Here is a 72089-nt window from a genome sequence, read left to right on the forward strand (position 1 = left end):
GCGACTGGGTAAAAATCAAATTATTGTCCTTTCGTTTGATCTTAATACCCAAGCCCATGTCTTTCATACTAAAGTTAGACGATAAGAAACTTTTAGTACTTTTAATTACATCATTGTAAATACCAAAAATAAGCATGTCGTCTACATACAGGCATATGATTACACCTCTATTGCCAGTAAACTTACTATACACACACTTATCAGATTCATGTATCCTAAAACCATTTGATACTATTACTTTGTCAAATTTCTCATGCCACTATTTTGGAGCTTGTTTCACTCCATGTAGTGACTTCACGAGTTTACACACTTTGTGTTCTTGACCCTGTATAACAAATCCTTCCAGTTATTGCATGTAGATTTCTTCATCTAACTCTCCATTTAGGAAAGCGGTCTTAACATCCATTTGATGGATTTCAAGCTTGTAGATTAAGGCTAAGACAATCAACACTCGAATGGCAGCGATTCTAGCCACCAGAGCATATGTATCAAAATAATCGATACCCTCCTTTTGAGTAAAACCCTTAGCAACTAATCTTGCTTTGAACTTGTCAATTGTGCCATCAACTTTCATTTTCCTTTTGAAAATCCATTTACAACCAATTGGATTGGATCCAGGTGGCAAATCAACAAGTATCCAGGTATTGTTACCCATGATGGAATCCATCTCATCGTTTATTGTTTCTTTCCAGAAAGCAACATCTGAACCCATATTCAAAGTAATCATTGTTTACTTACAATAAGCTTTCCTAGTTCCTTCTACAAGGTAAACAATGAAATCAGGGCCAAATGACTTCTCAGTCCTAGCCCTCTTACTCCTTCTTAGCTAAACTAGCTCATTTGGTTCATTAGACTCAATGTGTTCATGTCGTTCACTTTCCTCTGTAGACATCAAAGGAGTTGATTCATTTTCTTGTTTAGAATTTAACCTTGGAATGGTTGTGAAACGATTCTCATAAAACGATTCTCATCACGTGATTCAATTATGGTATTTGTTTCCACTGAACCATTGGGCTCTATTACCAGAAACCTATATGGTTTGCTATGTATAGCATAGCCAAGGAATATGCATTCAATTCATTTTTCACCTTATTTCTTCCTTTTAGGTTCAGGCAATCTGACTATTGCTCTATAGCCCCATGTTTTCAAGTAACCTAGATTCAGTTTTTTGTTTCTCCAAAGTTCATAAGGAGTAACATTTCTTCCCTTGAGAGGAATTCTATTGAATATGTGACAGGCAGTGAGCAAGGCTTCACCCCAAAAACCAAAACTTAAATTGGAGTAAGAAAGCATAACATTAATCATTTCTGTTAATGTCCTATTATTTCTTTCAGCTACTCCATTTTGTTGTGGTGTGTAGGGTGCAGACTTCTCATGAATAATACCAACATTTTCACAATATTCTGGAAAATGATATTCACCGCCTCTATCAGATCTAAGTCTCTTTATTTTGACATTACACTGATTTTTCACTTCTGTCGTAAAAATCTAGAATTTATCAAGCACCTCATCTTTTGAATGCAAAAGATAGATATGATAGTACTTAGAAAAATCATCAGTGAATGTTACAAAATATTTCTTACCACCTCTGGTGGGGGTACTATGCATGTCGTATACATCACTATGCACAAGTTCAAGTAGAGATGTGGTTTTATCTACTTTAGGAAATAGAATGCGAGTTATTTTTTATTAACACAAAATTTACATTTTTCGAACATATCAATGTCATACTTAGGAATTAAATCTAAATTAACCATATCATGCATTTCCCTAGTATTAACATGACCTAAACAAGCATGTCATAAAGAAAGAGAATCAACAATATAAGCAGAAATAGATGTATTATTGATAACGTTAAGTTTGAACATTCCTTGATATATGTAGCCCTTCCCAACAAAAATCCCACCCTTAGATAGGACAAATTTGTCCGACTCAAATACTAACTTGAAACCATGCTTATTAAGTAAGCTTCCAGATACAAGATTTTTCCTGACATCAGGTGCATGATAAACATCACTCAGACTTAATACTTTTCCAGATGTGAACTCTAAATCCACCGTCTCTTTGCCTTTGATAGCAGTAATTGAAGAGTTGCCCATGTAGAGAACTGTTCCATCACTCACTTGTTCATAAGTAGTGAAACGGCTCTGGTTGTTACAGACATGCCTTATTGCTCTTGAGTCAATCCACCAGTCACCAGCATCTTCGAGCATGTTCACCTCGGATATAACAGCCACGAACTTGTTCTTGGCATTTGATGCTTCTAGCTTCTTCTTGTATGACCGACATTCATTTCTAAAGTGCCCTGGCTTGCCACAGTGCCAGCAAGTGCCTTTCAGCTTCTTAGCATCTTTCTCGGGTTGGGGTTCATGCTTACGCTTCTTTTTGTTAAACCTCTTGCCATCATTCACCATGTGGATCTTGAAAGTCTAAGCCAATTGGTTATATTTACATTCAATAAGTGTTGACCCTTCCTCAACTCAAAGTTGTCAAGCCAAATTCCTCTAAAGTAAAATCTTTTTTTTTTTGTGTTTTCGAGTTTTCTTAAAATCCTTCTAACAAGATGGCAGTTTCTCTATTATAGATGAAACCACAATAGATTCATCCATGTTCATATTCTTTTGTCGAAATTGACTTAGAATATGTTGGATCTCATGGAATTGTTCCATAATGGGCTTTGTATCAATCATAGTAAAACGCATAAAATTACTAACAAGAAATTTCTTACCGGTGGCATCCTCGGTGAGGTACTTTGACTGTAATATGTCCCATAGTTGCTTTATCGTTTCCAAATATTGATACACATCAAACAACGAGTCTGATAGCACATTCAGAATGTGTCCTCAACAAATGTAGTCGTCATTCTCCCATTTGGTTCTGGTACAGGTTTGCTCCACAATCTCCTCTTCTTGCTCCACAGGATAGGGGTAGTTAGCACATAGACCACTTTGAGAGTGGTGAGAAAAAAGTGCATCTTCTTTTGCCAGCGTCAAAAATTTCCTCCATCAAAATGATCAAGCTTCATGAAATCTTGAGTCATTTTCTGAATAGACATCGCCATATCTAATTATTGTCTTTAGATTGTTGGAACAATTCTTCTTGAATTCTTCAATTGGTGGTCTTCGAGTCTTCAAAACTTGGCAATGAACTCGTCTATGTAGAACAGAAAAATGATCCTTCAAGTCGCGTAACTTAGTCACTTTCCTAAAGACAATATTTGCACCCACCAAAAGGTGTACAGGGGGGTTACAGCAAATTTGCCTTCAAGATACAGTGAAGCCTGATCTAAAGATCAAGTCTACCGACATCTGCACTGACGACAGTAGATCAGAATGCTCTTGATATAATCAAGAAAACCAAGACACTGATAATCAAATCTGTAGAACTTGATTGCTAGTAAGAAAAGCATAAATTTGCTTAAGAAACTCTTGATCGAAAACTTAAAATCAAGAGGAAGAGAGAGAGACAGAGAATAGCAGGAATGTTTCTGAATGTTTTGAATGGAATGAAATGGCTGATTTCGCAACCTATTTATAGGCTTTGGTGCACCTGATTGAATAGTCATGTCCTTTGATCGCATTCGATCAGATCTGACCGTTGAATCAACGATCGACGGTGCAGATCATTCTTACACCGAATAGACGCCTTAACTAATCTCACCTAATCACGATCGGGTGCCATCTCATCCATACGATCGCGCACATCTCCAATCAACGGCTATGATCAACCTGCTTCAAATTGAACACACAACCGTTTGATCAGTTGGTTGACTCATCGCCAACGAACAACAAGTCACTGCCACGTGGAGCTGACTGTATTCCACATCACCCATGTTACGTTGGATCTACGTCATCGCTCCAACCTGTCTGATGCAAATAGGAAAGCGCCCTCATGGCGCCTTACGCCGATGCGTCTGTATAAAGTGCAAAATACACCATCAAACGCAACACAGCCCACTGCCCATGCCACGATAGCGCGCGGCTGTCCGTGTGTGGATGGTCTTACGATGTGGGTACATGCACACTAGCTTTCACCTCATATATCCATATTCAAAGGAATATTCCATGTAGTACTTTATTAAGTGTTCCATGTTTTCCTCTCTTTCCGATGTGGGACAAAGCCCCAAGCTTATTTCATACTTTCCAAAGAAAACATAGAAAGTTTTGAAAACACCCAAAAATAAATTATAAATTTGAAAACCCATTTTGAAAATTCCCCAACAGTCAAAATGTACACATTTAAGTCTCTTAAAATTAAAATATAGTTGTTCTTCTCGGTTAATGTTACTTGATGATTTGAATGAGTTTGTATATGTGTAGGTCATTCAAGCTTGTCAAATGAAATTGTCCTTAATTTGAAGTATTTGCAACTCGAGAAACAAAGTCTAATCCAATTTTAAAAGCTCGGAAGATGTAAATAATTTGAATTAAGCAATAAAATCCCAACTATAACATTGCCCAGGAGGGTACCTGTGCACGTTAAACAGTTCGAACCCTCAATTTCTTTGATCTAGTCTCGTGACTGCAATGTGAAGCATAAATGAGAGTCCAGATTTGATAACTTTTATAGAAAATCCATTTTATTCCAAAACTATTGCCAGAAATGAATTGCATCACTAGATCTTAGAGTCGGCACCTAATATTTTGGAAAATTAAGAAACTTGTGATTCATGCCAGGTCGTAACCAAGGATGCTTGGTTCGGAACATTAGGTATGGGGGAAGAAGGTCATTAATTGAACACTCCCGCTCACCCAATCAAAGATATCGGCTTACTAAATCATGACATGAGTTTTATTTCTTTTATATGTTCATAATCCAATTATTTAATAAATCCTAAAAATTACTATGTGAAGCAAACAAGTATAAACTATGTCATTCATTTTGGAACAACTTAATTTCATGTATTTTGAAAGAGTTTTGAAGATGTACATCTTTAAAAAATTGAGTTTATAAACATGAAAATCAACATCATTCAAAATTCAGTAACAAAACCTCCATCTACCGGCATTCATAGAGATATATCAAATATGCAAATAGCCACATGATAGGATGCTTAGTAAGAAAAACACACAAATGCAAAAGCATAAAAACATACATATTTATTGACGTTCTGCGAACAACTACAAAACAAAGTTAACGAAATATGCATGATCTTATATACAAAATCTTAATTCACTCATGAAATACAACTAAAGATCTGGCTTCTAATATATGACATGTAAATAATCTCAAGAACATGAGGTGGCGCACATAATCACATAAGAATTGATAATCTATGGATGCAAATTTAGCCAAATCAAGATGTATAAAACATGGATACAAAGCATGGATATGATGAAAAGACAATATGATGCTTATGTTCAAATAAGCAAAGAAAGTAAAAAAAAAGGATAGAAAGAAACGGGCTGAGAAATATAACACTTTGAATAAATAATTACAAACCGAATGAAAGAGAGATGAAGAAAATATTACAATAAAATAAAATAAATAAAAAAATAAAAAAAAGCCTCACAAAACACTAAAATGAAAACAAAATAGAAGTTTCATGTGTCTCAAGGATCGTCGGAAAATATCATGCTCAACTCAGGACAACTGCTTTGTTCTAAGTTAGCAGGCTAGCCAACTAAGCCTTGCAAAACCTGTCTTGTTATAACACCGAGGAAAGAACAAATAAAGAATATGTAGATGGCTCAACTAACCACTTTCAGTTAGATTACAACAAAAGTAATATAAAATTAAAGCAAGAAAACAAGTATAAGATAGAAAATTAAAGAATTGAAAATTCACCTTTCAAAGAAAAATTGAACTTCTTGATTTCTAAACTTCCTTTTAATCACCCTCAAGATTGTGAATTACGTTCTCAATCCTCAATTCGAAAACTTGGAATTTGAGCTAGAATGATGTCTTTGGACAAGGAGATGATCACTTTAATCTTCCTAAACTTGGCAAGGATTACTCTTTCCTTCATCAAAGCTCTAGGACTTGGTTTCAATGAGTTTCTTGGGAGATTTTTGTAATGAAAGATAAGATCTATATGAAGGCTAGACAACTTCTCTATTTTTGTAAGACAACACTCTTGTTTTCAAACTCTAATTTAAACTCATCATTCTCTCTACACTTCTTCTATCAAATTCATCTTCTCAAATTCAAGACTTGAGCTTTCCTTATATAGGCAATGCAAGTGAAGCAATGGTAGAAGACAAAGTGGAAAACTAATGGAGCATTTAGGGAAGATAATAGAGCTAATGGAGCTCAAATGAAGTTAATGGAAGACAAAAATAGAGTATTACATTCAATGGATCAAGCATTAGGCAATGGAAATTGAGTATACATGCAATTGGTGCAAACATGGGTTAGAAAATGGCGTTGTAAAGTGCCCCACCCGAACCAATAACAAAACCCGTCTGCACTGTCCTTAGGCAGTCGACCGGCCAGAGAGAATTTTTCCGTTTTGCTTCGTTTCAATCTAGCTTCACTCCGGTTGTCGGACAAGGCTTAAACACTTGGCCAAAGCAAGCTTAGGGTTGTGAACAAAGCTTAAATTCCATTTTTTTTTACTAAGAATTTTGTGGGAAACACATTCTTATTTTCATCATTAGGTAATCAAAAGAAAGCGCCCAAGTCTTAGGACCTGCCAAAATGGGGTGTCTACACTAACCCATTAGGTTTGAAGAAAGAAAAGTTTGATTTGTTGCAAGCCCGCTATAGGATTCATTCTGTACAACCTTCAGTATTTTGGACGTATTTCTCTCATCCGATATCAGCTTGAAGTGATTCAAGCGGCATTGGAAAGCTAACTTAAAGCAATATGATTTGTGTGAAATTTGTGTGAAATAACCAAATCTGGCATTTATTAAGGCAAAACAGACCCTAAAGGTGAGACCAAAAAGTTGGGAATAATTCTATCCGAATTTTCTTTTTATTTTGGAAAATTTTAGCCTCTTGAGTGTTACTTAAATAGCTCCTATGTCTATAAATACATGACCATATTCATTATTCGGGTTGTTCATAATTTTAGAGAGAGAGAGAGAGAAGAAAAAAAAGGAGGATACGATGACATGTGTAGTTAAAGAGCTTCTCTTAGGGTTTGGATGAAATTTTAATCAAGTAACAATATTTTGTATTTAGTTTAGGATTTTTATTATCAGTTCAACAGTTGTATAAGATTAAAGATTTTTATTTATTTAATGTATTTTGGATCATCATGCACAGTGCATATTTTTAGTTTCTATGATTCTAATTGCATGCTTATATAATGGTTTTTATTGATTTATTTTTGCTCAGTTAAGATAACCTATGGTGGTAGAGACGAGTTATGTCGTGAGACGATTCATGTCAATACTAGATAGTCTATGTTAATAGTTAAACTGCAAATATCTTCTAGATGATATTGTTGGAACTTATAGTATCCGCTTCCGGTATCTAGGGGTTAGGCATCGCAACCGGCCAATAACTATGATTACCTAAGGTCGATTGCAGAACAATTAAATAATTAAATGCATGTATAAATAATTAATTAAAAAAGGTACTAAAATATTCATTGGAGTTTCTATTTAATTGTAACATAAAGACTATTAATCAAATAAGTGGATCTTTACAAATATTACAAAAGTATACTGTGCATCTACTACATAGTTCCATTCCCGAAATGAGTCATACATCTTTGTCACTAATTGTTATCTACTTCAAATTGATAAACAACTTATAAGCATACTGTAGAATGAGGAGCATTATACTAAGAGTATAAACGTTATTAAATCACCTTGGATAAGTGTGAGGCCTCTGACTTTTGTAATTTTCTTTTTAGACCCTTATTTTAGAATTATTTCAATAAAAACTCTCGATTTCTTATTTGATTGCAATTTTAACTCTAGAATCGAAAACGTGTGACAATCGAAAACTCGTAAATCCTAACCAAACTCGGGAACCTAGGAATCATTTCCAAAGCTCTAACACTAATTAATTTAACTCCCTAATTAAGGATTTATCACTCAAAACCTTAGATTTTTTTTTCGACGTTACATTCAATTAATTGCCATTTAAATCGAAAAGAAGAAACATTAACTGAATTAAATTCCCAGAACCTTAATTTTATTAAATTTCACGCTTAAACAAATTTTTCCAAATCCTAAAATTAAACCCTAGCCCTCATAATTTAGCTGAATTATATTTGGACCGCAAGTAGTACCATTATATATATATATATATGTTTGAACTTGTACTTTCTTTAAATAAACAGATTTGTACATAAATATCTTCTAAAATATACATTTTGTACACATAAAAAATCAAAAAATCTCTCTAACTCACCTCCTATGACCGGCCATCCCTAGGGAGTTAAAGAGTGTTGTGTACACTTTGGACATTTAGCTAAGATTGTAGAAGCTTTGAAAGATTATGGAGAAAGCTTTGTAAATATATATATATATATATATATGCATGCAACTAGCTTGGTCCAAGCCCAACAAATCACCAACTAGATCGAGATTAGAGATATAATTAAGGGCTCTAAGCATCCTACATTTCATTTCATCCTAACTAAATCAAAGAATGTTAAATTGAATTGGAACAAAGGGCATTTTGGACATTTCATGCCAAATTCTCTATAAATACACCACTTCCCTCCACATTTTGGAACACACAACACACTCGTACACCACATACATACACCCCACGGCTAAGAGGAGATGAGAGAATGAGAGAAAGCCTGGGTGGTGAAGGAAAGGAAGAAAAAAGGAACCCCGTCAAGTACTATGTTTTTAATTCTTTAATTATGCATGTGATTATGTGCTAGGTGTGAATTTGAATGTTAATTATGTGACTAATGTGGTTTTGACTTCATATATGTTGATCATACGAATATCTATTTTGATTTCTGTTATAGTCTGAAAATTAAAAACCTTAATGGCGTCAGAAGCCAAAATTGAGTAGTTTATTGCGATTACATAATTTTTAGAGTCTAATGAGAAGTTTGATTAAAATTTGATTCAATTTAGAAATATTAAGTTTTGATTAAGTTAAGTTAAACATATTTAATTAACTTAAGCCTCAATTAGAGCCCTAAGCTAACCTAGTGTAAATATATTGTTTCAAAAAGGAATCAATAAGAACAACACATAATCATGTTTCTAGTATCATTATAGTCTCATTTTATGATTATTTTTATGTTTGTAGGATTTTTAGGTGGAGTATTTTGATAATTTTATATTTGCTGACATGAGCTGCAAGAGTTGTCCATGAGGAATTCGAGGAATTCTATTTCCACACACTTACTTATCTCGGTGTACACACTTGATGAAATATTATTTTAAGAACAATTATACCCTAAAATAAAATAACCATAACACCCATAATATTACATCAAAATATTCTCTATACACTCATCCTCCTTCACTCTCTCCACTGGCAAGCCATGGAAGCCAAGTGATTGAATACAACCCCCATTGAAATTCCACATCTTTGTTACTTGCAAAAAATAGATTAAAATTAATTTCCATTAATACAAGCATTAAAGCCTGTTACACATTGTCATTGATATATGTATGAATATATATATATATATATATTTTTTTTTTTTCTAGGGAGCGGAGGGGGTTGGTTTGGTGGGGATTGAAAGTTATGTGATTAAAAAAATGGATTCCATGTCGAAACAATTTTGTTAATTTGATAAAGGCGGTGTTAGTCAGAACCAAAACTAGGCCGCAGTTAGTGGCAAACAAAAACTTGCACCTTCTGTTGACATCATCTACAACACTCAACAATTTGGAGGTCTTAATCCATGGAGCTTTGTTGAAATTTATCCTTCAGATTGAGTGGCATCTTCTCTTGTTACTATCACTGGGACAAGCCCCTATCTCTCCGTCAGTCTTCCCACGCCAATCCAGATGTCAAAGCTCATGATCATCCCGATGCCTCTCCCTCCAAGCCTAATTCTACTCACATCATAATCTTCATCACCATCTTCTTCTTCGTTGTTAATTGATTTTTGGATCGATGTGATCATCAGATTTCGGATATAAATGTTTGAACATTAGTGTGTTGAAGGAGGGTTTCAAACATTTGAAAATCAGATGTGTGGAAGGAGGGATTAGGTCGTGTGTACAAGGATAAAAGGTACGGTATAATTGAAACATAAAGTGTATGGAACGAGAAAAAAAATCTATAACCAAATTAATAATTGTGTGCATTGAGTAATAGTGTGTACTGAGATAAGTAGGTGTATGAAAATTAAATTTTCCGTCGTCCATGGATTGTCTTTTTGGTGAATTTATTTAATTAATTTTTATTTATATTTTTATTTGGTCTTAAATTAGTTTTAGAAATCAAATATATTTTTGTAATTTCCTTTTTGGTTCTAGTTAAAAAGTCTCCTAATCCTAAATGAAGTCATGTAATTTAATGAAGTGGATATTCTAGAAAATTTTGAAAAGCTTTAAACGTTTCTTATAGATTGTGTGATGCAACCCTAACTCTAGGTGTGATGCTCAAGGAATTCTAAGAGTAATTCTCAAATCAATCTTCTTCTTCTCTTCTTTTTCTTTTCTGTTTCAATTTTATTCTCAAATTACTGTTCAATGCCCTCTAAAAGTGCATTTTACAACCTCAAAAACCCTATCCAATCACCCCCAAATCAATCATAATCCCTTTCTCTACCTATTAGTCTTCAATTTAACCCTTAAAACTTGCACTGTTTAGACTGTCAAAAAGCCTCTATTTTCACCCTAACAACACTGTCCTGCATCATGAGGGGGGTAGCTTAGTTCTTTATTTTTGGTGTGCAAAAAGATCAATCAGATGTAAGCCCAAAAAGTACTTCAAAAGTTGAGATTCCAGATTGAGCGAAGACCTTCAATACTTCTCCTTCAATTTGGGTTGGGATTCAAGATCTGAAAAGCAAAAACGAACTGCAGTTCCAATATGATCCAGATCCGCAAGAAGAAATATTTAATACGAAAGAACAGTTACATCTTTATAATGCAAAAACGGCATTTGTTATTGCCAACATAGGATTGTTGGTGCCCTGAAAAAATCATGTGTGATCCCAGCACAATTTTCCTAAACTAGATTTGAGTACAGAATTCAACTGAATTACCAGGACAGTGCGAAAAAAACTAGCAGAGATGAATGGATCCAGTATTCAGACCATCATGCTGTGAAGAATTGTTAATTTACAACCAGCAGCTTATCACATAATGATTGATACGCTGCGCTGCAAGCCTTGAACTTTTCCTCAGCAACAGCCTGTCCATGTATAGCAACTTGTTGATGTCAATAACCATTACAATCACTGGTCATAGGTTCACAATTCAAGCTCACCACTACACTATATAAACAAGAAACCAATAACCAAAGAAAAGAAACAACAGAATGTGCTATAAATGTGGAAAAATGGCTCCCAAAGTTGGTAGCAAAATAACACAGCAACAATAATGGCTCCCACAGTGGTTATCAAAAATGAAAATATTGAAGACTTGAATTTTGAGGAAAAGAAGGAAAGAAAAAGAAAAAGTTTGTTATTATTAATTGTATCCCCTCTTTCTGTACAGGTTCACTTTTGGTCATCAATAATTGCATCCCCTTTCTGTATGGGGTTCACTTCATATTAAACGAGTCAAACTCTAGAACTCACACTAAACAGCGAAGCCTCAATATTTGAACCCCTGACCAATAATCGCAAAGCATTCATACCTTGGAAGAGCCTTGGTGACGATCTGGATGCCATTTCAGTGCACACACTCGATATCTATAAAGGAAACAGTAGATGGAATTCAAATAACAAAGGAATAACATAATTCAATTGAGTTAAAAACACTAGTAAATGGAAAACTCTAAGCCCCTTTTAGAACAGATAAAGAAGCTAGGAAAAGGGAAATTCATCAGAACTCACGCATTTTTAACATCTTCCAGCTTTAATGGACCATTAGCACTCAAACCTAGGGCCAGTCGGTCTGATGCCAATTCTGACTCTGAACTGTCTGACTCTGTTGAGGAGTCATAATCCTCTTCATCCCCATGTCTCCAGTTCCAAGAGGTCCTATAGTTATTAGAGTAACCTGATGAACTCCTCCATCGAGAAAAGTCTTCATCAACAAAGGACCAGTAGAAGTGTCGGTTTCCACCAAATGAAGATCGAAAAATGGTCTCAACGTCAATATCATCTTTGCAGAAGTGGAAGTTTCCTGATGAGTCAAAAGTCATGTATAGACTAAATCAAGCAAAGGTTTTGGTGAGAGTCTACTTCTATAATAATAATAATAATAATATAAAATAAAAAAGTTTAGTTGCAAATTGTTTCCGAAATGAGGGGAATCTGAAACTCCCATTTGGAAGAAAATCAAGAACAGCATCACATTATAGGTCAGAGGATGTAGGATTTTCATATGATACGGCTCAATGGGAGACTAATGACACCAAGATTAACACCAAAATAGTCACTATCAAACAATATGCTAGTTTGGGACCATCCATAAGACTCGCACCTCCACTATTTGAATGAATTAACCCAAAATGTTCACTTTCTTGTAATATGTCAACAGATACCTCTACAACTAGTTCCACAATACAAGGGTCATTAATGGATTAGAAATTAATTGTATAAAATCACGGTGCACTAGCTTGTACCTGAAGAATGGGATCCTTTGGTGCCAGTCCTGCCCCCTTTGGGAACCTTAGCCCCGTATTCACGTCTAAACGTTGAGCTGCCTTGACTTGAAGATGGATCATATTCATCAAAACCATTATGCCAGCTCTGAAACCTCAAAAAATAAATAAATAAATAAATAATAAAAAGAGGTAAAGAAACTGTTGAATCTTTTGCTTATCAGCCGATAATGAGCACTATTGCTTCCACTAATAAAAACAACTTCTATATTTTGACAAGTAAAGATAATATAAAATACATAACCAGAGCACCAAGGGGTGCCACCTGCATACACATAATGATATCGAAACAAAACACCAAACCCCCTACACATCCAATCTACTTAAAAGAGAACAAAACCTAAAATCTGTTTCAAAAATGAATCAACAAAACCAGAAAATACAAAGGGGACAACAATCTACTATTCAAATTAAAGGGCCTCTATCCCATCAAAAGCCCTTCGATTGCACTTTTCCCAAATAATTCACATCAAACACAAAGGCACTAGCCAAGCCTTCGTTCTTTTCTCCCCACTCTAACCCACACCCAAAAATGAACAAGAGCTCGTATGGTCCTAGGGAACACTGGACAAACCTAAATATCCCAAGAGTCTAAATAAGAAGGTGATGCACAGAGTATAAGAAGTTTAAGGCAGACTAAATTTAAAGAAGCGATGACATGTAGACATTGGCATGATTTCATAAAGAAACTGATAGAAATCTTCTATAATCATGTTTCTAGTATTATTAGCGTTATTTTATAATTATATTTATGTTTTCTAGGATTTTAAGTTTGGGGGTATTTTGGTAATTTGAAAATTTCTGAATATGAGTTCGTGGGTCGCACATGGATTGTCTTATGGATCAAGTTATTTAATTAGTTTTTATTTATGTTTCTTAGTTGCTCTTAAATTAGTTTTAGAAATCAAATATATTATAATAGTTTCCTTTTTTAGTTATAATTGGTTTATGAAGTCTCCTAATTTTATATAAAGTCATGTAATGCTTATAATTCAATGGAGTTGATATTTTAGAGAATTTTAGAGCTTTTAAAGTTCTTTATAGATTGGGTGATGCAATCAAACCCTAAGTGTGATGCTAGATCTATAGTGATTTCAGGAGTGATTCCTAGATCTATCTTCTTATTCTCCTTTCCCTCTTTTATTTTCTGCACTTTTAATAGTCCAAAAACACTGTTCACGGATGCTGTTCAAAGCCCCTAAACAGTGCCAAAATCCCATCTTTTCATGTTTAAACTCTTACCCATTATTTACCCTAAACAAACACTACTTGTCTCCTATACTTTCATTGCAATTTCAGCCATAAAATCCAATTAAAATCAACCCCAAAAGCCCAGATTTGCTGCTGCCCTAATCGTTCTACATCAGAAGGTGATTGACAGATTCCTCATCTTCCTTGCACATTCAACACCATTTAACAAAAAAATTCTGCCTTCTAATTACGATATCAATGGTAAATATCTTTCCTATCTTACCACCCAACCAACAAAGGAAACCTTTAATGGTGCCTGTGAAACACAAATACCTTTCCATGTTAAGGAAGAATCCTTCTATCCTACTAAGATTTCACCTTGAATGCTCTAGATCTCAGTCTCATCCATCTCAAAGCATGCTCTTCATCACCAATATAGAGAATAGATATAAAGCACGGACACCTCTCCAAAGGTCACATACTGGCGTCTGACATGTGCAAGTTCTGGACACGTGCTGGACACACTGAAGGAAGTGTCCCTTTTTCACTTAGACATGCAATGGACATGTTGGGACATATTGGGGACACAAGACAGACACGTTGGAAACACATAGGGGACATGCTGGGGAAATGTTGGAGACTTGTGTCCAAATTTATGTATTTATTTGTCACTAGAGTAGCATACCCAAGGTTGATGGATTTGATGGAAATAAATATTTGACATAGAAAAATATATAATATTCAAGTACGTGACATAATAAATTTATAAAATTATGTATTTTGCACGTCTCCCGTATGTCATGTCTTGCATTTTGTGAAAAATTGTGTATCCACATATCATTGTCGTGTTATGCATTTATGTTCATGCCTCTTAGAAGAATAACATAGACTAAGGAAGATCTGGCAGTTCTATGACAGCCAACCGTTCATGCATAAAGCATATTATGTTATTCATGCATATTAAACTTGTGTTATATGTCTACTTGTTTGAACTAGTGCATGATAGAGATTATAAGAGAAGGAAAGTTAGTTAGGACTTCAAGTCTAGAGAATTGCTTGTTTCATGCTTTAAGTTAGGGAATGATTTAGATTGGAATGTGAAATCATAGGACGTCCCTATAATTTAATTGAGGAGCTTAAAACTTTAGTCTAATGAACTAATTCATTTCATATTATTTGATGTTTTGCTAATTAGGATTAATTAAGTTAAGCAAGATTAGGGTAAACTTGGATTCGTTAGCACAAACATTGATTAATTAAGTTAGCTAAGTAGGATTTGCCAAACCAAGCAATCACATACCTCCCCCTTTTGTCTCCGCTCTTTTTGTCCTATATTTAAGTCATCAAAATCAAACAAACCAAAGGAAAATCTTCTAGAAAAATTTGGAAGAAGCTAGAGAAAAGGAGAAGGAAAGAAAGAAGAGAGAAAAAAGAAAGGCTCAAGGATCGCATCCAAAACTCAACTTGTGACGACCCCACCACGTATAATATTTTGCATATAATTAATTAAGGAGATTTGGATTTTAATTAGTCATTATTCGGATTTAATTAGGGATTTATGAGAGTATGGAGTCTGATTTATATATGATTCTATTAAGGATTTATTTTGAAATTAGAAATTGAGAGCTTAAATGGCTTAATGAGGTGAAATTGATGAGTTAAATCAGTTTAATTTCAAGTATTGGACCATAAGGGAGTTTAATTAAATATTCGAGTGAGTGTAGTAAAATTAAGAGTTGATTAATTGGGTCCAAATTGGAGTTAATCAAGTTATGAGGATTGGAAATTAAGATTATTGTGAATTAGATTTACTTATGAGGTATCCAATTTGAGTATGTAATTTGTTGACGGAGATTTTGAGTTTGATTTGAAATTGAAGGCCTTAGTGATTTAAGAAATCAAAATTGATGATGGCAATAAGTTTAATTTGATATTTGAAGTCTTTTGAGAATTTGATTAAAAATCTGATTCAGATTGATGAAAATTAAATAAAATTAATTGGACCTTAATTGAAGTCAATTAGACTAATTAAATTATGTGGGATTTATAATTAGTTATGGTTAATTAAATTATATGCTAATCAAGATTTGTTAAGACTAAGCGTTGCTTAATTAAGTTAATCTTAATGATAAATGGAATTGTGGAATGGTCTAGAATTTGAAGGTGGGTGTGGGTGTGGGTGTGCAGAGAAATTCTGTGTGTGTGTATATGTTAAGGAGTCAAGAGTTGGTCTCATTTGCATTGTGCTGAGAAACCCGTGAGAGAGAGAGAGAGAGAGAGAGAGAGAGAGAGAGAGTGTTCATTCCTGGGTTGTGCTGGAGAAGGATCACAGGAAAGCCTAGAGAGAAAGAAACCCAAGTTTTTGAAGAGGAATAAAGGAATAGGAAGGCTCAAGGGGGAAATCAATTATAATTCCTGAAATTAAAACTTAAGGTATGGAATTTATGTTCAATTTATGTAGAATCTTCATATTACACTTGAAATTAAGAAAATTATGGAATCAATCTCATGGATTTTGTAAGAAATTGGGTTTTGAGTAAGAAATTACGTTAGGTTCACGGTTATGAAAATTAATTTGGAAATTAATTATTTTGGATTTTATTTTTGTAGTCTTGCATGAAATTAAGTTCCATTGTTACATGCATGAGTGAATTATATAAGTATTTGAGTCTTGTATTTACATGCATCATATATTTTGAAGAATTTGAGCTATTCAATTTCATATTTTGAAGAGAAAAATGAACGGTTTTATAAAAATCGTGTTTATGGAAATTTGGAATTAATCCTAAAGTTAGATAAGGTTTTGATTTTATAATGAAAATTAGAAATTAGTTTGATTTTGATCTTTAATCCATGCATTTAATGTAATTTAAGAGTTTTACTCAGATTAAACATATTTTGGAACATCTATGATTATAAATTAATTTTTTGGGTTAAAAAATTGAGTTAAATTCAAATTCTAAGAGATTGATTTTGTAATTTATCATTTAAGTTTGATTTTTATTATTTTCATGAAATTGGATTCCATCTTTACATATATCATAGGTTTTCAAAAGTTTTGAAGATTTAATTCATATTTTAAAGGAAGAAGAACAAAGTTTTGAAAATCATAAGTTTGTTTATGAACATTTTAAGTATAATTTTGAAATTAAAGGAGTTTTAATGTAAATGATTTGAAATTGATAAAAAATTTAGATTTTCTTAAGTGTTTTCATGTTTATAATTAAGCCCCGCAAGACCCTAAGTTTTGAAAATGTGTTTGGAAACTATTTTGTTGATTTTCGAAATCCAGAATTTTTTCAGACCGCTCGAGCGGTATAGTCACCGCTCGAGTGCACCTCACGAACTCCCAGTAGTTTTGCAGGGTACAGTCCGCTCGAGCGATCAAGTGGTGGCTCAAGCGGTCAGGCCATTTCAACATATTTTTAGAAAATTACATCTTGATTGTATAACATTCCTAGGCATGAATTATGATTCATTAAGGACTAATAAGCTAGGAACCAACATAAATTAATTGGTCAAAGAATAAGTCATTGATTAAGTAATTGATTAAGAAAGAGGAAGTAAAGTAAGGATTCGGTTTATTTAGGAAGAAAGATAAGAGAAGTAGAATTTGATCAAGAGAGTCATATGGTGTTTCAATGTGCTCGTTTATATGCTTTGTGTAGGTTGGACATCTGAGGAGTTACATTCGAGTCACACTCACTGTGAATCATATCTCCATAAAGATATATTCGAAATATGTTTTGGAAAATCGTTATATGAATCATGTTTATGAAATGCTAATTTTTATGAATGAATGAATGTCCCTTTTCGAAATGTATTGGTGGCATCCATTAATCAGGCCCTCGCCCGGGGAAAACAATACCGTGGCCCTTCGTTAATAAGGCCCTCGCCTGGGAGAAACAATACCATAGCCTTTTGTTTGATAAGGCCTTTGCCTGGGGAAAACAATACCAAGGCCTTTTGTCATATGTGCACAGAGATCTCTAATGTTAACCTGAGTGGTCCCTTTGTTGACTTTCATGGTCCCTTTGATTATGCCTTCGAGCCCTTCGTATTGGATTGGATGTACCACGTATAATGATTTGTTAATGGATTCGATATGGAAAATGCTTTGTTCGATTTTGATATATACTTCATTTGAAAATGTATGGATTTTGATATGATAAATATTCGCTTTGGAAATGATGTTATATGATATTTGGAAATGCAAAAGTATGGAAAATACTTTATTTTGAAAATGATATAAGATTCGATTTGAAAATTGTAAGACATGCTTTTAAATTGTTATGGACTTCATTCATTAACCTCTTTATTTTGGTATTACTTACTAGGCTTTAGCTTACCCCTCTCCCTCATATATATGTAGGTGAGCAACTGGAAGATTGGCAATAGAGTTTGCTTCATAGTCCGCCCTTTTGTCAAGCCACCCAAGAAGGGTTTCCGTGTTGTGGCTTTAGTTTTTTTTTGTCAAGCTTGTTAAGATTTGTACTTTCGTTAAGTCTTATATGTACTGTGAGATGTATAAGACTTGCCTTTGTATATGTATTATAAATGTTCTAAATTTTTTAGTTTATCATGTATGCACAATTCAATGGACTATAGTATTTTGTTTTGCTTCCACTTCAAGCCCCAATATTAATTAAATATTTTCAAAATTTTGTCATTGAGGCTTGATTACAGGTCGATCATGGCCTAAACCTTTAGGGGCGGGTTTAGGTCATGACACAACTTTCAGCAAATCTTAGGTAAGATTCCTACCCAAAAACTAGTAGTAATCATCCCTAACCTCTAAAATCAAGAAGAAACTATGATTAATTTGGTTCAAAAAGGAAGAAATGGAAGCAAGAATGAAGAAGGATAGGTTATGGTGAAAAACTAGGTATATAGCTTAGGATTTCACCACTTTGGTTGGAATTTTGATATATTTGATGTAAGTAGGTTTTTATGTTCACATGTTTGTGTAATTTCCAGTGTTTTAAAAAGCGCGCTTAGGCGCGCGCCTAAGCTCAAGGCGAGGCAAGGCGCAGCTTTGCGCCTCAATCATGGTGAGGCGAGGCGACACAGGTGAAGCGTTGCCTAGGCAATGAGGCGAGCGCCTTATTACGAAACGCAAGGCGAGCGCCTTGTGCGCCTCGGCTTTCTTCCACTCCCAGGTTCTGCTCTCTTCTCCTCTTCTTCTCTTCTCTTCTCTGTTTCTTCTCCTCTCTCTGCTTCGTCTTCTCTTCCCTTCTTTCTGTCTTCTTCTCGCTCCTGCTTCACGATCGCTCTCTCTCTTCTGCTTCGTTTCTGTTTCACGATCGCGAGCTCTCACTCTCTCGCCTTCTCTCTCGCGATCTATCTCTCCCTTTTATCTTTTGTATTCATATATATATATAATATTATATACTACCGATTATATAATATATAATATATAATCTACAATATACTTATAATATATAAAATATAATTGATTATAATATATAAAATATAATTGATTTATATATATAATATTATACCATACCTATTATATAATATATAATATACTTATAGATAATATGTAAAATAATAATTAAATAAATTAATTATATATATATATTAAAAATTAATATTTTGCTGAATAGATAATAATAGATAATAAATAAATAATAGATAATAATATACATATTAAATAAATAAATTAAAAAAAATTAATAGATAATAAATAGATAATAATATACATATAATAGATAATAATATACATATTAATAGATAATAAATAAATTAAATAATATATATATTAAAAAATTAATTATTTTTTTTTTCTTATTAAAAAAATTAATAATATACATATTAAATATTTGTTTATATTAGAAATTGTGCTTTATTAATATTTTGCTTAACTTTTATAACTTGCGCCTCGCGCCTCACCTTAGTGAGGCGCGCGCCTCGCCTCGCGCCTCGGGGCTTAGGCTCCAGGTGACCTTGGCGCCTCGATGCGCCTAGGGCTTTTTAAAACACTGGTAATTTCCAAGGTTTACATACTTGAATCCATGTTTGGAAGAAGAAGTTTGAGAATGAAATGAAAAGGAAGCCAAAAGATAGAAACTTGAAGATTTGGTTTTTGTTTTGATATTTTGATTTAAAAAGAAGTTAGGGTGCTTCTTTTCTTATGTTTTTCAGGTAGTTTGAAAGCTAAAATTCATGCCTTTGAACCCTAGGAAGCTTGGAAAAGGAGGGAGAAGAGAAACCATTTTCGGACCTAAAACAATTGCACTCAAACAACCATTTCTGCACGTGATGGTGTCATGGCCGCACTTGCCGCCAGCCATCCCCTGTTCACCAGTCAATTCTGAAAAAATTGCACCTTCGGCCACACCTACCTTGGCGCTTCCACACGTGCGGTTTTGGTCCTACACGTGTGGAACATCCTTATTCCACATATGGTTTTCTTTTGCAACCCTTTTTGTTTGGGACACTTCTTGTATGCATTTGACGCCTAGTTAAGGCTTGAACTAGACTCAAAACAATATTACATACTTAGAAGAATTTAAGAAAACATTAAGCAACGTTTATGTATTCGGTTTGTAAGCTTATTCGAATAGGGTTGGTATTTCAATGTTGTGTTATTGTTTGATGTAGGTCAAGCTTTGGAAGGAAGCAACCCTTTGTCAAACCAAGCTATTTGTGAGTAGTGATTTAGTAACGCTATGTTAATCAATTATTTTCCCAACGCAAATCTTGATTTTGTCTACAAGCTTCGATGTATTTTGCTATGAATGAACATTTATACTCTTTTATTATGTACTTAGATGGCTTTCTTGGATCATATACCACAATTGGGGGAATATCCAAACATGTGTTATGGCCAAGCTCATCTTGTTACGTTTAGCTTGTTACGTTTAGCCAGTACGCGGGCTAGTTAAACTCCTTGTAATCCTTGAAATGCTCATCATTATGTATTTTGTTCGCAAACCAAGTTATGTTTTGTCTTGTACAAACTTATATGAGTATTTTGAAGAAATGTTTAAAGCTTTCAATGTTCATTCATTTACAGCCTTACTTTATTACTATTCACTGGGCAATGGCTCACCCCTCTTCCTTATATGTATGTATGTGGAGATGAAGAACAAAGACACAAGAAAGAGTTGCACTAGACCCCTTTTTCTTTTATTTTGTCTTTTTGAGGAGTTGTAACCTTGAAACCTGTGTTTTGTCTATATGCTGTTCGTTTTTGTAAAGACATCTTTTGATGTTGTATTCTTTTATTTTCTTGTTTGGACATGTAATTACCAAGGCAAATAAATAAGAAATATGCTTGTTTTGTTTGTCATCTTACTTATGCACTTGCTCTGAATGGATTTTAGATTAATATAATTGACAGATTATTCGGCATAAGCCCCAAGGTTATAGTTCAGTCTTGTTTTGTCTTGACAGGCCTTTGGTAGTCAAACACTACTGGCCGATCATAGCTACCACCCTATTTCGGGCGGGGTGGGGTCGTGACAAGTTCACTACCTCTCAATTATGGACGAAGAGAAAAATTTTGTTTGCGGGGGATTGAGGCAAGTGTAGCAAAAATATTAAGTTATCTTTTGGAAACTGAATATTACTTACATACGCTAAGAAGCATGGACACTCCCACAGAGGAAGCATGTCCGACACTCCTACAGAGGAAGTGTGTTGAACACTCATAAAAGCATATCTAACACTTCTTCAATGTGTCTTAACTAAAAAATAAAATTCATAATATCGGACACTTAAACGACAATTCGCAAACACTTCTTGAACCCTACAAACTTTATACTATTAGATGAATCTTTTCATAATAATTATATTCTGCATTCTTTAGAACATAACTTATGCACTCTAATTATGCTTGAAACCTTTTATAAAATAAATATATTGTTAGAATTTAATTTACCATCACCTACCACCACTACCACCTCACCTACTCCACTAAACCTAACCCACTACACCACTACCACCTCACCTACTCCACTAAACCTAACCCACTACACCACTACCACCATCCACTACACCTACATCTATATAAGGAACCATTTGTAATAGACAGAATAACAATCAATCAATATCAATCAATAATATACATCAATTTTTCTTACATGGTATCAGAGCAAGGTTAACAACTTAGTAATTCCGCTTCACTGGCGGGCGGCAACCTCGCCTTGGCCGCCCGCCGGACAAACACAAATTTCGTTAATTTTTTCTTTCATGGCAGATTCAACAACAACAACAACCACCACCACCACTGTCCTCTTCTCACTGTTGTCACCACTGTCAACCTTAACCCATCGATGTCGTCCCTTCATTGCTCACGGGTGGTCTCGTTTGCGGCATGTACCAGCTTGTTACCTGGTGTGTTCGTTACAGTCGTGGTCGCCGGTGGGCTGTTTTAATGGTTTGGTGAAGAGCTTCAACGTTGGCCATGGTGTCTTGTACCAGCTCCGGCGCTGATACTACAGTGCGTGAGGAGGGTGTGTTTCATGCTCCATTGGTGAGTGGTTCTTTTAAGTGTGATACAGCATGGGCTCACGTGCCTTTGGGCAGTGCGTTCCCGCCCATACGTGTGTACTGCAGTGTGTACAAGTGGGTGATATTCTGCCCACTGTTTTGTTCAAAACTTATAGCTGTTTTGTTGGGTTTTGTCGTTGTATTTGACTGGTTCATGAATGGCTCACGTGGGGTCCAAACCAAACCTCTCTCTCTCTCTGGTATATTCCCTCTCTCTCTCTTTTTGTCCCCCCACCATAATTGAGCCCACCGCCCCACTTTTTTAACAGATTATTATTATTATTATTATTATTATTATTATTTCAAACATATTATTATTATTTCTTACTTTTGTTTTTATTTTTCTTTCACTTTATTTTTAATCCTTTTTTTTTTTTTCATTCTTATTTCTGCTCCGTAAGAAAAAAATAAATAAATAAATAAATAAATAAATAAATAAATAAATAAAAACCACACCTCGTTTTATTCATGACAGGGAATCAACCCCGATCACAATTTTACAAAAAAAAAAACAAAAAAAAAAAAAAAAAACAAACAAACAAACCACCACAACACACCCACACCCACTGTGGGATTTTTCTTCCTCTACTCTGCTGCAGGTCTCTTCTTCTTGCCTCCGTCCTGGGCGGCCCTTGACAGTGTTGCCTCTGTGCTTCCTAATCCACCAAGCACATTCACTCCCCCCTGCTCCTCCACTGCAGCATATGGCGGACCTCCAAATCGGAACATCACGGTGGCCTTCCGCTTCAGCTCCTTGTTTTCTGCCTTTAGCACACTTATCTCTGCTCGCGCATCCTTATACATGCGTTGGAGCAGAGCCAGCTGGGAGTTTAACTGTTGCACCTCATTTGTCCTGCTCTGCAGCCGGTGCGACAAGTTTGTGACCGCAGTCATGGTTTCCACACATGACTTCAGAGTATACTGATTGGCCTCAATATCAGTTTGCACCGCCATTTTTTGCTCCACCGACCGCATCGGAAAGTTCAACGGAGCAAAACCAGAGGTGTTTGGTTGAGGTTCACTGGCCACCGCACCAGTTATTTCTCTTGTGGACTCGTTCAGTTCTGGAAAGAGCGTGAGCAGACCACGGGAAGAGGAGGCCATGTTCTGGGTAACTGGACGGGAAGAAGAGGCCATGTTTTGGGTTGCTAAGTGTTTCAGCGAAGTAGCGATTTCAGACGGATAATGTCCGAAAGGGTTGTTACAGAGTGTTTCAGATGTTACAGTTGGTTTCTGGGCTACAAAGTGTTCCAAAGTTTCTCTCTCCGAAGAGGCAGAGTTTTTTCAGAGAAGGGTTGGTTTCAGAGGTTTCAGACTGGTATGCACAGCCTCCGCCTCAACCTTGGTTTAAATAGCCAGGGCCGATCCGCGCATCGCGCGCCACTTGCCGACAGACGACAAAACGGGCGCGCAAGCCAAGGCGCTCACGTGCCTCGCCATCATGTCCGGCACATCTTTTTATGACTTGGGCTCGCCTTTTGATGGCACGCCTTTTTATGGATTGGGCACGCCTTTTGATGGCACGCCTTTTGAAAGATTGGGCACACCTTTTGAGGGTGCGACTTTTTAAGGGTCCGACAAGACTCTGTAAACTGTCCCGACATTGATTCCGGTTAGCTCCTTTATGGGTCCGACAAGACTCTGTAAACTGTCCCGACATTAATTCCGGTTAGCTCCTTTATGGGTCCGACAAGACTCTGTAAACTGTCCCGACATTGATTCCGGTTAGCTCCTTTATGGGTCCGACAAGACTCTGTAAACTATCCCGACATGGATTCCGGTTAGTTTCTACAACGGTCCGACATGACCCCATAAACTGTCTTCTACAACGGTCCGACATGACCCCATAAACTGTCTTCTACATCGGTCTGACACCGCCATCTAGTGTCCTCTACAACGTTATGACACCACCATACAGTGTCCTCTATAACGTTATGACACCACCATACAGTGTCCTCTACAACGTTATGACACCACCTTTCAGTGTCTTCACCAACGGTCTGACACGACCATACAGTGTCTCCTATCCTTTTTTTATTTTTATGTATTTTCTTGTTTTGTTCCTCTCTTCAAACTCAAGTTGGTTAGTTTCTATCCTCCTTGAGTTTGCAGGGGACTGTTAGAATTTACCATCACCTACCACCACTACCACCTCACCTACTCCACTAAACCTAACCCACTACACCACTACCACCTCACCTACTCCACTAAACCTAACCCACTACACCACTGCCACCATCCACTACACCTACATCTATATAAGGAACCATTTGTAATAGACAGAATAACAATCAATCAATATCAATCAATAATATACATCAATTTTTCTTACATATATCATATGTATTATAACATTCTATAATTGTTTTGCATTCTTTAAAATGTAATGTTATGTGAATGTTATCTTAAGGTCTAGTTTATGAAATATATAGCTTTTTAATGTACTTTATGGTTGTTACATATTTTTCATTATCTTTGAATAAATTATCAAAATATATGACATATAATAAATTTATAAAAATATAAAATTTTAACGTGTTTCAAACTTGTTGTGTCTTGCATTTTTGAAAAATCGAGGTGTCCTTGTCATGTCACATATCCATGTCCGTGCTATTTAGTACAAGACTTGTGGAAAAAAATTAGCATGAAAATTGATAAATCTATATAAGTCATTTCTTATTACTTGTCTCAATTATTTTATGCAATCTTTTGGCTATATAATTCAAAAATTTATACAGATTAAAAAGCTATCTCTATGATTTCAAAAATGATAAAATCGTAGAATTGATATTATTACATAATATATCAGTTGGAATAATTTATAACCAAATCAAACCAAACCTTAAGTCCCATCAAATGGAGTCCGGCTACATGAATTTTCTTCTCCACTCGACTCTATCCAAGGCCATTTCGTTAGTCAAATTAAGGAGATGCATATCTCTATTTATTACACTAACTCACGTCAATGCAGGTCTGCCCCTTCCCCTAGCACTTCCTTCTACCATCACTGTATCACATTTCTTCACTAATGCTTCTGTTGATCTCCGTTGTATATGACTGTGGGGAAGTGAATTTTGGGAATACTCCTTTGATCCAAGTAGACTTTCCAAGATCACTTGGATATCCTCTGTACTGGATATGTGGTTCCGATCTACTATGCCGGAGCTTTCATTCCGATGGCTCACTCCGTTGTACTTGTCTTTTATGTTCTCTCTCTTAAATAGTGGTCCAAGTATTTATCTGTTGTTTTTGCATGCCTCTACTTCAGGCTCCTCCCCTTCTTTTATAATCTTTTCCACCGGGATGGGCCAGCAATATAATCCAATAGGGCCCTTCTGACCCCCCTGGATTACTCAGCTTCGGCTTATGGCACGTGGTATATGGGTCTTCGAGCCTATTCGGCAACCTATTCATGGCCCATTTGGGCTTTGCTTCGATAAGGCCCTAGTCATGGCCCATTTGGCTTTGTTCCTATACGGCCCAAGTTATGGCCCATTTGGCTTTGTTCCTATACGGCCCAATGGTCATAGAGCTTCATTTATTCGGCTCTCACAATGATAAAACCATCTCAATCTATTCTCTCACAACTTATCTTCTATCGCTACTACTCCTACCTATTCTCGATTACACACATTCCTAATTCTATCTTTTCTAGTCTTACCACACACCCACCGTAGCATCCTCATCTCAGCAGCACTCATCTTATCTACATATTGTTTTTTAATTGCCTAACATTTCAACCCATACAACATAGGTGGTCTAATAGCCGTTCAATAGAACTTCCATTCTAGTCTAGTAGGTAGTCGTTTATCGTACAATACCCCAAATCCACTTAAGATACTCCACCTTAATTCTATAGACTATATCCACTCCAATCTCCCTAACCATTGTGATAATCAATCCTAAATAATGAAAATTCTTATTCTTAAGTAGTTCTTGGTTCTCAATCTTCACTTCTCCTCTACTTCCATTGATACTGTTACTAAAATTACACTCCATACAATTTGCCTTAGTTCTGTTTATCCTAAATCATTTAAGTTCAAGTGCTTCTCTCCAAGTCTCCAAGTCTCATCCACTAACATGATATCATCTGCAAAAAGTATATACCATGACACATCATCCTAAATATTTCTCGTCAACTCATCCTTATCTAAAGCAAAAAGATAAAGACTTAAGGTTGATCTTTGGTGTAACCCTACAGTAATTGGAAATTCACTTGTCTCTCCAGCAGGCGATCTAATAGTAGTCACCACACCTTTATATATATATATATATATATCCCTAATCACATCAATGTAACCTTTTGTCACCCCTTTCTTCTCTAACACCCACTAGATTATATCTCGAGGCACTCAATCATATATTTTCTCAAGATCGATAAAAACCATGTTAATGTTTTTTTTTCTTTTCTCTATACTTTTCTATTATTTTCCTCAAAAGATAGATCGCTTCCATTGTTGACCGACCAGGCATAAACCCAAATTGATTCTCTGACATCTCTATTATATCTCACAATTAACATTCTATTACTCTCTCCCACACTTTCATTATATGATACATCAACTTGATTTCTCTATAGTTGTTGCAGTTTTAGACATCTCCTTTATTCTTATAGATTGGCACTAAAATACTCTTCATCCACTCCTCTGGCATTTTCCTAGTCAACGAGATCTTGCTAAATAACCTAATCAACCAAGCAACCCCCTTCTTACCCAAACATTTCCAAACTTCAATAGGGATATCATCGGGTCTTAAAGCCTTATTCGATTTCATCTTCTTCGATATCATCGGGTCTCAAAGTTCCTAATCCTACGATAGAACCTATAGTCCTAGTTTTCCTTATTACTGTCTACTTCCTCTCCTTTTGACCTACCTCCATGTTCCTCATTTAGCAACTTTTCAAAATAGTTCTTCCACCTCTCCTTAATCTCTTCATCCTTCACCAACACCTTAGAGTCCTCACTCTTGATGCACTTAACCTAATTAAAATCTCTTGTTCTCCTCTCTCTTATCTTACCAAGTTTGTATATCATTTTTTCTCCTTCCTTACTACATAGTCTACTGTATAGGTCATCATAGATTTTCAACTTAGTCTCCGTCACTACTTTTTAACATCCTTATTAGCCAATTTGTAACTCTTAAAGTTTTCCTCAGTTCTATCATTCTACCACTTTTTAAAGCCCTCTTTTTTTGTCTTTACTACCGCTTAAACCTCTTCTCTCCACTACCAAGTTTACCTAGAGTTAGGTCCCTTTCCTTTCGACTCTCCAAAAACTTCCCTTGAGATTCTCCTCATACAATTGGCCATTGAGTTCCACATAGTGTTCGCATCATTCCAAGTCCCAAGTACCTTCTTTATCATTCTATTCTTAAATATTTTTAATTTATCCTCTTTTAGGTCCCACCATCTTGTCCTATGACCCACTATCCTTCTTAGCTTGGTATTGCTCTTTAAAGCATAAATCTAGTACCAAAATCCTATGTTGAGACGTCAGTCTCTCTCCAGGAATCACCTTACACTCCAGGCATTTTAGACGGTCCACTTTTCTTACTAGAAAGTAATCTATTTGGCTCCTAATTAACCCACTCTTAAAGGTTATCAAATGCTCCACTCTCTTCTCACCACCAGGTTAGAAGGCAATGCAAAATCTAAAATACTCTTACCAGCCTCATTTCTATCACTAAAACCATACCTGCCATGCCCGTTTCATAACCTAGCTTATCTATTCCTACATGGCCATTGAAATCAGCCCCTATAACTAGGTTTTCTCCTACAGGTATCTCCTGTAATACCTCATTCATTTGGTCACAAAAATCTCTCTTAGTCCAATCATCTAATCCTACTTGTGGGGCGTATGCACTAATAACGTTCACTATATCCTCTCCAATAACTAGTTTAACCAACATAATTCTGTCACCTTTCCTAATTATTGCAACTACATTTTCTACAAGACCCTTGGCAACTATTATTCCTACCTCATTCCTGTGCCTATCCTTGCCACTATAATACAGTTTAAAATCGGTATCCTCTATTTCCCTAGCTTTCTCACCCGTCCACTTAGTTTCTTATATGCAAACTATTCTAACTCTTCTCCTAATCATGACATCTACCAATTCCATAGTCTTACCATTTAAAGTTCCTACATTCCATGTGACTACCCTAAACCTATAATCTTGGAATAGCTTTTTTATCCACGCTCGTCCAAAAAAACGCAAAAACCTTTGCCCATTTTCCACCACCCAGGCGTCAATGCAGCTCCCCTTGCTCACTTTTCAAAACACTCGGAGGCAGGCACAAAACGTCACTTAAGTAGAGTGACCTAGCATTTATCGATTCAAAGTAGGATTCATTTTCATAAGGGATCCGAGCAGCTCTTTTACGTGTTGGTTGTTGGCTACCTAACACACAACCTTCCTCGTTTAGTCGAGACTGGGACCGGTGGAGTTGGAATAATTTATATAAATAAAAAATGTATCTCGATAATTTTTATAATCAAATAAACAACAAATGACATTTACATATCAAATCAATTGAATTGATGTTATTAGGTAGTATATGAAATAGTGGGAGTCATGACGTATATATTGTAGAAATACTGAGGGTAAAACGAATTTTAAAAAACTTAGGGGAGTCTTCTATATAAATTATCAAAATACTCATAAATTAGAGGGGTAATTTAAAAAACTCCAGACACTTTCGGGGGTCATGGCCCCCATTGGCCCACCCATAGCTTTGTCCATGAAACTCTCTCTAAAATGCAACATTTGTGTACCTTGAAGAAACCACCATATTTTGAACAAACCACCCTTCACCAATATCTTTCCCATTAGCAAGTAAATCTCCAAATGTGAAACCAAACAAAATTTATATTGTTCTACCACTCATAAAATAAGTGAGTCAAATCATGATAACCTGAAATAGGTGCTCCGCAAAAGCACTGACATTGCGCAACAATGTTTGTTTTGAATGCAGCTTTCTGAACCTTTTTGAGTAGTGATTAGATCTCTGTAGATAATCAATAGCCAAAGGTAGAAATCATTTAATCAACATCGAAAAAGAAAAAATAAATAAAATGAGAACAAATAGAATTTGTCAAAGGTGTGTTTAATTAATGGAAAAATACATTAAGATAGAACTTAATACAAGAAAAATGATAAAATGGAAAATACTAGAAACCGTGCAAACATATAAACATTGTTTGCCAACGAGTTGCAGACTTAATTGACATGCAAACATATAAACATTGTTTGCCAACGAGTTGCAGACTTAATTGACACGACAAAAAGTATGGTTAAAAGTAGGGTTACAAACAAATCAAGTTGCCCATGAACACCTCAAACTCGGCTCCTTTGTTAAATAAACAAGCTGAAGCCAAATTTTAGGGTTGTTTATTAATCAAGTTGAACTCAAGTAGACCTAAGCCTCAAATAGTCTCATAAACACAAGGATATATCAATTAATATTTATTTATCTCAAATATATTTTCATTAATTTATTTTATTTATTGGTTTATGTTTGGTGTTTGTGTAAAATGTACTTATTTGATTAGTGAAACATTAATAATATGAGCATTCTTTTATATTTTTCTCATAATCTTTATTTTTCCCTTAAATGTGAATGTTCATTTAGGTTTGACTTTTCTTTTCAAGCTCGAGTGAGCTTGGCTAGTTTATGTAGTCAAGTTGACTAGAGCTGAGCTGAAGTATATCTTGAGCTCAAATAATATTTAGCGAGCTGGGCTTGAACACCCCAAAGCTCAGCTTGCTTACAACCTTTGTTAAAAGATACATATTACAAAGTGTACCACGTTTTATCTTTAAATCTAAAATAAATCTTAAAAATCAGTATTTTACAATCAATGACATATTTACAATTGTTCAACATATGTTTGAATAGCAAATAATCCTAATGTTTCCATCCATAAGAAAAATGTGCCATATTTCCCCAAGTTAATTCTTACCTCCAAATGTCATAAACATTACAGGTTAGAACCAAACACAGTGGGTTTTCAGTTCAGTTAGAAGCAAAAAATTTGAACCAACAAACCTTTGATCATAAGATTCATAACCTATTCAAATCTCACAAATCATTTAGATGTATTTGATACTACATCCTTGTTTAACTCGATGGAATGTTTAATTCATTCCAAGCTGCAAATTTTTGCATCATCAATATGCTATGAAACTAGAGTCCACAAAGGAACACCATGGTGAACGAAGATAGAAGAAGTAGTTAGCTACTGAGTATCAAAGAGTACAATGTTCCCACTAGCGTGAATTCCACAATCTACTAATAAATTTGTACATAATTCTCTAACACAGAAATCAAGAACTGCAGCTCAGACTAAACCTATCATAATAGTAAAAACAATGTGTATGCTCATGCAAAAAATGGTATTCTCAATAATACTAATGCAACAAAAAGGTAATCTTACAAATATGTTGTGTGTACCTCAACCTTAGCAACTAGTTGCAGTACCAAGTATATCAGATTTTTAATAAGGATGCTCAGAATATCCCACAAAAGCATACATATTTCTTTGTCAAAAATAGGCCTTTTTTTCAAAGAACAAGCCTTTATTAAAAACTATTATATACTTGGCAACATTTATACGGGAGCTTCTATTTGCACACACCCATTACACTCTATGCACATCCTTTTCAATAAATAACTTGTTCGGAGGTAGCATTCCAAAAATAAACAACTTGTTCGGAATTAGCATTTCAAAAATTATCATTTCTTTCGACAGTAGAATCCTGAATTTTTTTTATTTTTTCGACATTCAACTTCCGAATGTGTTTATTTGAATTGTGTGTGATGTCCATAATAGTAATTTCATTTGTGAATAAAATTGTAATAAAAAATTATCATTAAGTGTGTGCACAGAATGGAATGAGTGTGTGCAAATAAAAGCTCCCCATTTATACCCATCATAAACTAGCAAAAACAACAACATTAACAAAAAAATCCTACCTTGGATGAATCTCTATAGGCACCTCCGCCCTACAAAAATGGGAAAAATCATTAGCTTGTCCACAACAGAAATGAGTAGTGTCGTAAAATAAATAGCATTTCACTCCATTAAATTTAGAATCACTAACAAACGAAAATTCATGGGTTAGCTATGTAGAAAAAAGAAAGGTTAGGGTTTTTATGGTGGCTAAAAAGCCCAAATCTTTCATAGGATACTGTTAATTATATCTCTGAACCCATTACCCTCATTCAATATAATACCAAATTGTAAAGCACATGCCATGGAAATTATTCCAATAAACATAGACATAAACATGTATGCATACATACATACATACATACATAGGGAGAGAGAGAGAGAGAGAGAGAGAGAGAGACTAACAGAATCCCAATGGGTGCGTCTCCTGCGATCCAAGAGGGGAGTCGAATGGAAGAGAGCGAGAGCGGCCCTGATATTAAAAGGGTTAGACTGAGAGTTGTTGAGTAGCGCTGGTCTGGCAGCAGCCCTATTTATATTCATATTCATATTCATATTCTCATAATCATACAATACTCATATCGAGCCTGCAATTTGCAAAATGAAGTTGGAGGAGTAGGACACAAAACAAAAATAAAATGAAAAAGGGTCCCTCAAACCTGCGACACCCGCTAACGCAGACACAATATAGGGCTAGTGGACTCGGAAACTCGGACTACAAACGGATACTTGATGTGAACTCGGGCTCACGAACTCGCTGCTGTGCACGCGAATAAAGATTGAGACTCAAATGTTTTAAAGATAGTTTTAATGAAGGGATAAAGAGTGGGTCTACATGTGGTGTGATGTGTTTATTTATGTTTATGTTTTTATTTTGTTTTTTTTTTATTTTTTCTTTCTCTTGTCACATTTAGAATTCTAAAATTATAGCTCGTTTTGGGGGGCGATTTGTGTAAATTTTTAAAAAAAAAATTATAATATTAAAATAATAAAAAAATTCAAGTATATTTTAAAAAAAAAATTATTCAAATAATGTTATGAGAAAGATTATGAAAAAAATGAAATATCTATTTTTAATTTTAATAACTTTTGGTATCCTCATTATTATCTATATATAAATTTATTTTTTACTTGCTCAATCAAATTTAAAATTATATTCATGCATAATTTTTCAAGGTATCTTATCTCTTTTTTTTGTTTTCAATTTTAATATTTTTTAGAATCTTGCTAATCAATAAATATAAAAAATAAACAAATAAACTGAACCTTTTCTGATATAACAAATAAATTGAAAATTCTTTGTTGCTCATACATAATCTTCCAAGCTATCCTATCTATTTTTTGTTGTTGATTATAAAATATTTTGGAATTTCCTTACCTTATAATATAACTTCTTATTATATATCATGAAAAATCAAAAATGAAGAAAACAAAAATTGAGAGAGAACTGGAAAGAAAGATCACCCAATAAAATTAAATATATATTTTTAATTTTAATAACTTTTGGTGTCCTCCTTGTTATCAATAAATTTATTTATTATTTGCTTAATCAAATTTACAACTATACTCATACATAATTTTTCAAGGTATCTTAACGTTTTTTTTTTTTTTTTTCAATTTTAATATTTGTTGAAATCTACTTATTATATACAAATAATCTGATTAATCAAGGCAAATAAATTTTCTTAATTAGTCAAAATTAAAATGGTCAAAATTTTAAAATAGATGTGGGTCCTACTAAAATTATGGATCTCAACCCATTTTAAGTTATGGGTCATACCAAAGAAAAGTGAACATATTTTGATAATTGGGTCAATCGAAAAAGTGTGGGGCCTACAAAATATTTTGTCAAAATTTAGTGAAATAATTCAAATTTAAATACAAATCATGTCCATAAAATAAGAAATAAATTGCTTGTTTTTTGAAAATTAGAGTCAATTTTGGAGTATCCAAAATAAACCCTCCCCTCTTAACCAAGATTATTTCATTTTTATCCCTATACTTTTATACAATTTTCAATGACCCTTCCAGACTACTCTTATTTTCACACGTACCCACATACTATTTAAATTACTATCAATTTTTCCCCTACCGTTACATTTGAAACGGAAAACATTAAAAAAAATTATATTTTGGCCTCAAATCTCAAAAGAAATATGCAAACCAACCCTCCTAACACTTCTCCAGCCCGCAAACAAATCATTTCGATTCAGCAATGTCGACATCAGCCCTCCTAACACTTCTCCACCAAACGCGACTTCCTGGGACGAATCCTTGCCATTATCGAAATCTCCATGGTCCTTTTACGCCGCTCAAATCGACGATTACTATTCATACACAGACCTAATGGGTTCTCTTGGTTTGGGCAGTCGATAAAAAGCACACATCCAATAGAGATCTTTTTCAATATATATCATTCAGCCAACAAAATCATGCAAAAGCTGCCCACCAATCATATCTCTTCCAAATTACCGATTCTATGCTTCAAAACTACCCATTAAATACCCCTTGATGTTCGCTTCAAGACCGAAATGACGAGCTACATTAATTGGAAAAGGCTCCGATAAATCAATCCCATTATTCTAATGGATTTCTAATGTTAAAGAAACACCCCCACTTTCACTTGCAGTGTCTGCACCAATGCCATTTGTTGGTAATGTGACAAATTTTCATAAGATAAATTCACCGGCTCTTTAGTCCCCATGTATATATTGGGAAATTCATTTCTAGTGCATTTAGACGGAAGGTCTTGGGCCCGCTTGGTGGATGTGGATGAATTTTCAAAAGCAACTGAGGTGGCTGTAGGCAAATAATGATCATTTGGCCCATCGGTATTTTGTTATTCCTCCCTTTGCAAGCTTTTTGACCTTGTCGTGTTTCGAGCATGTGCATTTCTTCCACTATGGGCTTCCAAAGTCTCACCCTTACGTTGATGAACCAATTGGAAACTTGGTTAGCATTGTCAACCTTGATCACCTCAATTTTATATAGCCGTGGACGTGTTTAAATACAAGTCAAAAGTTTGATCCAACATTGAGCACCTTAAAGAGATCACTCTAAGTGCTTGTATATATGTGAAGTAGAGGCTACTAGAGCTAACAAAAAGTAGCACGTGAAAGACCAGTTTGTTTAACTAAATTAGCTTGTCTGTATCAATCCGGTGGTTGCCGAATTTGATGGGTTGGTTTTCACCAGCTTTGCAGATGGGAGTGTCAAGATATGGTGGCGAAAGATGCAAGGGAAGGGTACCAAACACTTTTTTTCATAGAACTGCACCATATGGGTTATAATGTTTTGAAATTTTCAAAATTAGTTTTCGGACAACTTTCAGCATACCAAAACCGGCCATTACACAAAGAAGTGAGAAAGCGAGGCAGTGTAGGGCGAAGTAGAAAGTGAGGTGAAGAGAATGACGAAAGAATGAAGTAGAACCGTCAAGAATCAAGAAAGATATGAAATCCGAAAGATGGCTCAAAGAAAAGTCAAAAATGAGAAGAAAAGTCTTATTTTCTCCGATAGCATGCAAAAAGAGGAAGAACAAGACGTGTGAGATGTGATATGAAAATTAGACCGTGAGTTGAATCTAACGACGTAAAAATGAGGCGAAACGGAGTTATGACGAAGGAGATAGGAGGGCTTGAAGTGGTGGTTGATGGTGGTGGTTTTCTAGTAGGAAATGGTGGGTTTGCATCTTTATTTTGAAATTTGGGGCCAAAATGTAATTTTTTTAACATTTTCCATTTCAAATGTGATGGCAGGAGCAAAATTGATAGTAATTTAAATAGTATGGGGGTACGCGTGAAAATAAGAGTAATCTGGGGGGTCATTGAAAATCATGTAAAAGTATAGGGGTAAAAATGAAATAATCTCCTAAGCCCATAAATAGAGGCTCTCATTAGGTGGAAAAGAGGACATATTTTTTTTGCTAATGGTCATGCAAGCTCCTAAACAATCTCAAGACTTTACCAAATTCTCTTCTTAAAATTCTCTCTAAAGTTCCTCAAACTTAAAAGAAAGAATTATCAAGCACTCCAAACTTATACCAATCCTTTCAAGTTACAAATACAAATTTTGTCTCTCTTTTCAAAGAGATCATTTCAAGACTCGTTCAAGATCAAGCCGTTCAAACCCTCGATCAAGCCTTTCTTCTCCAAGTTTCTTCATTCAAAGACTTGAAGAATTTCATCAACTCGTCTAGTTTAACAACAAGCTTTTACAGCCGTTGGATTACGCCCATTTCAGAGATCAAATCAGAGGATCCACTCTTTTGTAATAGAGAAAACTACAGAGGATTATACCCATTTATTATAATCAAATAAAATTAATTATTTGTGCATTTATTTGGCATCTTAATTACAGGATACGAAATTTGTGTTTATAGATACAATGGAAAAAGTAATTTTTTAAATAAAATTTAAGAGTAATATGACTATATTATTTTTATAAATAAAATTTTTAATGGGTGTTCTGTTTTAAAATTAAATCATATGATTTTGTATGAAAAAATTATACAATTTTTTAAAGAACAATACTCATAAAAAAAATTAAAGAAAAAAAAATTGGATACAATTTTTTTTTTTTTTTTTTTTTTTGACAAGAGTAATGTCATGACCCGAACCCGCCCTTATGGGTTAAGGCCATAACCGGCCAATAATCACGAGATTGCCTACGACCTCAAACCACTAAAACAAGACTCATCAGAGTAAAGGGGCCAAGCGGAAGCAAATTTAAAACATTGTATCTTGGAAAAGTCTTTCACAAATCTTCTGTAATAACCAGCTAAGCCCATGAAACTGCGGACTTCTGTCACATTTGTCGGTGTAGGCCAATTCACAATTGCTTCTATTTTCTGTGGGTTCACTGAAATTCCCCCCTTGTTAATAACATGCCCTAAGAAGACAACTTCATCCAACCAAAACTCACATTTCTTTAGTTTAGCAAATAATTTCCTTTCCCTAAGTATTTGCAGGACAGTTCTCAAATGATGTTCATGTTCAAGTCTATTCTTGGAGTATATCAAATTGTTGTCAATAAAGACCATAACAAATTCATCAAGGTAGGTTTTAAAAATTCGGTTCGTTAAGTCCATAAACGCTGCCGGAGCATTAGTCACCCCAAATGGCATAACAAGAAATTCAAAATGACCATACCTCGTTCTGAATGCGGTTTTCTCAACATCTTTTGCCTTTACTTTCAGCTGATGATACCCGGATCTCAAATCGATTTTGGAAAACACTTGTGATCCCTGCAACTGATCAAATAGGTCATCAATACGGGGTAAGGGATATTTATTCCTTATTGTTACCTTGTTCGGTCCTCGATAGTCAATACATAAACATAGGGTTCCATCTTTCTTCTTGACAAACAATACAGGTGCACCCCATGGGGAAGCGCTAGGTCGGATAAATCCTTTGTTAAGCAGGTCTTGTAACTGTTCTTTCAATTCTTTCATTTCAATAGCAGCTATTCTGTAGGGAGCATTAGAAATAGGTTGGGTGCCTGGCATAGTCTCAATTGTAAACTCTATTTCCCTGTCCACCAATTCCCCTGGTAGTTCATTTGGAAACACCTCTGGAAATTCTCTAACAATATGGATATTATTCAATTCAACATCTACAGATTGTTCAGACAACACATAACACAAGTAACCGTGGCACCCTTTCCTGATCAGTTTACATGCTTTCATTGCAGATATCAAATAAGGTGGAGGTACTACCCCGTTACCCACAAACACAATCTCTTTCTGTTCTGGTGGTCTAAACACAACCCGCTTTGTCACACAATCAATGGTGGCACAATATTTTGCTAACCAATCCATGCCCAAAATTACATCAAAGTGCCTAAAGTTCAAGGGCAACAAATCCACATACAAAATGGCATTCCCAACACGCATGTCACAAAAACAATATGCAGATTCACACAATACAGATTCCCCAAATGAAGCAGATACACATAGCAGATATGACAATAATTCTGGAGGTCTACTTAGTCTAGATGCAAATGCACATGTCACAAAAGAGTGTGTTGATCCAGAGTCAATTAACACAAAGGCATCCTGATTACATATAGGAATAGTACCTGAGACAACTACGTTAGCATTCCGTGTATCGCCCGGAACAGGCGCAAAAACTCTCCCTTGTCTCACGGTATCTCCGATGGTAGTAGATCTCACATTATTTCCCGGTTTTGGGATTGATGCAGTTGAACTAGCAGTTATCTTTCCACTATTCTGATTACAATCTTGGGCCATATGCCCTTGTTTGCCACATTTGAAACAGGCTCCCGACACACGGTAACAAACTCCACAGTGCCTTTTACTACAAATATTGCACATAGGAGATGTGTCTCGGGAAGAATTTGAGGTATTCGAGGAGCCCGTGTTTTGTTTTTTCGAAAATTTCTTCTTTGAAAAGAAGTCTTGCCTTTTGTTGCCTTTCGAGTCAGTTGTTGACTTGGTCTGTCTAGCTATGTTAGCTTCTGATATTGTGGCCCTGTCTAGCACCCTAATGTAGGTTTCCAGCTTCAAGACATTCACCCTTTCTAAAATGTCGCTTCAAAGCCCACCTTCAAAATGGCTTGCCTTCTTATAATCAGTATCAATCACATGTGGTGCAAACCTAGCCAATTCAGTGAATTTGGCCTTATACTCGGCTACAGTCATACTGTCTTGCCTAAGTTCCATGAATTCTGACACCTTCCTGTCCCGAACACAATGCGGGAAGTACTTATCATAGAAAACTTCTAGAAATTTGGTCCAGTCAACACCTTTGTGATTCTCACGCATCAACATCCACCATCTTGTTGCTTCGTCTTCTAGCATAAAGGTGGCTAGAAGTACTTTTTGTGTCTCCGAACACGGGAACGCTTCAAACAGCTTTTCGATGCCGAGAACCAGTGCTTCGGCTTTCAACAGATCTAATCCCCCATGGAACTGTGGTGGTTTCATTTTCTTAAATTCTTTGGTGAGAGCTATTATCCGATCATCATTCTGATTATCTGGCATAGGAGGTGCCGGAGGTGGAGGTAGAGGATGTGGTTGCTGCCACTGTTGTTGCCACTGTTGTTGTTGCCTCAATGTTTCTGCCATTTCCTGAATCAATCTCTCCATTCTATCTATTCTGGCAGTAGAGGACTCCTCTATCTCATTATCTCTTGTTCTCACCATCTGATTAGACTTACATTATTCTTTGTACAAAAAAAAATTCACAGGTATGCATATATTAAAAAGCATATGTAGTCAAATAATTTGCAATGCAAGCAAATCACAACTTATAACACATAATCGTTTGCATTAAAACATTTAAGTGCATTCTCGATGCTATCAAATTCATACTTATCACATGAATGCATCATAGATCTTTTCTAGACGCTTATTGCTCATTTGGACAGGTGTGTGAGTTATTAACTCGTACTCTGATACCACTCTGTCATGACCCGAACCCGCCCCCATGGGTTAAGGACATAACCGACCAGTAATTTTGAAATTACCTACGGCCTCAAATCAAACCAGACATAACTCATCAGAGTAAAGGGGCCAAACGGAAGCGAAATTTAAAACTTTATCCATAGAGCTGTGCTTACATGGCGCATCATAACAAACCATACATACACGTATTAATAACTCACATCAAAATATGTACAATACAAAGCTCTGTACATATAGGATCATTCAAGTCTAGGTCAGCCAATCAAAACTATATACAACATAAACCAAAGTCCTCACCAACATGACAAAATAAAAAGATAGCAAAAGGGCGAAGACGAGTCTCGTGCGTGAGACGTAAGGCTGACTCTTCAAAACCTTGGTTGTTCCACACAAACTTCACTGAGGCTGTGTTTGGACCTCTCTTGGCTCACCTACAAACACATGAATGAGCGTGAGTGAAAGCCCAGTGAATAATATCAAATAAAGAAGTTACACAGACGGTATGTAGAACAACATGCTTTAAACGACCTTGGGCCCAATTCGTATTTCTATTAGCATATATAAATACAAATTTAGGTCAAGTGACTGCGGTTTTGGACACATCATACGGCCTCGGGCCCAATTCGTTCGTGTCATACTGGCCTTTGGCCCATTTATCTTTTATTGAAATCAAACTGGCCTTTGGCCCATTCATTCTATCATTCATGTCGGACTGGCCTTTGGCCCATTCAGACTTTCATATCAAACTGGCCTGTGACCCATTCATACTTTCGTGTCAAACTGGCCTTTGGCCTATTCAAACTTTCATGTCAAACTGGCCTATGGCCCATTCAAACTTTCATGTCAAACTGGCCTATGGCCCATTCATACTTTCATGTCAAACTGGCCTATGGCCCATTCATACTTTCATTCATGTCAGACTGCCCTCTGGTCCATTCATACTTTCATTCATGTCAGACTGGCCTCTGGTCCATTCATTTGGCATAGCAAACATTGTCCACTATTCAAATTATCGCACTTATAAGACTTACATAGAAATAAGAAATTGGACAAATAACATATTTCAGATATCTTTGTTCAGATATTACTCACAGTGATCGGCTGGATGATTTGCCCTGGAGCTCGATCCTACACATTCCACGAACACAAAGGGTCACAAACAGTTCAATCCATTCTTAATTCACAAATTCCTCTTTAGGCTTCATTCTCATCCTTTCAACTCATTTACAATGCTCAATGTATGCCTACGAGTATTTAGAAGTGAAAGAGAACGGAAAAGGAAACACAGAACATCATTACAAAATTTCAGAAATAGGGGTCCCTGATCGAGCGTGGAATTTCCCGCTCGAGCAAACCCATGAGGCCTGCAAAAGTACTGGCTATGTCAAATTTACGCTCGAGCATGAAGTCGGGTGCTCGAGCTGAAGGCCTCACTACATGGCTCCCCGCTCGAGCGTGAACTTCCCCGCTCGAGTGGACATCATGTTTGCGGAAAATACTGGGAGCTCGTATTTTACGCTCGAGCGGCGGTTCTCCCACTCGAGCGGACATCAAAATTTCTGGATTTTCCAGAATGGTTCTTGAGCTCAAATTCAACATTCAAACCAACATTTCTTGCAAATTATGGCTCAAACTTTACATAAACATGTACTAACATGGTACAAGCACCAAATCACAACACAATGATGCTCAATTTCACAAATTAATCACATGCATGTCCCAATTTACATCAAACTCATTTCCAACATAACAAATTCATGCATTCAAACTCATATTCTTATGAATTGTACATGCATGTGATATATATCCCTCATTCTCAACTTAGATGATGAAGAGATAGTCAAAAATATGAGCTTTAATTAAAATCCTAGATGGATTATACATTTTGTGCTCAAACATGCAAATTCAAAGCAAATTCTCACATGCATGCATCTATTGACTTCAAATTCATCAAATACAACACAATTCTTGCTCTTGATCACCATTCAACTTTGAATTCACAAAATTACAATATTAAACTCATGAATTCATAATCAATTACTCACCTAGAAGCTCAATCTTCTCAAACTATGGTCAAATCTTGAGTTGGTCTTCAATTTACTCAAGCTTCAAGATCAAAACCTCAATTTCCCACACTCCCTCTCTCAAATTCGGCCTCTCCCTCTCTCCTTAGGATGATTTCAGCCAAAATGAAATAAAGAGAGAAGTTGAGTGCAAGTGGCTCTTTTTTATATAAGCCCCATTAATCACAATAATCAATATTAAATAATTGGGCACTATATCATTAATTTAATCAAATTAATCTGATCCGAATCAATTTTCAATTAAATTTCACCGTAGGTTCTAAAAATTATGCTAATCACCATGGCATAGTCAATTTCGGTTTCTGTGGCCGATAGGGCCTTCAATTTAAATTCTGAAGCAGATAATCAAACATATATTCCTACGGTGAACAGATAGAAATTCAAAACCACATATTTTCACATGAATGGCACACAAAATCATATCAAATGCATAATCATATTCATATTAAGGACCAATTAGCATACTACGGAACAGGGATATCACAACAAAAGTATTGGATGGCCCAAATCTAGGCTTGATGGTCGGTTAAGCTAGTGTACAAAATAAAAGGCAGTCGCTAGAGAGGTAACTTGGTCGCTCGAGCCAATTGCAACTGTTTGCAAAAATGTTAGATGCATGAGATGTGCGATGGAGCGATGACTTGTTTGCTCGAGTGATGCAGTCGAATTCTAGAATTTCCATAATACTGTTTGAACTTTAAAACTCATTTCCAAAGTGTATAAGCTTGCATGACATGCTCTTAACTTCAAATACACTACTGTAAGCGTGGATACATAACCAATTTTCAAACCCCAATTTTAAAACTTCAAAATTGAACTCAAATTCTCATGCATGTGACATTTAACTTCAAATTCTTTTCCAAAGGTTACAACATGGAAGTTAGCTTCAAAACAACTTAATTCTCTAATGCATGTATGATATGATACTCAATTCAAACATGGATAGCAATATTATGCTCAAAGGGATGAAATTCAACAAACTTATGCTTGCATGTGTGATTTAACACCAATTTCCTCATTTAAAGATCATTTATTGTGTCTAAACTTATAATCTTCTTGAATTCACATATTTGATGAGTCTAATTCATAAGTTAAGGTGTAATCACATACCTAGAATCTTCTACAACACAAATTATAGCAAAAACTTGAGCTCTACTACATAATCCTTTAATCTTCAAGCCAAAATCCAAGCCTTCAAGCTCTTCTTTCTCTACAATGGTCCCTCTCTATCTCTAGAATCCTTCTCCTCGGAATTCTGAGCTCAAAATTATGATTAAGTCTCTAACTTGATACATACATATATATATATATATATATAGGCTATATTAGCTTGGCTAACTAATCAAGGTTTAAGCTAAGTAATTGAAGCTTAATCAAACTTGCCAATAGGCTCTATCAAACTTGCCAATAGGCTCTAAAAATTATGCCATTCATAATAAACTAACAAATTTCAGTTTCTGACGCTATTAAGGCCTACAATTTCAGATTATAACAGAAATCACAATAGATATTCCTACAGCTAACAGATATAAATCAAAAAATATATAGAACACATAATTAGCAATCAAATTCACACTAAGCACATAAGTAACATTCAATATTAACGATTAAGATCATAATATGTGACGGGGTTGTCACATATCATGTTTTGATTATGAGTTGTTCTTATGAAATGCTCGAATGATTTTAAATGCGAAATGATGTTATATTTTGCAAATGCTTAGAATTCATTCATTTACCACTTTAACTTGATATTATGCACTGGGCAATGGCTCTATCACGACCTGAACCCACCCTTAGAGGTTTAGATCATGACCAGCCAGTAATCATGAGATTACTTACGGCCTCAAACATAATTTCAAAATATAAATAAATATACGGGGCCTGAAGCGAAAGTAGAATATAAAATTTGTCCATTGAGCTGTCCATAAATGACATAAACAAAAATATAAATCACATTTCATAATATACATATAACAATTACAAACATTTATCTCATATACATAACTTAAGATCATAAATGTGACTTACACAAACTTAACGAAATAAAGCTTAACCAAGCTTGACCAAAAGCAACAACAAAAGCCTCAACACAGAGGCACATCTTGAACGACTTTACAAAAAGGGTTGACTTTAAGCAATCTTTAATGCAGGTCCTCCTGATGCTCACCTACATATTTATATATATGCAAGAGTGAGTTGGAAGCCCAATGAGTAATCTCAATGCAAATAGGTTAAATGAATGAGTTGCGCAACTTATAAACACAATATAAAGTTCTTGACAAAATCAAACCAGTATCAAAACATTTTTCAGATATATAGAGATTACATAAGGATTATAAAACCTTTCATAGTTAACCTCATGACGAGGTACTTACCAAAAACATTATTGAACCTTTGGCAAAACGAACTTATTGAATCGAACCCATACAGAACATTCACAACAAAATGAGAGCTGCAGAACGTCCACATTAGCCGAGCTTATACAAAACATCCATAATAGAACGGCTCATACTGAACGTCCACATTAGAACAACTCATACAAAATGTCTAACACATGTAGATACCATACAGGACATCTATAAAGGGCGAATAACATATAGAACGCCCATAAAAGTAGGGAACCATACATAACGATTAAAAACAATCAGAGCCATGCAAAATGACCATCAAGATTGACATCATAGGGAACATTTACAACGAATCAATACCTTATATAGAATGACCATGGCGAGTTGAAGACGAAACAAAAGTTATAGAGATCAAAGTACATTTTCCAAATAGTACAATAGTTGATCAAAAGGAAACTCATTGATTCTTAGCAAAATCTTGTTTTCAGAAAGCTTATCATATCATACTCATTTTTGAATTTCATCGCATAACTTAGCATCTCAAAAGTACTTATTCGGAAGACTTATCATTTCATAAACAACCAAAATTTCATAGCATATCTTGTCATTTCAGAAAATACTTGTCTTATCGAATATTTCGTAAGAAACACATAGATTTCATAAACGTCATACAACATAGCCTTGTTCAAAGTCATTTATAGAAAAATATCTTTAAAAAGACATTAATCACCTTGACTAGTTCGACAGGCCACCTTAACGTTCCAACCTATACATTCACATAACCATACATATTGAAACACATTATTTGAATCAAATAACTCTTTCCAATTCAATTACACATGCTGATTTCTTGCTTATTAGTTCCCACTGAATCATAATTCATAGTTAGATATGCTTAGAAGAAGATGGGAACAAAGATATGATCACAGAAGAATTTTCAAAAATGTGCTAAAACAAAGCTAGTCACTTGAGCGGTCTACAAAGACTGCAAAAGCACTAGATGCTCAAAATGTGCACTCGAGCCATCCCTTGATTGCTGAAGTTATTCGTGAAGAATACTGAGTTTGCTCGAGTGGATTATTGATCGCTCGAGCGATCTGCAATGTTCTGCGAAAATGCTAGAAGCTCACAATGTGCGCTCGAGTGGTAACTCCACCGCTCGAGCAGTCTAGAAAATTTTTGGATTTCAAAACTGAAAGTTTGAGTTTTCAAACACCATTTCAAAACTTAGGGTCACGTATGGCTTGCTCAAAAACATGGAAATACTTTAGAAAACAAATATACATGATCCCATAAAAACGATTTACTCAAAATCTCTTTATTTCAACAAAATTGAGCTCAAAAGCTTCATGCATACAAGATTTTCAAACTCTTTTTTTTACTCTTCAAAAATATGCAATGGTGACCACAAGCTCATGAATTTCTGAAGCAATAAACATGATATAAACTTACATGTATGTAATAACTTCAAAACTTAAACGTAAAATGATGAAATCATAGATTGACTTCCATGAACATGCATTCAACCCAATTTCTTACTCAAAACCCAACTTCTTTTCAAATTCGATAAGATTGATTTTATAATTCTTTTAATTCATGATGCATGGGGGATTTTCTACAAAATTAAGGCTTAGAATCCTCACCAAGGGCTTCAATCTTCAAGATTTATTGTTGATTTCCCCTTAGCTACTTCAATTCTTCATCAATTCAACATAAACATAGCTTTCTTTCTCTAGATAAGAGCTCCTGTCTCTCTAAAACTCTCCAGCAGATTTTATGAACTCAAATGAACTAATTCTCTTCTTAAGACTCATACATATATATATATATATATATATGTGTGTGTGTGTGTGTGTGCGTGTGTGTGTGTGTACATGAGATTAGCTTAATTCATTGATTAAGCATTAGGCTAATTAATCATGGTTCAAGACTAATTAAACAAAGCTTAATTTTACTAAACCAAATCAATTTTCCATTAAAATTCTCGAAGGGTTCTAAATATTCCAATTAGTCTATTCAACTTATCAATTTTGGTTTCTGAAATCATTTAAGCTTTCAATTTTGAATTTGGAACAAAAATCATTATAGATAATCCACCTAATGAACAGATATTCACAAATTATACATCAACACATAATTAGCATTTAAAATTAAATAGATATTACTATATTACATGGTGGGGTTACCACAGGCTCACCCCTCTCCCCTATATTCATCTTGAAGAAGTTAGTTCTTTGAAATTTATGCATATATGCTAGAGACAATAGGATTGTAATTAGTCTTATATATGTGGTATCCTTTGTAATTGTGTATGTAATAAAAAATGATGTATGTTTCATTTCATATAGCTAAGCACTGCTTTAAATGGATGTTTTAATAAACTTAATGGACTCAACTAAAGTAACTAATGGCTTTAAGAACTTAATATGAGATTTAACCCAATTATCATATAAGTACAACTTGATTTTGTTTAGTTAGGCCATTGCTACTCAAAGACTACTGGCCAATCACTGCAGCATCCTGTCTGGGGTGGGTTGGAGTTGTGACAAAAGTGGTACTTCGTACTTGATTTGTATCTACTCATCTGTGCCATAGGTATATATAACTATGATGACAGTGTTTGCGTGCCAAGGTTTTCCACAAACAAAAGTATGAGATAGGGGTTTTGGTCATAGACGTCATAGCGGGCGCGACCGCTTCCACAAACCAAACTACTAGGGTATGCATATAGTCATAGGCGCGACCTCTAGACCTCGAGTGCTATCAAGCTTAGGTAAAAATTCAATTTGGCTGTTCTTATCACACCCCAAACTCAGATATAACCGGCCGTGGCCCACAGGGCCTTAGCCCAAGGCACACGTAAGCTTAAACACGAATCCATAATCACATTGAACAACTATACAATAGTCCAATAATAAATAACCAAACTCAATCCAGTGATATGCCACAAGTATAAACAACAAAACCAACCGTAATCAATACCATCCAACTTCTGGGATATAAACTGCTCACATATCAAAATAATCCTAAATAAACCTCAATAAAAATAAAAAGAAATATGCACAAACTTGAAATAAAATAAATGAATGTCCTAGAGGTTCATACAATTGAGTCCCCGCAAAGTCCTTCTATCACTTGGAAATGATAACAACTAAGTTAGTTGATAGCTCAGTGAGTAGTAACATGGATAGTAAATACAGTTTTGAAAACAAGGTTCAATTCCAAAATAAGATATATATCACAGAAACTAGATTGACATAAACAGATTACAACATGAACACCAATAATTTTCTGGGTACCAAGAATAACAAGTAACATGCCACACAGTTCTCAAGGCAATAAGCCCGTTGGATCCAATATCGAAACGGGAGTCATCCTTGGGGTGGTAACCCAGGCCTTTTCTCTAAGACAATCTGATTGAAGGTCACCTAGCCTAGCCTAGGTCTTTTCCTTACAATCGTTGAACACTAGAGTCATCACGACCCAACCTGGATCTGCTCCCTAGTGGCCAGAGTCACCACATAAAATATATAGATGATCTTGATAATCATACAATTCAGTTTTCGCAAAATATGGTAGTTCACCATTATAAACATGAGACCGTAACAAATAGTTTACAGTATGCCAAGTTTATACATGTTTCAAAAATAATTTAATTCCATTGATAATATAATAATTTATCAAACAGTTTAGTCCTTAAACAAAAATTTAATTTTCCAACAGTTCAGGGTAGATGAACATTTATAAAAGTATGTAGCATGAAACTACTCACCTGAAAACGGAATAATGTTATCCTCAAATTGAGTATAAAGTCCAACTAGTACCCTGAACCAAGTATGAAAATTACACGTCACTACTAATTCAAAAATACTAAAGAATAAGAAACTAAGTAACCCAAAACTAAAGCAAACTAACATGGCTCAACCCAACTCACCGTTACTCTTAAATATTCCCTAAGCTCATGTTCTTCAAGGTCTAAAATCACTCAAGACATGTGTTCAAATTGAAGCTTTATTAAAAGTAACTTTAAGATAAAACAAAATTTTAAATAAACTTTTTCAATCTATTCGCTAACTTTAAAAATTACAAAACCCACTCCACGCTGTTCGAAAAATTTCAAAACCCTCCAGATATCAACTAATATATCCTAAGTTTCAAACCCAATTGGTTTCACTTGATTTGCTTATCAAAATAATTATTTACAATTAATTATATCCAAACAGGTTATTTTCTGCGGCACTTCAAATTAATGGTTCTCTTAGTATACACAAGAAATCAACGCAAGGCCAAAATTGTAAGAAACTAGACTCTTAACCAATTCTAATGATATCGATTTGATAATTTTTGGATTTATACCCAAAGAGAACAACACTTTCGAAGTTACTATTTTACACCAGTTTTCTGGACAGATTTAAACGCACCAGTTAATGTGGATTTTGACTCCCAAAAATTATAAGAAAATTCTGGCATGCAATTCAATATGTAATTAATATTTTGTTAAAATTTCAGTTCAAAATTCATTCGTTTGATATGATTTTTTGATTTTTAAAGTTTATAGCTACGTGCAAAATTTCAAACTCAGAAATTGCACCCTCAACTTTATGTACCTATTTAATTCCTCATCAACTTCAGATAAAATATTAATCATAATTTTAAAATATCAATGATTGAAACAATGCTAACTTAATATTATAGACTTATGTAAATCTGCTCTTAATCTAAAATGTGCTTAGAGTTGTTTGGTTTTGTTGTATTAGCCTTAAAATAGATAACTTCCATTGATTTTGAAAAACCTCTCTCTCGCTCTCTGTAAAAACCTCCACCCCCGGGCCTCACTTTTGGCTGGCCGGCCGTCACCTTTGGCTATGGCGGTCGGCTGGTCCAGCTCCCTCTTGTGTTTGTGTGTTGGTTTTTCCTTATAATAACTTGATTCCCACAATGTTTTCCCACTTAGGTGTGTTTCGGTGTTGCTGGTCCAACTCCCATTGGGGTTGTATGTTTTTGTTTCACCAGGGGGTGCTTGGAATGAGGGTCAAAACAGAGTAAAAGGTGGTCGATTTTGAAACCGGAATATAGGTTGTTCTAATCTGGTTAGGAGTTTCATTCGGGCGCTCCTGTGCGAATGGAAGTTTGAGGGATGAACTCTGGTTCGGATCTATGGTGATGCTTCGGTCCAGATCTAAGATCTAAGAGTTCAGATCTAGATCCAGATCTTCGATCCAGATCTAAGATTTCATTCGAACACTCATTTTCGGGTGGGTGTTTGAGGGGTGAACTTCATCCAGATGTATGGAGGTGCCTCGGAGGTTGTTCGTTGTTTTGGGTTGTTAACTTTGGAGCTTCTGTAGTGGGTGTGTTCGGAGTTTGGATCAGAACAGAGGTGTCCGACCATGGAACTGGTGATGGCAGTGGGTTTTGAATCGGAATAGCAGTGCTCGGTTGCTGTGAGTTTTGAATCAGAAAAGCAGTGCTCGGTTGCTGTGAGTTTTGAATCGGAAAAGCAGTGTTCTGATCATGGAAGTGGAGATGGCTGTTCTAACGGGGGTCTTGGTAGGCTCGGCTGGTAGTGTGAGTTTATTGTTCAGGGGCTTGCATAGGAGTTGGCCTTCAAAGAGGTTGCTAGCATGGAGTTAAAAGATGGTTACATAGGCAAGGAGGATGGTGTACCAGGGTAGGTTCGGAGTAGAGGTAGAGGGGCAACAGCAGAGTGAAAGAAGAGTGGAAGAAGAGGCTGATGGTGAGTCAGCAGCAGAGGTAGAGGAGGTGTCTAATACTCATTTGGCAAGTGTTACCAGGCTTAGGCCTTGGAAGGCATGGGTCTTGGTATTGGTGGCGTGGGTCTTGGTTTGGGTGGGCTGCTGAATGGTTTTTAGGTTGGGTGGTGTGGGCTTTGGGAGTGCAGCACATGTGAATTGGGTCTTGGTTGGGTGATGGTGAGTCAGCAGGCGTGGGTCTTGGCTTTGGTGGCGTGCGTGGGTCTTGGCAGCACGGGTGACTTGGAGTGCAGCAGCTTGGGAGTTGGGTTGTGTGGGTTGATTTTGTGGGGAGTCTTGTAATTTATTTTCTAGTTAAGTTTTTCTTAACTTTTTTGTTTAAAAAAAAATCGTGAGGCCAAGGGATTGGTTGTATGGATGCAAGTAGCAGTAGTAGGGGTATTTTGTACTTTCCGAATCTCTCTCGATGCATGTCATCTTTATGTACCTTTAATTTCATGCTGTTAATGAAATTTTTCTTTGCTGATAAAAAAAAAAATGTAAATCTGCTCTTATAATATATAAACAAATCCTTAATCAAAACCAAACCCACGTATTCATTGTCACAATACTTCAAAGCCAAACCCAAAAACCCACCACACTAACCATGAAATCTCCAAATTAAAACACACAGATAAATTTCAGCGTGATACAGGAAGTAAGATGAACAAAGATGGAGTACCTGCTAGTCCACTTAGACTAAGTTAAGCGGCTGCTCCCTCTCTCTCTTTGTCTCTCTTCTTGCCACACTCTTAAGGGCCATGATTGCTATGAATAGGAACTCAAGATAGCTACTATTGTTTTAAACTAAAAAAAGAGTAGAGTTTGTGTTTATTTTATTTTATATTAGTGGTGGGCACGCATAATGCGTGTGCATGTCAAATAAATAGATAATTATACAATATATATATACATATATAAATTATATGCAACTTAAATGGTAAGGGTCTTATTTAATAATTTTGTGATCTAGAGTTCAGTCACACCCTCTTCTCGTTTTTTTTTTTTTTAGTAAGTCTTGCCTCTAAATTAAAAGCTTTCACCATAAATTTATTTTAAATTTAAAATTCATTAAAAAACCCTTCAAATATTTAATTTACACTTAAAGATTCACAAATAAAATGTTTGAGAAAGTAAAATAATTATTATTTAATTATTTATTTTGTTTGTATTTCGGGTTCTCACAATTCTGAAGCCACTCTAAGGTTTCCAAGTTCCAATCTTTCCAACGTATTGTTAAAGGTCAACCGAAACAAATACTTGCTCTAAAAGTCAAAATGGGTCGGGTTTTGACCCAGGCCACTACAATGCTAGTACCTCCAAATTTGTTGATTTAATTATAGGGTGAATTACACTAATAGTCCCTATAATTTATGATTTGTTTTATTTTGGTCCTTGACTTTTCAATTGTGACACATTTGACTTTGAATTTTGAATCTTGTTCCAAATAAGGACAACTGAAGATATTATTAGATTCTCAAGGGTAAAATCGTCAATTTGATAAAATATAAACTAATTTGACAAAAATAAATATCAAACAAATATTTTTGAATTTTTAAAAATTATTTTTACTCACTAAAAATAAAATCATGTAAAATTGATAAATCTTTTAAACATTTATTTATTTATTTTTACCAATTTAATTTTTATTATGTGTTTGGATAATGATCGTATAAAATTAATTTTTAAAAACTAATCACGTAATTTTTATTAATTTTTATCAATTTTACATAATTTTATCATTGGTAGATAAAAATAATTTTTTTAAAATTAAAAATATTTTTTTTCACATTTATTTTTGTCAAATTAATTTATATTTTATTAATTTGATGATTTTGCCCTTTGAAATTAAACAATGATATTTTGAATTATCTTTATTTGGAACAAGATTCAAAATTCAGAATCCAATGTGTTACAATTAAAAAGTCACGAATTAAAATGATACAAGTCCCAAATTATAAGGACTGTTAGCATAATTTGCCCTTAATTATAATGACTTTTACATCCAAACATTGGCTTGCTTTGCACATCATAACGCTTATATGAACCAATAAATATGTCTATATTGCACTCCACTCCACTAGATGGATGAATAATTTTGATACTCTTTAAAACATGAAGCTACATTTGTTACAAAACTTAACTGAATGGAATAATCATTTTGCCTTATGGAAATTAAATGAGCAAAATCCTCTTAATCTTATGTACCACTACTACAAAAATAGTTAAAGATCACACTTTGACAAAAAAAAATATCTCACTTTTATTAAAAGTGTGATAAAAAAAATTAAATTGATATTTTAATCACACTTAATTTGATTGAGTGTGATAATATTCATTTTTTATGTCACTTTTCAATTACGTGTGATTATATATATATATTTTTTAATCATGCATTCTAATTAAAGTGTGATTATATATACACTACTACTTTTTAATCACACTTTTTAAATAAGTGTGATTATATATATATTTTTTAATCACACATTCTAATTAAAGTGTGATTATTTATATATTTTTTAATCACACCTTTTAATTAAAATGTGATTATATATATACTACTACTTTTTAATCACACTTTTTAAATAAGTGTGATTATATATATATTTTTTAATCACGCATTCTAATTAAAGTGTGATTAGTTATATATTTTTTAATCACACCTTCTAATTAAAGTGTGATTATATATACATTACTACTTTTTAATCATACTTTTTAAATAAGTGTAATTATATATATATATATATATAATCACACTCCACTACAATAAAAAAAATATTTGGCGATTAAAAAAGCACATTTGGTCGCTGAAAGTATAGCTTTTACCAACTAAAAAAATTTTAGTAGCCAAAAGTAAGGCTTTTTGGCGACTAAAAAACATTTAGTAGCCAAAAGTGAGACACTAGCCGACTAAAAAGATGTTTGGTCGCCAAAAGTGAGACTTTTACCGACTAAAACAATTTTAGTAGCCAAAAGTGAGGCTTTTTGGCGACTAAAAAAAATTTAGTAGCCAAAACTGAGGCATTGGGCGACTAAAAAGATATTTAGTAGCCAAAAGTGAGGCTTTTTGGCGATTAAAAAGAAGTTTAGTCACCAAAAGTGGTAATTTTAGCTCGGCAATTAAATTTTTTAACGACTAAAAAATAATTAGTAGCCAAAAGTATAGAATTGGCAACTAAAATTATGTTTAGTCGCCAAAAGTGGTCTCTTTTTTTTTAGTAAATAATTTATTTTTAAATAAATTATGTTCAATAAAAAATAATTATCTTTGTATATACTTTTATATTAATATGGGTCTATGTACTATATAAATAATCTATGTTGCATATATAATTATATGGTATTATAGAGGTGTAGTGGAAAGAGTGTGTTGTATAAGGTTTATGGTGTGAGACGGGTTGATGGTTCGAATTTCTACAAGAGCAGATGAGAAGTTAGTGCGTGTAATTTTTTTTTTCATGAATAAGCAGATGAGAAGCTAGTGCGTGTAATTTTTTTTTTTTTCATGAATAAGCTTTTGGTGACTAAAATGTGTGATCTAAATATTTTTAATTACACTTAAAATGTGTGATCTAAATGTTATTTTTTTTTTCATGAATAAGCTTTTGGCGACTAAAATGTGTGATCTAAATATTTTTAATTACACTTAAAATGTGTGATCTAAATGTTATTAATCACACTTAAAAGGTGTGATTAAAAATGACATCTTTCAATCACACTCTCAAAGATCACACATTAATAAAATTTAAAAGGTGTGATTAAATAACATACATCATACAAAAAAAATGTGATCTTTATCTATTTTTGTAGTAGTGCATTCAATGCATAAGGATCTTATATTTATGAAATTTATGAAAATGGTTCTATTTTTCCTTTCTAAGGTTGGTTTCTGGAAAAGACATGTCATTTTGAATTTTGTTGACCTCATAATAGTAATTAAACAATCTTGACTACGAATATGACAAAATTAATTTAATACACATTTTTGAAAATTCTCAATGCATCACTTTGATCATATTATCATTAATCACCCTAGATAATTTGTAATTGTAAAGGCAATCACTACAAAATCGGATATGCTATTGATGTGCTTTGGTATTATAAAGAAAAATTATGTGTTTATTTTTATTTTTATTTATTTATTTTTGGATGGGAAAAGGCCAAAGCCAAATACATATTCTATTCTAGTATTAGGCAGGGGGAAAAAGTTTACTACAACCAATTGTTTATATCATCACATAATGAGGATTATTTTTGTTTCATTTTTTTCAAAATCAGGGATGATATTCGTGCTACCAACCTGTTTTCCTTTATGAGATGCTAAGAAAAATAAGTGAATTTTTTTTTTGATCGGCAAAATAAAAGCTTTATTGATGAAAAACATAACAAGAATGATAAGATACATCAATAAAGAAGAGGGTGCAAAAAGCATCACAGTGAAACATTTGGATCCCAACTAGGTTGGCACCTAAACGCACACCCAATCATCTGCTAGCACACACTTGAGGCTCCAAGATGGTGAGAAACCAACAAACAGAGCAGAACAAAACAAGACAAAAACAAAAAGACAACAACCATACACTAGCAGTCCATCCCCAGCCACTATCATCTCAGCTAACCCTGCTCACCTTAACAAATCAGAAACCATCAACACAAAGCAGCTCAGAACAGTTAAGAATATCCTCTGATTTGACGCCAATTGAAAATTAAATCATCAACGGAATAAGGAAGATCTTTAGTAGATGCTTTCAGCCAAAGAACTGCTCTAATTTTGATATTTTCACTCAAGCCAGAGAGACTAGGTTGAGCCTCTGCAAAGACACATTCATTCCTAAGTTTCCAAAGCGACCAAAGAACAATAAGGGGGATGGCTCTCCAAATTAACCTATCAAAATTTTTGAGCTTGACAGTCATCCACCATTGGAGGAGATCATCCACTGATCCTTGAATGCACCAAGAGAACCCCCACTCATTAATTATAGATGACCAAATCAACCAAGAAAATGGGCAATGAAGCAAGATGTGGACAGCAGATTCAGGTTCAGAACGACAAAATGGGCAGATGAGAGAGGCAGAAGCATCTAAGATGCCAATTCTGTGCATAAACACTGCTGTCTTGATTTTGTTTTTCCAGGCCAGCCAAGTAAAGAATGAAACCTTAGGGGGGACAGCCCCATTCCAAATATGCTTGCAAATGTTAAAATGAGGCCCTAGGATAGAGTTAGAGGCAGAGTAGAGAAAGGACACGGAAAATACACCAGGACTTGCAGATGCAGAAGCCCAAATAAGATGATCAGCCCTGCCAATTGACAAAGATGAAGCTGAAGATAGTAGACCAAGTAAGTTAGCTTCTTCTTCCAATTCCCAACTGAAGAGCACTCTCCTAATAGGAAAATTCCAATTGTTTGGGCTAGATTTTCTTGCCATGAATTGTTGTAGAGAACCTTCTTTATCTGTTGAAAGATTAAAGAGAAGGGGAAAAGTAGACTTGAGACTAGAGCTGCCACACCATCTGTCGTGCCAAAATTTAATCCTACTCCCATCCCCCACTTGGATTTGGCAGTTAACTATATAGAGATTGTAAATATTTGTGCTATGAATCCCAATAGATAATATGTCCTTCCAAACTCTAGAATGTTTGTAAGAGGACTTTAAAGGTGGATGCCAACTAGCCTCATCAATATTGTATTTGCTACATATAGCTCTCCTCCAAAGAAAGTTTACTTGAGTTCCAAATTTCCACCACCATTTGAGCAATAGACAATCATTCATATCTCTTATTCTTCTGATACCCAGGCCCCCTTGATCCAAGCTTTTGGTTACCTCCCCCCATTTCACTAAATGCACTTTCCTTTTAAGATCATTACTGCCCCATAAAAAAGCTGCCTCAATCTTTTCGAATTCTCTTGCCACACCTTCTGGCATCTTAAACAAAGAAAGAAAGTAAACTGGTAGACTGGATAGAGTAGACTTGATTAGGGTTAATCTACCTGCAAAAGATAGCAGTTTCCTCTTCCACCCTGAGAGTTTAGATCTGATCTTGTCAATCACGGGCTTCCAGGTAGATTTTTTACCAGGATTGGCACCTAGAGGCAGACCCAGAAATTTCAAAGGAAGGCTATGGACTTTACAGTTAAGAAGATGTGCAAAGGAGAGCAATAAAGTATCAGACACACCGACACCACACACCACGCTTTTGTGATAATTAATTCTAAGCCCAGATAGAATTTCGAAGCACCTAAGGATTCTTTTGATAAGTACCATTTGATCCCAATCTGCCTCAGAAAAAAGAATTGAGTCATCAGCAAATTGTAGGTGAGACAAGAGGACATCTTTGGATCCAACATGAACACCTCTAAGAATGCCAAGATTAATTGCTCTGACCAAAAGAATGTTTAACCCCTCAGCCACAATATTGAATAAGAAAGGTGATAACGGATCGCCCTGCCTTAGCCCTCTTTGTGGTGAGAATTCCTTAGTTGGAGCACCATTCACAAGAATGGAAATCCTTACTGTAGACACACAAGTTTTCATCCAAGAGATCCACTTGTTACCAAACCCAAAACTAGATAGCAGAGAGAACAAGAATTCCTAGTTAACCGAATCAAAAGCTTTTTCAAAATCTAGCTTTAAGATCAAGCCATTCTTGTTGGGCTTCTTCCAACCATCTACCACTTCATTGGCAATGAACACCCCATCAAGGATGTTTCTTCCACCTATGAAGGCAGTTTGAGATTCACCAATAATTGAGGACAGAGCTGGCTTCAGTCTATGTGTTAACACTTTTGCCAAAATTTTGTACATGGAGCTTACAAGACTAATGGGTCTGTAATCAGATAGGCCGGAGGGATTTTCCAACTTAGGAATTAAACTAATGAAAGTACTATTAATCCCATAAGTCAGTTTGCTATTTGTGTGGAAGTCTGCAAAGAATTGCATGATCTCAGGCTTCATAGTCTTCCAAAATTTCTGATAACACAACAGATTGAAACCATCGGGGCCTGGGGCTTTGTTGTTATTACAATCCTTAATTGCAGCCAACACCTCAGCTTCACTGAATTCTGCAACCAGATGATGAGAAACATAGTCTGCCTCAATGGTGTTGAATGGCCCTCCCAAGACGGGTCTTTTGACCCAATCCTCAGCAAACAACTTCTTGAAGTGTTGGTAGACCTCTAATTGAACCCTGCTAGGATCCTCATAAGACACGTCGTTAACTACTATAGAGCTGATCATGTTTCTACTCTGTCTGGTATTAGCAAAAACATGGAAGAATCTAGTATTCCTATCCCCATTTAGAGTCCAGTTCAATCGGGATTTTTGGTGCCAAATCCACTCCACCATTCTGAGCAAATGCCACATTTCACCTCTGACCACTCTTCTTCTTGACCTCCCAGAATCATCCAAGAGTCCATCCTCTGCTAAGATGTCTAATGTATGCAATTCCGCCTCTAAAGCCTTGAGTTTGGATGTGACATGACCAAACACTTCAACATTTCATTTTTTTAACTCTGTCTTTAGCTGCTTTAATTTTTGAACAATTCTGAATCCGGCCCACCCTGTAACAGTAGTGCTGCTCCAGATGTTAACAAAGAGCTTAGAGAAACTTGGATGGAGAGTCCAGGCATTGAGAAACTTGAAAGGCTTGGGGCCCCAGTCTCTTTCATCTTCCATCAACAGCAGAGGACAGTGATCAGAAACTAGTCGAGGCAGGCCCCATAACTTCATTCTGAAGCTAATCAACCATTCTGGGCTGAGGAGTACTCTGTCTATGCGGCTCCATTTCTCAGCTTCCTGGGTATTGCACCAAGTGTATTTCCTACCATGAAGAGGTAAGTCATGGAGCTCACATTTCTCAATAAACTCATTAAAATGTTTCATCCCCATGTCTCTCCTGGAGCAGCCAACCCTCTCACCTATATGTCTAATTTCATTGAAGTCTCCACCCATGCACCAAGGAGCAGGAAAGTGATCCTTAAGCTTGACTATACCCGCCCAAAAAGATGATCTAGCAGAGGGGTTATTTGGTGCATATATGTTTATCAAAACACAATCAAAGGAATTATACAAAGAGCCAGAAAGTAATATATACCTCCTATTGCAGCAGCAGCCAGATAATTGGAACACTGAAGGGTCCCATATGCATAAAAGTCCACCAGCAGAGCCTACAGGATCCACAGACATGAATTCCATATTTCTGCACCCCCAAAGCTTTCTAGCAACATTTTTAGAGTCCACAGCTTGCTTGGTTTCTTGGAAAAAAACAATATCAACATGCTTGTCCTTTAGCAGTCTTTTAATTCTTCCCTTCTTCTCAGATTTACCCAAACCCCTAATGTTCCAAGATAATAGCTTCATAAATAAACAGAATGGCAAACTCAAGGCTCCCATGAGCAGAAGCTTTCATAATTCATTGATTCTCGGATATTTGTTTTTGTTATTTTACTCATCATGCTGCAAGGAAAAAAGTTTTTTTTTGCAATTGGAACTTGGAAGTAAAATAAGAATTTTTTTTTCCCATTCCATCAATCTAGATAGACACAAAATGAATCAATCTCTCTCACACACACACACACATATATATCATTTTGATCTTTTTTGGTAGGAGAATAGTAAAAATCGAAGAAAACATTCTTCATCAAACAAGATAGAAACTGTTGCCAGAGTTGTTGCTAGTTATCACAAAGATACATTTGACAAAACCAATACATAGTTGGAAAAAAAAAAAAAAAAAAAAAACTATCCGCCAAAAAAAAAAAAAAAGGTTGAACACTCAACTATAACACTCAACTATAAACATAAGATGGCATTTACATAGTCAGTGTTTGACGAAAACGCTATTTCTGAAATGTTGTGACAGTGGCTAGATACTCAAAGATTAGATGAAACAAATTTGTGATATGTTTGTTGTGGTGTTTTGATAGATTTAGTGGCATGCAAAATTCCAATAGTGCCTCATTAACAAGACACTACAACGCTCAACAATTAGTTAAAATATATGCATTTAATAAAAAAAAGAAGAAATGCACAACTGGATATATATTTCTTCAGCAATGCTAGGTATCATGAAAAACTTTTCATGAAAATAATCATGAAAGATTGGTAACCCTTGGATTACACTTAGAATAAAGCACCACACACTAATCAAGGTAATCCAAAGATCATAAATTTTTCATGATCATTTTCATGACAAAATTTTCATGATCCCTAACTTTTTCCATATTTCTTGTACAATTAAGATAGGAGTGTTAAACCTAGATAACACTCTTCAACAGATATCAGGCTACTTGGTAGGGTTGAGAGAGAGAGAGAGTCATATAAATTGGTATTCACCTCTACTTCTTCAACACCATGGTTGAAATTTCTGAAACATAAAACCTTTTTCACAATGAATAGGAATTCTATTTTTTTATTTTTTTTCCTATTGTTTTTTAGGGGGAAAAAAACACACACACAAAAGAAAAAAAAAAAAAATAGAAAAAGAGAAAAAAAAGAAAAAAAGAAAAAAAGAAAAGAAAAGAAAAGAAAAGAGGCTTCTTAGAAATAGAGCTTCAGTTCCAAGTCCAGTTCTGCAACACCATTGGCAACAACAGCCCTAATGTTGGGATTAGATTGCAAGCCTTGTCCAGCCCTAGAAACCAGAGTCTCCCATTCTTGCACTTCATGCTGATCTTCTGTCACATGTTGTTGTGATGGCAAATCTTCTAGAATCATCGGCATGGGGGGATCATAAACCTGATTGTAATTGTAGTTAAAATTATTGTTATACATTCTAGGGCTAGGTTGGGCCATCATCATTGCTTGCGAAGATATGAGAAACTTGTTTCCATAACCATTTGTGGTAGTGGTGAACCCGTTTGCATGCATGGTTGCAACATTTCCAAAGCTAGTAGCATCAATAATAGTAGTATCACTAGCAGGTACTTGGACATTCATCTGGGAAGTTGAAGCCAAATGAATAGGGGCGGAACGATCTAGTCTTGGTATGCGAAGGTGATGGGTTCTTTTACTCTCTCTTGGCTCGAAGCGATGAGCATTTTGATGACCTCCCAATGCTCTTCCAGACTTGAAAATTTTTGCGCAGAATATGCATTTGTACTCCCATTTATTATTATTCCCCCAGTTAGAAGAAGAAGTCATTGTGGTTTGTAGAGAAGCTGTCTCGCTTTGCATGGTGGCGAAGTAATAATTAATGGACGCTAAAAGGACTAATTGGAGATGTATCAATGGGAAAAACAAGAAAAGATAAAAAAAAAAATAAATAAATAAAAAATAATCATAGGATTATATAAGCAACAACTACTAAACTCAGTTCATGCTTAAAAGATTAAGGGATGAACTATTTATAACCACACATTGACACTGGGAAGTACTACCGGTGAGTGTTGAGATGCGAATTAAAGATGTAAAGATTTTGTTCACTTGAATAACAGATTCTCTATATAAATGCATGGTTTTAATTTTTTCCATTATACATTGATTTTACAGTGCCTTAACCAATAATACCCCCCATCCTATTCCATCCCTAAATACAAAAAAAAAAAAGAAAAAAAAAAGAAAAAGAAAAAAAAAAGAGGCAATTCATATCAACAATGCTACATGTACTATTTGCACAATTTTTAGGTGTGGACAATGTTTATCCTCAGAATATTGTGTCACCTATAACACTAAATGTGGTGTACACATTTTTTAAATTATGTTCAGAATTTCGTAAACAGATTGTATAAGTAGTTATCTTTCTACTTAGCTCTAATGATGAGAATAGCCAATTGCTTGAACTTGTTCTCGAAATCACGGTGAAATTAATTCATAAGCTTCATAATGAAATTATGTCGTGAACAAACGAAAATGGTGAAAAGACAACTTATGTTAAGGTTATTATAGTCTTTAATTTGCATTCATTAAATGGGCAATTATATTTAAGGGTTGTTTGGTATGTACTATTTTAGTCTATCTTTTTATTTTTTTTATCTTTTTTGAGTCACATCAATCAACATCTCCTCTCTACTTTTCTATACATCTTTTCATAAAAAATTAAAAAATATACTTATTTAGAACATCTCAAATCACTCCAATAAGGGTATCAGGATCCTCTGAAGTTTTTCCCCTGGAGTGATCTCTAAAGTGGGTTCATCCAACGGCTGGAAATGTAACTAATCAAAACGGCGTCGTTTTGGTTAATAATTTTTTTTTTAAAAAAAAAGGAGATTTGGAAGCACTGATAACCAGAGCTTTGTCTATCTTCTTTATTAGAGGCAATGATGTCAAAGAATTCAAGCTAAGCGATTTCGAAGCTCCATTGATTTTGAAGCTCCAACCCAATACGTAATGCGAGCCTAGCGAGCAAACCAGTGGAAGAAGAGAACCCAATAAACATCCATTCATGGAGAATTGGAGAGAGATCGAAATTCAAAGAAAGAATTGGCAATCTGGGTTTTGAAGAAGAATGCGAGATTGTAACATTGATAAGAGTCGTAATCGAATTGTATTCAATCCAAACTATGATGGGTTTTCCACCTTTCAGATTCAGATCTGCTGCAACAGACTTGTTCGATGCCATGGTGTTGATGTTGATGCCAACATGGTTATCATTGATATCTCCGAACTCGAAGTCCTGACGGGTTTCGAACTCGATTGCGAACAAGTGGTTTGAGAAGTTTCTGATGTCGGAGGCGTTGAGGAGGCCCAAGTACTGACTAGGAAGAGCTGTTGGGAGGTCTACGAAAGGAGAGAGAGTGAAGGCGAGTCCATGGCCGCCGAGTTTTGGGTATTCGGGGACGATGACGAAGGCGAAAGAGGTAGAGAAAGAGAAAGCAGAGCCATTGGAGGAGTTCTTGAAGTGAAATGGAGAGGTGTGAAAAGCATGACCCATTTTTCTACTGATCTCGTTGGTTAATCGAAGAATGCCATTTTTTTGAAACTCGGATATTCCGGAGAGAGTGATGTTTGTGTTGAGTTCATTGAATCCGAAGTAGAAGAGCTCGTCGAGTTGGGCGAAGATGGGATTGAGAGGAAGAAGATGGAACAAAGGAGTACGAAAAGATGTGACATTTGGAGACAATGAGGTATTTTAGTTAGTTACATTTCGAGCCGTTGGATGAACCCACTTCAGGGATCACTTCAGAGGATCAACTTCAGAGGATCCTGATACCCAATAAGGTACCATTTAACTAACAAGTATAAGTGAAATAAATGCTCAAAAAACCAAACACATCATTCACAATTTTGTAAGTTGGGCTCCCAATGACTACATGAATGCAAGCTGTCACATAGAGGAGTGAGCAAATTACAACATTAATATATACTGACTTAAAAAGTTTGCGTCTATGTTTGTTTATTTTCCCATTAATACCATCATAAATATATGAATCCTATGATAAGAAATGGTAAAAAATCAGTGACATAAATATATGAATCCTATGATAAGAAATGGTAAAAAAATCAGTGACATAAAAACCATGGTGTTATTAAGGCCTCGTTTGGGAATAGACTAATTTAGTAATTTTTTGACTATTTGACTAAAATATGAGCTAAAAAAAACTAGTATGTTTGGGATGACTTTTTGACTTTTTACAAAAAGATGTGCAAAAAGTAGAGAAAAAAGAGAATCTTTGACTTTTTGGCATGGGTTGTTGGCTTTTTGACTAATTTAGTAACTTTTTAACTTTTTGACTAAAAAATTCGGTTGCCAAACGAGGCCTAAGTCATTTTAGTTCTCAATAATATTACGTGAAAGGCTTCATTTGTATGTCAAATTGGAGAATTTATGACTACTATGTTAAATGGAATACTCTAATAAATGAACATTTTTTTAGCCAACTAAGTTGATTTCATTGTTAGGTCACTAATAGTATTCTAAATGTCATTGCTACTTCCATGAAACTATGCACAAGTGCTTGAAATGCCATATATTTAATGGATAATACAATAGAATTTACATACATAACTTAGATACACAATGATGTGATTGGATTGCAATTTTTGCTGTAAATCATTTTTCATATTTAATTGTTAGTGTCTCAGCCTTGTTTGATTTCTATGAATCTAAATGAAGTCAATCTTACATTCACATATTTATTAAAGAAGAAGAAGAAGAGCTAGCTCTAATTTAAACAACCATTAGTATCCATCCTACAAACTGAGAAGTAATCTAGTGCCTGAACTTCTGAACTGTTAATAAATTAAATAAACCTCAAATTTACAATTCCATATAACTAATAACCTCAAATATACCAATTGTGTCCAAAATATTTACACAAATTTGTCCAAACATATTAATTATACATTTGTCTCCAAAAATAATATAAAGTGGTGGGTCCCAAAATATCCAACTCAGTAAATATTTTAAGTGCTTCAACTCCAATCGCCACTAAATTTGCTCTAAACCTGTAAAATAAATTAACTCTAGAAGTATACAATATGACATAAATAACAAGGGTCAGATAGAGAATAAATTAATAATGATCCAACAATTTACAACATTACACAAACGATTCGATTTGAGGTAGTCAAGTAATTTATCAAATTGCACAAACAAATTGTTATAAAATTGGGCGCCCATGTGCATGACCCATGAGCCTTTTAAACCTTATCCATATAAGGTTGAATTTTAATTCAAAACTTATTTGGATAACCACTCATGATATCTATATATCTATCATATCAACTGATATGGATAGATGATATAGTTATCCTTTATGTCTGATACGATATATGGGATATGGAATAATGAAACAACATATGTTTTTCTCATACTGACTCTCTCCCATTAAACAACAATAAAGATTTTTATATTGTGACTTGTGTGGGTGATAGCCATATTGTGGTATCAGTCCACTGCTGGGTTCGTTGCTCACATTCTTGAAACACATGATTTACCCACGAGATTCTTCACTTTAGGTTCTGTCATTAAGGTATGATCTGAAATTTTTACCCGTTGCGTTATACTTTAATTTACATTGGTATCAGAGCAAATATGAGTATTTTCGTGCTTATTTTTATGCATTAAAATATGTATATAATTTTATATAAATATATATACACGATATATGTATGAAAATTAACAAAGAATGAAGATGAAGTGCAGGGTTTCTACACTTCCACTCTCATTAGATGGAGTGTAATACACCTCAATTTTTATGTTCATTAAATGTCATTTCTGAGACCATGGTGTCGTTTGGTAACACTTACGCTTTCAGTTTTCTGTTTATATTTACAAAAATTTAAAAAACTCAAATAAAAACTTGTTTGGTAAAATTTTTGATTTATAAATCAGTGGTCTCAGTTTATAAATTTGGCCAAAAAATGAAAACACAAAAAATGTGTTTCCGTTTTGAGTTTTGAGTTTTTTTTTTTTTTTTACCACCCAACACTAGCCACCACCCGCCACCATTTTCCACCACCGTCTTCCACCACCAGCACCCACCAGCACCACTCACCACCCACCTGCCACCACCAGCCACCACTCGCCACCACCAGCCACCAGCCACCACCCACCTGCCACTCACTGGCCACCACCACCCACCCCTCGCCACCACCACCACCACCATCACCACCCACCACCACCACCCACCACCACCACCCACCACCCACCTACCATCCACCCGCCACCACCTACCACCCGCCACTACCATCCACCGTCCGCCATCTACTTGCCATCACCACTCACCACCCACCTGCCACCACCATCCCCCACCTGCCACCACCAGCCACCCGCCACCACCAGCTACCTGTCACCCACCACCCACCACCCACCACCACCACCACCACCATCACCCACCACCCACCCGCCACCCACCTACCACCACCACCCACCACTCACCACCCACCACCGCCGCCACCACCACCACCACCACCACCACCACCACCCACTCGCTACCACTTACCACCCGCCACCGTCACCCACCCATCACCATCACCCACCCGCCACCACCACCGCCACCACCCACTCGCTACCACCCACCACCGGCCACCACCACCCACCCACCACCCACCACCTGCCATCCGCCACCCACCACCCACTTGCACCACCACCCACTCACTACCACCCACTACCTGCCACCGTCACCCACCCACCTACCATCACCACCCACCGGCCACCACCCGCCATTTGTCACCCACCTGCCACCACCACCCGCCACCACCCGCCACCGTCACCAACCCACCCACCCACCACTACCACCCGCTATCCGCCACCCACCTGCCACCACCACCCGCCGCCACCACCACCACCACCACCACCACCACCACCACCTACCCGCCACCACCCACTGCCACCACCCACCACCACCAGCTACCCACCACCCACCGTCACCACTTTCCACCATCGTCTTCCACCGCCACTTGCCATTTCTCATTCTTTTTTATATTTTTAAATTTTTTTAAACATTTTGTTAATTACCAAACGCGTTTGTAGTTTATGTTTTTTTAAAAAATAAACAAAAAATAAACAAAAATCAGTTTATAAAATTTTTGTAAATATAAACTGAAAACGTAAACGTTACCAAACACACCCTAAATGTTTTTATTTTGAAAAATGGAGTCCGGTAGTACCGAAATTGGACAAGAAAACACCCTGGAAGGCGACGCGTGGGCCAAACACGCCATCTGAGTTCGTCAGAGGCTTCCACGCGCTATCCCCGCTATCCGCGCCATGACGCGCACGTTAGCAGCGCTGTCCACGCGCGCTGTCCGTGCTACGCACGTGCGCACCGTGCGCTGAGCCGAGCCGAACCGCACCATTTTCCGCGCCGGCTTGATTGGTTTGACGGCCAGGTGTAAGGGTCTGTTTGTTTTTTTAAAATTTAGAATTGCGTTAAATGGTCATGAGTAATTCATTATAGCTTTGTTTTAAGCGTGGTTGGTATTGTTAGACTCAGAATTATATTTTCTATCTTCTGTAAAATTTTAAAATTTTATGAAAATAAAAAATATTTTTTCTGAAATAATAATCTATTATTTCTGCTTTAAAATGCTTCTGGTGTTGCATGATTAAGTTTCTGGAGATGAAATTTTTACTGTAAACCACTGTAATGGTCTACTATTTACTGGTATGATTGTTGCATTTTCCCAGATTCTGAAATATTTATTTCTGATTTCATGTGTGTTTATTAATTATTTAAAATTTTAAAAAATTTCAGAAGTGATATACTTTTTGTTATGGCATAATCTGAATATTAAATACATCATATTGTTATTTTTGGCCTAGAGTTTCTAATATGTTGTAATTAGAATAGTATGATTAATTGTTTTTTATTTAAATTCAATTATTAAATGTAACATAACATGAGTTGATTGTGAATCTACTTTAAGATGCTATTGTATGGAATTAGAATATTTTATTATATTTTTTAGACATGCCATAGCCAGTGGAAGGTTATTCGGTTGAGAGAAATCTTTGTAGATTTATTCCCGAAAACTAATATTTTGTGCATAAATTAAATTAAATTTTGGATAATTGTCACCTGCGGCTCAAGAGATGATTACGAGTATAGCAGATTTTCGATCTTGCGACTTGTGTAATATTGTCACTATTTAATTCAGATTTTTGTGGCAAAATTATATTATGCTAATCAAATTAATCCCAATGCGAATTTCTCTCTAAATTGACTTAGCTTATGGAAGTTAATTTGGTTGACCTAGATTTAGTAGAGATGTTCAAATGTGAACAATGTAATCCTATTCTTTAGATGAGCAAAAGTCTTGAAGACTTTAGGTCAGACCTTAATTGAGCCAATGTAAGGAAACATGACTCAAAGACGCATGGTTTTGTTGCCTTGTTTGGCACAATAAAAACTAATGTGTGCGCTATGGTTAGCGGCACGCTACGTAGTTTTGGTTGGCGAGTTTTGGAGTTATGAAATTAGTAAGCCCTCAATAGATCTGTATATGATCTTGACTATTGAGCGGCGCAGATTGAATTTGTAATTTGACTTGTAATGATATTGCATCATTGGATGAAGTAACATTCAGGAGTCACGTCATCCAAGAAATGCGAGCTTAAATGAATTAGTCATTAAGTGTAAGATGAGTAGCCAGTATGAACAGTGTTTTGTTCTCTATCCAAGTGTTGGGAATGGATGGAGCAAAATTTCATGAACTATAATAGTGTGCATTAAAGTATCATTTGAAGTTAAAAGATTAGCACTTAGTAGCAAAAAAATCCATTAATACTAAGTGAAGAGATTACCGCCAAGTGGCTGCAAAATCTATTAGCATTGCCAACTTGTCTAAGTCTGGACACTTACTGTTTCCACACTTGAGTGTGAGACATGAGGAGGTGCTTCTTTGTATGGTTCCTTAGCTAGGCTAATGTTTTTTTAATAATGTTTACCACTAAGTGCAAATGTTACAGCATAGTAATGAAAAGGTCAATGCCGACAAGGTTGTTATGACTCTAAGAATTTGACGCATGGCTCGTGAGAGCATTGTGTTGAATTAGACCCTTTAGTCTAATTCGCGCTTAAGTTACTTTGGGAGCTGGCATAGATTGATAGCTTATTCTCTCCATCTTGTGGATAGTAGAATTAATTGCAAGTAACTATGAAGCGAGAAACAGAGATGGCAAGAGGAGCATTGTCATCTTTTAACTAGATGCAGTAAAGTGTATGGAGAATAAAATTAACTTGAAGGTGCAGGGGATTAGCACTTAATAGTTAAATTTGTGACTTAGGCGCACTTGATATCTCCATGACATCCTTTTATAATCTAGTGAATATGAATTAGTCGTGAGTCATTACCTAGTTGGGCCTAAACCTTTAAAACTTGTCTTCGAGAACTCACACATTAGGATGATTGGAATTAATTTATGGCATTGGTCATGAACCGGTGGCTTATTATACTTAATCACATTAATGAGAAGATGACATGGATGGTTTGATTTGGCCTTCTCGGGCGCACTCGCTTATGACATCCTGCTCTCATGTGAATGTGTAACTTTGTTCGCAATGATTGCGCACAGATAAGTAGAAAAGCTGCAGAAAGGCATTTGTATTAGCGCATTTAGTCCACTATGATATTTGTGACTGGATATGTGTAAGGGTATGATAGCTAGCCCCAAATCTCAACACATTTATAGATTACAATACGGAATCAAGCTAAATGAGACAAAAGCCGTGACTCCCGCTAGTCAAATGATCAATGCTCACATCGAGTTAATGAACAGTATCAAGTGGATAGTAGGTGCACCAAGCACTCAGGCAAGAAATAAACGGAGTTAACAGAGCCAATCAGTAAGATTCTGTCAAAAGTTCAACAACTTCCGTTCTTCAAGTGGCTACCTAAGATGAAGGGACCTCTCGATGCAAGAAAACGGATAAATGGTGTGAGTATCATAAAAACCACAGTCACGACACCAATAGTCGTTATGCACTAAAGGATCACATGGAGAAGTTGGTGCAAGACGGCCGTCTTACGCAACACGTTCGAAAGAATAATCCATCAAATACAGTAGCTCTATGGCCAGACTCACCTCCTCTTGGTGTCATTCATATGATATACAGCTTGCCGATGTCATCTGAGGTGCATACAATTCAGTTGCAGTCTAGCCCCCATAGCCCAATCAAGCCAGCGAAACGGCCCCATGAAACTGGAAGGATTAGTTTCGATGATAGTGACTTAGTTGGAGTAACTCACCCCCCACACTGATCCCCTCGTCATTGAGCTACGTGTAAACAAATTCACCATTGAGCGTGTTCTCATTGACCAGGGCAGCACTTTAGAAATAATGTATTACAAAACTTTTGTCAAACTTGGCTTCACAGACTCGGATCTGTCTCCGGCTGATTACCCGTTATTCAGCTTCAATGCTAACCCGGGAGTATCCTTTGGGCAAAATCACACTACCAGCTCAGTAGATGTAGAATTTCTGGTTGTCAAGCTTTCTTCGCCATATAATCTCATCATGGGAAGAACTTAGTTGCATACAATGCAAGCCGTGCCAAGCACCTACCATCAACTACTTCGTTTTCCGACTGAGTACGGTATCGAACAAATTCGCGGTTCTCAGAAATCGGCACATGCATGCTATCTTCTTGCTGCAAAGAGACCAAGGGAGCTGGAAGTGCATTCAATTGAGGTACCAGATAGGGAGAGCCTCAAAGACATTAGGAAGATCCCAAGTGAAAAGGCAACTGGAGCCCTGGATCAGGTTGAAATTGATGGGAATCCTGACAAGTTCTTCATGATCGGCGATTCCTTCGATAAAGTTGAAAGGCAAGAGTTAGTATCCTTCTTACTCGGCAATATCGATGTGTTTGCATGGTCACCATACGAGATGCCAGGACTGGATCCATCTGTGGTCCACCACCGCTTAAACGTTGATCCAAAATGTAAGCCAATTATTCAGAGAAGTCGACGGTCAGCCGCGAAGCATACTTTGGCCGTTGTTGAAGAAGTTGATCAGTTACTTGATGTCGAGGCAATTCATGAGGTAACCTATCCTACATGGTCGTCCAATACTGTGGTTGTAAAGAAGAAGAATGGCTCTTGGCGTGTTTGTGTGGATTTCATGGACTTAAACAAAGCTTGTCCCGAGGACTGTTTTCCTTTACCTAGAATAGACCAACTTGTAGATACAACGACACATCATCAACGCATGAGCTTCTTGGATACCTACAGGGGCTACCATCAAATCACCATGCATCTGGAAGACCAAGAAAAAACCTCATTCCTCACCCCAAGAGGAACCTATTGCTACAAGGTCATGCCTTTCGGGCTGAAGAATGCGGGGCAACTTACCAAAGACTAGTGACTGCCATGTTCAGGGAACAACTTGGTCGTAGCATGGAAGTATACATCGACGACATGGTGGTCAAATCCAAGGAAAAGCACACCCATCTAGCCAATTTGGCAGAGACATTTGACATCCTTCGAAAGTATAAGATGAAATTGAACGCCTCGAAGTGTGCATTCGGCATCGGATCTGGCAAATTCCTTGGCTACATCATTATCCATCGCGGAATTGAAGCCAACCCGAGGTAAATAACGATAATTCTAGAGCTTGGATCCCCTCGATCAGTTAAAGAGGTTCAGAAGCTGATGGAAATGGCCGCTGTGCTCAACAGGTTTATTAGTTGTTCCACAGATCACTGCCGACAATTCTTTCACACACTTCGGCAAGGCAGAGCAATTGAATGGTCCCCCGAGTGCCATGCTGCTTTGGACGGCTTGAAGTCTTATCATCGATCAGTACCACTCTTGGCAACACCTGCAGCAGGTGATCTGCTCATTTTGTATCTGGAGGTATCCGACCGGGCAGTCAGCACCGTATTGTTAAAGGAAGAACTTGGGAAGCAGTGACCAGTTTACTATGTGAGCAAAGCAATGCCTGACGCCGAAACACGTTACCTTCCATTGGAAAAACTTATCCTTGCTCTCGTCCTGGCCACAAGAAAACTGATGCAATACTTTCAGGGGCATACCATTGGGGTAATAACGGACTATCCCCTCCTGTCAGCGCTCCGCAACGCGGAAGCATCGGGGTGTATTTCGAAATGGGCTCTCAAACTCGGCCAGTATGATATCCAGTTTTTACCCAGAACTTCCATTAAGGGGCAAGTGCTCGCCGACTTTATAGCCAAATTCACAGGATCCCTCATCAACTTTAAGTCTGATCAAGTGCAACCTAAGCCCAAGTAGAGAATGCATGTTGGAGATGTTTGGAAAATGTATTGTGATGGGTCATCCAACCAACGTGGCAGTGGGGCTGGCGTAGTAATCATGACCACTGAAGGGGCGATAATAGAACAGGCCGTTAAACTAGACTTCGATGCATCAAACAATGAGCCCGAATACGAAGCATTGTTAACTAGCCTACGAAATGCACTTCACCTCGGTGTGCGGCGTCTGCTTGTTTTCTGTGACTCAAAGCTAGTAACCAATCAGTTGAAAGGAGAATATGCAGCCAAAAATGACCGCATGGCAGCTTATATGAAAACGGTGAATTCTTTGCTCACGAAATTTGATCACCATGAACTGAATCAAATAACCCGAGATTAGAACACGTATGCAGACGCCTTGGTTTGCCTAGCCTTTGCTATCAACTTAGAAATTAAGCGGACAATCGAAGTAGGGTTTGTCCCTAAGCCGAGCATTGCCTCTTCAAGTTAGTTCAGATCAACGTTATTGAACCAGGTCCAAGTTGAATGGACCCTATCGCTGCATTCCTATCTTCAGAGCAACTTCCGATAGATAAGAAAGAGGCACACAAATTGCGAAACAAAGCCCTCCGATACTACTTGGACCGCAGGGATAGCTCTACAAAAAAATCTCTCTTTGGGCCGTGTATAGAATGTGTTCACCCGGATAAAATCGAGGAACTCTTGTCTGAAATACATGAAGGAAGTTGTGGTGCCCATTCAAGCAAACGTTCTTTGGCCTATCGAGCCGTAACAGAGGGGTACTATTGGGCGACCACGAGAACAAATGATGAGTGCTATGTCAAGAAATGCGAACAATGCCAGAGGTTTTCCCCTTTAACTCATCTGCTTGCAGAGGAGTTAAGCTCTATCACCAGTCCTTGGTCGTTCACTCAATGGGGACTTGATATCGTCGAACCATTGCCACGAGCCCCGAGAAACAAGCGATTCTTGATTGTCGCGACAGATTACTTCACAAAATGGGTCGAAGTGGAGGCACTGACACATATTTGGGACACTGATGTTAAGCGTTTCATATGGAAAAACATTATAACGCGATTCGCATACCAAGAGCACTTGTTTCAGATAACGACACCCAGTTTGATTGTGGCTTCTACCGAGAATTGTGCAACATGTACGGTATTCGGCCCTACTTTTCCTTGCCGGCTTATCCACAAAGCAATGGTCAAGCGGAGGCCTCCAACAAAGTCATCCTGGACGGCATCAAGAAAAGGTTAGAGAAAACTAAAGGTTGATGGGTCGAAGAGCTGCCCAGTGTGTTGTGGGCTCATTGCACTACTCCAAGGTGATCCACTGGGGAAACGCCGTTCGCTCTATGCTTTGGAATGCAGGAAATCATCCCCCTGGAGATCGGCCTACCCACTCTGAAAATGAAGGGTTTTGACTTGGGCCATAATGACATGATGTTAGCATTGGACTTGACTCTGATTGAGGAACACCGAGACCGAGACCGAGACCGTGCCCTTGTTCTATGGCGCGGTATCAGCAACAGCTTGCTAAAACATATAATCAACGCGTACAGCTGCGTCATTATATACCTGGCGAATTGGTCTTCAAGAAAGTGCTTCCTGCTACTAGGAATCCCACAGATGGAAAGTTCGGCCCCAATTGGGACGACCCTTATTAGGTTGAATCAATCGCCGGCACAGGGGCATGTCGGCTCAAAGACATGTCAGGAAGAAGTTTGCCATGTCCCTGAAATTCTACGCATTTGCATAAGTTTTATCATTAACCCAACCTGTATGGCATGGTAGCCTGTTTTTAATTTTCGTAATGTACAACTTTCACTTTCCAAGGCAATGCCTTTTTAATCCCTGCTTTGTGAATTTTGGTTCAGAAACAAAAGCCTTCGAATTCAGAGCGCCATTCGTGGATATCACGATTGGCCAAGATAAAAGCCTCCGAATTCGGAGCCCAATCCATGAATGACGTGTTTGGACCGAATCAGCCTCTGAATACGGAGCGCCCTTTGTGGATATCATGATTGGCCAAGATAAAAGCCTCCGAATTCGGAGCGCACATCATGGATAGCACGATTAGCCAAGATAAAAGCCTCCAAATTTGGAGCCCCATCCGTGAATGATGCGTTTGGGCCAAATAAGCCTCTGAATTCGGAGTGCCTTTCGTGGATATCACGATTGGCCGAGATAAAATCCTCTAAATTTGGAGCCCCATCCGTGAATGACGCGTTTAGGCCGAATAAGCCTCTGAATACGGAGCACCCTTCGTGGATATCACGATTGGCCGAGCTAAAAGCCTCCAAATTCGGAGCCCCATCATTGAATGGCGCGTTTGGGCTGAATAAGCCTCTGAATACGGAGCGCCCTTCGTGAATATCACAATTGGCCAAGATAAAAACCTTCGAATTCGGAGCGCCCTTTGTGGATATCTCGATTAGCCAAGATAAAAGCCTCCGAATTTGGAGCTCCATCCGTGAATGACGCGATTGGGTTGAATAAGCTTCTGAATTCAGAGCACCCTTCATGGATATTGCGATTGACAAGCGCAAATGCAATTAAC

The 72089-nt window shown here is 36.2% G+C and overlaps 3 protein-coding genes and 1 pseudogene across 3 annotated transcripts in view; all 4 read right to left on the reverse strand.

The window, feature by feature from the left end:
• The window catches only part of LOC114287885 (protein trichome birefringence-like 19), a 9856-nt gene extending 9129 nt beyond the window's left edge, over positions 1 to 727 (reverse strand). Inside the window, exon 1 of the mRNA XM_082896736.1 lies at positions 601 to 727. Coding sequence (XP_082752862.1) covers positions 601 to 727 — 127 coding nt within the window. The remainder of the gene's footprint in view (positions 1 to 600) is intronic.
• Positions 728 to 10918: 10191 nt separating this feature from the next.
• On the reverse strand, positions 10919 to 31948 carry LOC114287878 (uncharacterized). Its single transcript, XM_028231321.2, has 7 exons — positions 31704 to 31948; positions 31322 to 31351; positions 29261 to 29353; positions 12622 to 12748; positions 11888 to 12179; positions 11689 to 11743; positions 10919 to 11241 (listed from the first exon to the last, which is right to left on the reverse strand). The coding sequence occupies exons 1-7, from the start codon at positions 31851 to 31853 to the stop codon at positions 11164 to 11166; spliced, it is 825 nt and encodes a 274-aa protein (XP_028087122.2). The 5' UTR covers positions 31854 to 31948; the 3' UTR covers positions 10919 to 11163.
• A 23555-nt stretch (positions 31949 to 55503) lies between these two features.
• Positions 55504 to 57303, reverse strand: LOC145803462 (uncharacterized). Its single transcript, XM_082896737.1, has 2 exons — positions 56471 to 57303; positions 55504 to 56161 (listed from the first exon to the last, which is right to left on the reverse strand). Exons 1-2 carry the CDS (start codon positions 57301 to 57303, stop codon positions 55504 to 55506), a joined length of 1491 nt encoding a protein of 496 aa, XP_082752863.1.
• Positions 57304 to 60190: 2887 nt separating this feature from the next.
• Positions 60191 to 60784, reverse strand: LOC145803463 (L-type lectin-domain containing receptor kinase S.4 pseudogene; annotated as a pseudogene).
• Between the last annotated feature and the right edge of the window lie 11305 nt (positions 60785 to 72089).

This window comes from Camellia sinensis, chromosome 12 (assembly GCF_055761805.1).
Source record: "Camellia sinensis isolate YWXY chromosome 12, ASM5576180v1, whole genome shotgun sequence".
Classification (NCBI taxonomy): Eukaryota; Viridiplantae; Streptophyta; class Magnoliopsida; order Ericales; family Theaceae; genus Camellia; species Camellia sinensis.

Coding starts and splice junctions, on each gene's coding strand:
- LOC145803462 (XM_082896737.1), bottom strand. CDS start 57,303: ATGGGAGCCTTGAGTTTGCCATTCTGTTTATTTATGAAGCTATTATCT. Junction 56,162..56,470: donor AGCAGCACTACTGTTACAGG/GTGGGCCGGATT, acceptor TGCTAATACCAG/ACAGAGTAGAAACATGATCA.
- LOC114287878 (XM_028231321.2), bottom strand. CDS start 31,853: ATGAATATGAATATGAATATAAATAGGGCTGCTGCCAGACCAGCGCTA. Junction 31,352..31,703: donor GACGCACCCATTGGGATTCT/GTTAGTCTCTCT, acceptor CCATTTTTGTAG/GGCGGAGGTGCCTATAGAGA. Junction 12,749..29,260: donor TTGCGGAGCACCTATTTCAG/GTTATCATGATT, acceptor TTGAGGTTTCAG/AGCTGGCATAATGGTTTTGA.